The sequence below is a fragment of the Quercus robur genome, chromosome 9, assembly GCF_932294415.1.
Source record: "Quercus robur chromosome 9, dhQueRobu3.1, whole genome shotgun sequence".
In the NCBI taxonomy this organism is placed as follows: Eukaryota; Viridiplantae; Streptophyta; class Magnoliopsida; order Fagales; family Fagaceae; genus Quercus; species Quercus robur.
The window spans coordinates 12708984-12781072 of record NC_065542.1 but is presented as its reverse complement, the minus strand read 5'-3'; the positions used below and the strand labels follow the sequence as shown (position 1 = coordinate 12781072).

Below are 72089 nucleotides of genomic sequence, written 5' to 3'. Positions count from 1 at the left end.
TGTACAATAAAAATTGGGATGCTGAAATATTGTAAAATGATATTGTATAATTAATAAAGTAAATTTTAGGATGGTAAAGTAGAATAAGATGGCATTTTGAGGTGTGAATGCTCTCAGTGACCCACTTGATAATTACAAATTACATTTTAACACGAGCTTCACTGCTATGTACTCCGGGCAGTTATAAAAAGAAACCCCATTGAAGCTCCTTATGATCATCTCCATTAGTATTGAACTTAGAAACTGGCAAACACTCCCATACTAATATTTCGACAGCTATGGAAGCAATAGTTCTGTACCCAACACCAGCCATTGGCCACTTGATTCCCATGGTGGAGCTAGGCAAACTAATACACACATACCACCCTTTACTCACCATCCACATACTCATTGCCCCTGCACCCTACAATGCTGGTTCCACATCTCCATACATAGCCTCTGTCTCTGCCACTAATCCCTACATGACCTTTCACAGTCTCCCAAGTGTTACTCTTCCTCCCCCCACCTCTCTCCACCATGAAACTCTTATCTTTGAGCTCATACGCCTCAACAATCCCTATGTCCACCAATCTCTCCTTTTTATATCCAAAACCTACAACATCCAAGCGCTCATCATAGATTTTTTCTGCTTTAATGCTCTTTCTGTTGCAGCCAAACTCAACATCCCCGCCTACCACTTCTCCACTTCTGGCGCCGCTGCACTTAATTTTAAACTATATCTCCCCACCATTCACAAAAACACCACCATGAATTTCAAAGACCTCAACACCCTCCTTAACATTCCTGGACTACCACCATTATTACCATCTTAGGATTTGGCAAAACTATTAGGCGACCGTAATGACAAGGCTTACGAGTGCTTTCTAGACGGCACTATCAGCTTGATTAAGTCAGCAGGAATAATTGTGAACACGTTTGAATCGTTGGAACCAAAAGCTATTCAAGCAGTATCAAATGGCCTATGTGTCCCGGACGGTCCCACGCCACGTGTTTACTACATAGGACCATTGATAGCAACTTACAATGTAAGAAGTGATCACAATGAAGGTGAAGCCATGCCTGAGTGCTTAACGTGGCTTGACTCGCAGCCCAGTCAAACTGTTGTGTTTTTATGCTTTGGAAGTTTGGGTTTGTTCTCAATAGAACAGTTGAATGAAATAGCTTTAGGGTTGGAGAGGAGTGGCCAAAGGTTCTTGTGGGTGGTACGAAATCCACCTAGTAAGAAACATAGCTTGGCTGTCTCAGTTCAGACTGACCCAGATTTAGATTCTTTGCTTCCAGAGGGTTTTTTGGACCGTACCAAGGAGAGGGGCTTAGTAGTGAAGTCATGGGCACCACAACTGGCTGTGTTGAATCATGACTCGGTGGGTGGGTTTGTGACTCATTGTGGATGGAACTCGGTGTTGGAAGCTGTGAGTGCTGGTGTGCCAATGGTGGCATGGCCTCTTTATGCAGAGCAAAGGTTCAATAGAGTGGTGTTGGTGGAAGATGTGAAGATTACTTTGTCGATGAACGAATCGGAGGATGGGTTTGTGAGTGCAACAGAAGTTGAGAAGCGAGTTAGAGAGTTGATGGACTCGGAAAGTGGTAACAAGATCAGGGAACGAACACTTGCTATGAAAGATGGAGCTAAGGCTGCACTGAGTGAGGGAGGGTCATCTCATGTTGCATTAACCAAACTTGTTGAGTCGTGGAAGCGGCAATGAGTTGAATCTGTGCGGAACTTAATCTAGCCTTTACTACGTGTAATTAAAGAACAAAAAAAACCACATCATTTTATCATTTTCTTATTGGTAAAACTTATTGGAAGAATGATTAAATAATAAATATTATTGACAGTTTTTTTATGTTTCTCATAAATAAGATGTTAAAATTTTTTTATTATGATTAATTAACAATTACTTTAAGGGCATCTGTTAATATAATCCAAACTTATTATATACAGTGAATGCATATAAGTGTCAAATAACACCGATTTTCAACACTATTAAACATTTGTATGGATACACTAAAGTGTGTTATAAACACTACTCTTTTTCTTTTTCCTGCTTTTGGAGTGGTGCACAAAAGATTATTTAAAGCTGTGCGAGCCAATACAATCATTCGCGCCATCACAATATTGTTTCATTAACTTCAAATTTCATTTTGGAATATTACGTAAAAGTAATTAACTAGGAAACCAACTATATACCATTGGCAAGTTTTATATCTCTAGTTTCTAACGCATAAAATGTTGTGCAATTTGGAGATTTCTAGAGGGAGCTATGATCATTTATTTCAAATTGATTCGGGTAAAATCAAAATGTACTTGGAAAACAAAGGATATTTAAGGACATCTGTTAACATAACTTAAACTTATTACTATATACAGTGAATGCATACAAGTGTCAAATAACACTGATTTTTAATGTTATTAAACACTTGTATGGATGCAGTAAAGTGTGTTATAAATACTACTCTTTTTCTTTTTCTTGCTTTTGGAGTGGTGCACAAAAGATTATTTAAAGCTGTGCCAGCAAATACAATCATTCGCGCCATCACAATAATGTTTCATTAACTTCAAATTTCATTTTGAAATACTACGTAAAAGTAATTAACTAGGAAACCAACCATATACCATTGGCAAGTTTTATATCTCTAGTTTCTAACGCATCAAATGTTGTGCAATTTGGAGATTTCTAGAGGGAGCTATGATCATTTATTTCAAACTGATTCGGGTAAAATCAAAATGTACTTGGAAAACAAAGGATATTGAATTCTCTTCTAGCTTGGCAGTGACTCCCACACTCACCTCCCCCTCTCACTCTCTCTCTAACTATTGTTTTTTTTAATGGAAAATGCTAACGAGTACCCTTAGGGTACTGATTAAGAATCCAGTTAAAGAATGTTTTTATGGGAAAAGAAAAAAAAACAATTAATGTTGTGAAAATATTGTGCTTAGGCTTATAAATTAACCAATGTTTGAAATGGTAAAAATAATTAAACATAGTATATTGGAGTATATTGGATCCGGTGAAACATAAATCGGAACTGTTGAGAGTGAGACAAAAGATTTTTAAATCATGGCAACTGTCAAACCCATCGCACCTACAAGGGGATTTTTTTTTCCCCTTTCTTTTCAATTTTTGGTAAAACACAAGGATTGTTATATCCTATTCACTTTTTGTTTTACACTATTTCCTTTTTAATATAAATTAGTCACAAATCCGTGCGATGCACAGGAAAGCTATTGATAACTTCCCTAATATGAAAAAAAATATCAATATTATGGTATAATTTATATACCAAACCAAAAAAATCTATCACTTACAAAGTAATAAAATCTATCACATGTACTGAGATATTGTGATAACTAAGAGCTTGAGATCATATTTAAAAAATATATAACTGAAATAAGTACACTCCAATATGATTAATAACACAAATATAGTTAACTTCATACTCATTCATTCAAATATCTTTCATATATTATATTAATCATTCTTGATGTCCAAGATATATCTAAATTCTAACATTGCCAGTAAACAAAGATGCTAGACTTTAATGGGATTGAAAAGGCAACATAATGCCAATTTACACAATTGCTAAAATCATCACTTTCCACTATTGAGAGAGAGAGAGAGAGAGAGAGAGAGAGAGAGAGAGAGAGAGAGAGAGAGAGAGAGAGAGAGAGAGAGAGAGAGAGAGAGAGAGAGAGAGAGGTGGCTATTGTGATGAATCTTTTAAGAAGAATCTACCCTTTACATTTCTTTTGATGTAAGCAACCCATAACAAAATAGATGTACCACGTTCAAAGCATGCAAAGGAGGCCACCTACCATTATTCTATCACCAAAGTGGAATTTGGCCGATAGCTTCAAAAAGAATTTGATTTGCAAAGGAGGTACCTACCATTATTCGGGTCTCTTTCAAAGACAGAAATCGGTCAAGAGCATTTATGAATATAATAAGTCTAAAGGATAATTTAGTGATATAACAATAGGGGAAGTGGCAGCATAAATAACATCTAAATGCATCTTATAGGGAGTAATAATTAGCATAGCAGCTCCTTTTGAAATTTGGATCAAACATATCTTTGCAACTCTCCAAACCATTTTAAATCATAACCATATCATTGAAAAAATTATAACACTATAGGTCATTGCTTTGTTAAATCTCTACCTAAAAAAATATCAACCAAAACCTATAAAGTAATCCACAATTGACAAATTAACAAATCAAAACTCATTCTTTTTTTGATAGGCAACCAAAGATTTATTGCACAAAAAAGGATATCATGTTCACAACAGTAAAAACTCTGAACATTGACAAAGCAAAACTCACAGTTTGCCAACGTATCTAAAAAACCCCTTCACAATGTCATCAAATATAAATCTAATGTCTATGCCCAATGGAGTGTATAAGAATTAGGGAGATGTTGTGGCAAAGGTAATCCCAGCCTATAAAGATTGTTAGTATCAGAGAGAAACAAAATGTTGTAAGCCTTCTATAAACTTGCCAAGGATCTTTGGTCTTAGGAGCTTTTTGTTATAAATTTTTACTTGCAGCTTGGTATTAACATCATCCACTTAAGATCCCTTGATGTGATTGTATGTAATCATGGTAGGCACAAAATTGGCATCATTGTATTAGTAACAATTTCGTGTTCAAACTAATCCACAACAAGATTGAGCAAATGAAGAATTCAGAGGACAGAATCTTATGTGAGTAGACTTTAGCTAAAAGTTCCTGTTTCATATTAGTTTGTACATGCATGAGATAAATTTGTTATCATGCACAATGCAGATGAAGAGAGAAGACATTCTATCAAGGTTTCTGCAAGTGACAGAAACTGATCCAACATACTTAAGAGATATAATTCTTCACTTCATCATAGTTGGAAAAGACACAACAGCAATCACAATTGCTTGGTTTATTTACATGGTCTGCAAGCATCCTGCTGTGCAGTCGAAAATTGCAAAAGAAGTGAAGGAACCCACTGCATGTCTTTTCTTCATTATTTCCTCTTTAAGACCAACATGTACCATGTGTGTGGTTCCAGAGTAAGGGTTCACCAAAATTTTTCAATATCTAGAATCACAATATTCTTCCTTTTACTGCAAAGTAACACTGCATATTCATTGGTTGTTAACTAATAAGGACATGTACATTGCCACCATTAGTTTCCCAAATGTCTGAGAGCAGCTTCCTAGTAGGTTCCCACTTATTTGACATGATTCCCTCAAATGTAATTCTAAACCTTAAATTTCCTTGCTTACAGGATGCAGAGATATGCTTTTCTGATGATACTCTACCAGATGGATACAGTGTGAACAAAGGAGATATAGTGGCATACCAACCTTATGCAATGGGTAGGATGAAATTCATATGGGGTGATGAAACTGAGGAATTCAGACCAGAGAGATGGCTCAATGAAGAAGGAATATTCCAGCCCGAGAGCCCTTTCAAGTTCACAGCCTTCCAGGTTAGTGTTGGGACATATTGCATTTCTACTTTTTCATGCTTTAGGCTTTAATTTTTGTGGCTAACATTGAATTGTCTTTGAAGTAACGTAAACACGTACCTATACAAATTTATTGCAAAATTACATATATACAATTTTCCTTTGATGCAAAGTCACCTCTAGTGTAGAAAGTTAAAGTCTGTTGTCTTCTTGTTGGAGAAACCAAATTAAATTTCTACTGGTTTACAGGCGGGGCCACAAATTTGTGTAGGAAAGGAGTTTGCCTATAGGCAAATGAAGATCTTTTCGGCTGTCCTGTTAGGCTGTTTCGAGTTCAAAGTGGCTAACGAAAATAGAACTGTCAATTACAGAACAATAATTAATCTTCACATAGATGGAGGTCTCGAAATTGAAGCCTTCCACAAGTGTGGAAAGTAGCATGGTATCTTATGAGTGTGGAAATAAATACCATCTAACATTTATATAGATTCTTTTTATTCAAAATATTCCTTGTTTAATGGAAATTCTCTATTGCCAGAGTCCCTAAAAGGGAAAAGGTGTATTGTAATGTACAAAGAATGATGTAAGACTTTTTATGTGATTATATATCCTATGATCAATGAGTCTAAGCTTGCCATTATAAATAAAGAACTGTACAAATTATCAAGGCACTCTATTTCTAGAACAATTAGGTAAACAACCATTTCACTATATTCTACCCCCAATTAACAGGTTGAGTGAAAATAATAAACATATAGGTAACATCTCTTTTTAAATTAAATACCTTAGAAACAAAGATCTACCAAGCAGCTATCTAAATTTGAATGCTTGAAACAGCTGAAACTAAAACTTTTTTCAATTCTCAATGCATCTGTTTGGTTGCATTGAACTAAAACAGAATAACGCCAAATCACTGGCTTCAAATAATTGTTCAACATCTATAGTTTTGCATGTAACTACAAATAATAAAAAAATTATTTTTATTTAAATCTTGCTTGATTAAAATCTTATATTTCTCAATAAGTGGTTACCCACTGAAACGATGTGGGTTTGAAAGAGTTAGACTAAGGTAAGACATTAGTCTTTATAGGTTGGGATTACCTTTGCCACAACATCAACAAAAATATACAAAAACCAGAATTTTGGTAGGCTGGGATTCCAAGACTGAGACTTAAAATCGAGAATTCCAACAACAAAAACACACAAAAACCTCTCTATCTAACATATCAAAAACTAGAAAATCAAAATTTTTGTATATAAAATCAAAAATTTTTTTTTTGTTTTTTTTTTTTTTTTATAGAGCAGGGTTTTGATCGCATACCATTGCTGAGAAGACATTGTCTCAGATGAGAGTGGAGACAAAGGAGAAGGATTTACGTCTTGGGTTTTCAGTTTTGGGGTTTCCTGCGTATTCTCTTGCAGACTCCAATCGTGTTTCTAGGTTGAGTTTATGTTTGTGTTTGTGTTTGTGTTTGTGTTTATCGGGTTTTTTTTTTTTTTTTTTTTTTTTTCAAAGATAAATATAAGGTTTTGTTTTTGAGTGAAAAGAGTTTTTTTTTTTTCAAAGATAAGTATAAGGTTTTTTTTTTTGAGTGAAAAGAGTTTTTTTTTTTTCAAAGATAAGTATAAGGTTTTTTTTTTTTGAGTGAAAAGAGTTTTTAATATTTTTATTTTTTAAATATTATTGTGCTGATGTGAAAAATTGTGGGAGATTTAAAGGCTTTGGTTATTTATATATATATATATATATATATATATATATTTATATATATTATTTACTCTTCATGGGTGATGGACGTAAGTCCATCTTTAGGGAATCTTACCCCCTTTGTAGTTGCTTCATCAATTCATCTTCCGCCTCTATATATATACACGAGCCTTTGCTCCCATTGTAATGTACTGAGGAAATTAGAGAGACACTAAGAGTAAAAAAGAGATATATGTATATTAGTTTTATAAATAATATGTTGTGGTGGATGACCACTAAATAACAAGCAATTTAGATATAATATCATTCTCATATTCTATTCTCTTTCTTATAAATAAATATATATATATATATATATATATTTCTTCTATTTCACAACATGTTGTCGGCACTCTAGCCAGATTCAGAGGAGTTATCATCATTTTACCTCTTGAAAAAGGTTATTCCTATGACTCCCTTCTTACATTCAATATATATTAATATATGGCATAAGTTTACTTCTATTACTAGACCAAACATTGCATTACTAAATTAATATTTTGCATGTTATAATTGCTTATTTATTGTGGTTATTAATATTATCTCTATTATATATAAACTAGTGTATAATTCATGTATATGTATGGTACAATTAAAAAAAACACAATTACACATATATAGATTCAAATTATACATTGTTTAAGTCATAGATATATACATGAGTTTTACTATTTCTTTATTCTTTATTTTTTATTTTATTTTATTTTTTGGATATACACATGAGTTTACTATTTTTTATTGGTTATTTATTTATTTATTTTTTTATGGTTTATTTATATTAGACTCTTCGTCTTTTACATAACATTAACTCATCTAGAAACTTTAAAAAAATGTAAATAGGACATGTGGCGCAAAATTAGACAACAATTAGAATTCAATTTGAAATTTGAATTTTCTCTCAGCTTTACTTAGTAATATATATATATATATATATATATATATATATATATATATATAAAGATTATGTCAAACCTAACAAAACTTGAGTTTGTTGCCCTTGACATATCAGGCAAGAAATATATATCATGGATCCTTGATGTTGAGATCCATTTAGAGGCAATGGCTCTTGTGGAGACCATTAAAGATGACAATGAAGAATCCCCACAAAATTAGGCAAAGGCAATGATTTTCATTCACCATCATCTACATGAGGAATTAAAAACTGAGTACCTCACAGAAAAAGATCTCTTAACCTTGTGGAAAAAACTGAAGGAGAGACATGAGAACCACAAAAGTGTAATCCTCCCAAAAGCTCATTATGACTAGATGCACCTAAGGTTGCAATATTTCAAAAGTGAAAGTGAGTATAATTCAAAACTATTTAAGATTACCAGACAATTGAATTATGTGGTGAAAATGTCACTGATGAAGACATGTTAGAAAAAACATTTACTACATTTCATGCCTCGAATATGCTCTTGCAATAGCAATATTGAGAGCGTAAGTTCGAAAAATATTCAAAACTTATATCATGTCTTCCAGTGGTTGAACAAAATAATGAGCTTCTATTGAGAAATCACCAATCTTGCCTAATCGGCTCCACACCATTCCTTGAAGTGAATGAAATATCATTTGAAAGAAATGGAGGTAATAGAGGTCGTGGGCGTGGTAAAAACATCCAAAATAGGGGGAGACGTGTTCATAATCCTTCAAAGGGGGCAAAACACACCTTATAACAAAAGGTTGAATCAAAATGAGATAAAACAACATGAAAATGGCAGGGATTTACAATACAAATCTCAAAAGGGCCGTGAAAACAAATATTATAGGTGTGGCATAAAAGGGCATTGGTCACGTACATGTCGTACGCCTAAGCATTTGGTAGACTTGTACCAAGCCTCCTTGAAAGAGAAAGGAAAAGGAGTTAAAGTGAATCTTGCCGAACTTGGTGATCCAAAAGATTACCTTGATGCCTCAGATGGAGTAAATATTACTCATCTTGAAGCTTCTGACTTCTTTGGGGATATAAATAGAGAGGCTTAGAATTTGATTGGTGATCAAAATGATTATACATATTAAGTATTTCTTTTCATTGTATCATTACATTATGCTATGTAAATTATGTTTGTGTTTAAGTTAATGAAGTTCAATTTAAATTTCAAATATATGATCTCACTAATTAATCAGTCTAGGAAGAACCTATGATTTAGGAAATCACATCTATTATCCTGACACACCCATTCATTGTTCACGCGAGTGGCTTATTAGTCATCCACCCACTGTAGTAAAGTGGAAAAAATTTGAAAGCATTATCCTAAGGAATCCTTTGCTTTATATCTAAGGGATTTTGTCCCATAAATGGTAAGCTTTGCATACATCCATTGTAAAACACATCAGAAAATAGAGAGAAGATAGAGATATAGAATTGGTATTAGCAATATGATTTTCCTATTTTTCCTTCGTATTCTCCTTATGATCTTTTTATATCTCTACATGTTAATTGTGCAATATCATTACTCTACTTTGTATTCCGATTATCATTAATCAATTTAAAGTTACTTCATTATGTGTTTATTTTCTTTCAAAGTATTAAAATTCAAAGTATATGTTTTGCATACTTGAAGAGATATGGATCTTACTCATAGCTTTGATTCCAAGATGATTGAGGAAAATTTTTGTCTAGCAGACAATACAACAATGCACACAATACTTAAAGATAAGAAGTATTTTCAAAACTTAACTTTAATTAAAGCTAAGGTCAATACCATATCTAGTCATCAAACATAATTGAAGGCTCTGGAAGAGCAAATTTCATGTTGCCTAAGGGCACAAAATTTTGTATTGATATACTTTGTACTCTTCTAAATCTAGAATAAATTTACTTAGCTTTAAGGATATACGAAGTATTGGTTATCATATTGAAACCAATAATGAAGGCAGTGTAGAATATCTTTATATTACTTCAATGGTTTTGAGCTAGAAGTTCATACTAGAAAAATTGTCTATTTTCTCTTTTGGGTTATATTATACTACATTGAAATCAATGGAAACAAATGTTGCACTGCACCAGAAGTGCTATGATCCAAGTATATTTATACTTTGGCATAATCGTCTTGGACATCCGAGATCAACAATGATGTGTAGAATCATTGAAAACTCCCATGGACACCCCTGAATGAATCAGAAGATTCTTTCAATAGATGATTATTCATGTAGTGCCTGCTCTTAAGGAAAATTAATTATTAAACCATCACCATCAAAAATTGGTATTGAATCTCCATCCTTCTTAGAAAGAATTCAAGGAGATATTTGTGGACCTATACATCCACCTTGTGGACCATTTAGATATTTTATGGTGTTAATAGATGCATCAACAAGATGGTCACATATTTGTCTACTTTCTACTAGGAATACTGCATTTTGCTAGAATGCTTGCTTAAATCATTAGGTTACGGGCACAATTTCCTGATCATCAAATTAAGAATATTCACTTAGATAATGCAGGTGAATTTACATCTCAAGCATTCAATGACTACTGCATGTCAATTGGAATTGATGTTGAACAACCTATTGCACATACACACACTTAAAATGGTTAAGTTGAATCATTGATCAAAAGACTTCAAATAATTGCTTGTCCTTTGCTTATGAAAAAAAAATTACCTGTTTATGCTTCGGGACATGCCATATTACATGTTGCATCATTAGTTTGTATTAGATCAACTGCTTACCATAAACACTCTCCAATGCAACTTATTTGTGGTCAACAACCAAATATTTCTCACTTTCGAATCTTTGGTTGTGCTATATATGTTCCCATTGCACCTCCACAATGCACTAAAATGGGTCATCAACGTAGACTTAGAACTTATGTTGGTTTTGATTCTCCATCTATTATTAGATATCTTGAACCTTCAACTGGTGATGTTTTTAAGGCACATTTTGATAATTGTCATTTTGATGAAACGGTCTTCCTGACATTAGGGGGAGAAAAGTTGTTGCTAGAAGCACGATGAGAGATAACTTGGAATGCTTTGATGTTATCTCACCTCGATTCTCGCACAAATCAATGTGAACTTGAAGTTTAGAGGATTATTCATTTGCAAAGTATTGAAAATCAATTATTGGATGTATTCATTAACGGTAAGAAAATTATGAAATCTCACATTCTAGCTGCTAATACCCCAACAAGGATTAAAGTTCCTGTAGGACAATTCATTAATACAACAACAAATGACTCTAAACCACACTTGAAACGTGGAAGACCTATTAGGTCTAAAGATAAAATCCCTAGAAATAGAAAAATGCAAGAAAATCAAGTCGTTGCTCCTGAAAAAGCTATATGTACCAATGAAATGAGCAACAGAAATAATTAATCTATCCAAAATTCATAATTCTCCTGAAAATAACCCTCCTGAAAAGGAGTCACATGAAGGGTTATCCCCTAAAAAGCATCAGGTACCTAAAAATAACGAGATCTTAATAAACTATGTGAGTACAGGAGATATATGGGATAAAAATAAAATTGTTGTTGACAACGTATTTTCATTCAAAGTTGCCATTGACATTGCCGAAAGTAATGATCTTGAATTAGAACCACAATCCATCGAAGAATGTCAATGTAGAAATGATTGGCCAATATGGTTAAAGGCAATTCAGGCAGAATTAAATTCACTTGAAAAATGTGAAGTATTTGGACCTATAGTCCAAACACCTGAGGGTGTAGTGCCTGTCGGATATAAATGAGTATGTGTACAAAAGCTTAATGAGAAAAATGAAATTACGAAGTACAAAGCACAACTTGTAGCACAAGGTTTCTTATAAAGGCTTGGCATTGATTATAAGAAAACATATGCTCCTGTAATGGATGCAATTTCATTCAGATTTTTGATTAGCGTGGTGGTAACAGAAAATTAAGACATGCATTTAATAGATGTGGTCACAACATATCTATATGGATCATTAGATAATGACATATACATGAAAATCCTTTAAGGGTATAAAATGCTTGAAGCATAGGACTCCATATCGCAAAGCATGTATTCTATCAAGCTACAAAGGTCCTTATATGGATTAAAGCAATTCGGATGGATGTGGTACAATCGCCTCAGCAAATACTTATTAAAAGAAGGATTTGTGAATAATCCAATTTGTCAATGCGTTTTTATAAAAAACTCAGAATCCAGATTTGCTATTGTTGCGGTATACGTTGATGATTTAAATCTTGTGGGGACTCCAGAAGACCTCACAAAAACCACAAATTATTTAAAGAATGATTTCGAGATGAAAGATCTTGGTAAGACAAAAAATTTCCTTGGATTGCAAATTGAACATTTTCCAAATGGAATTTTTGTTCATTAGTCAACATACACAAAAAAGGTCCTAAAAAATTCCTAATGGATAAAGCTCAACATTTGAATACTCCAATGGTGGGTAGGTCATTAGATGTCAAAAATGACCCTTTTCGTCCTTGAGAAGATGATAAAAAAATTCATGTTCCCTAAGTACCATATCTTAGTGCAATTGGTGCTCTAATGTATCTTGCAAATTGCACATGGCCTGACATAGCCTTCTCAATAAATTTGCTAGCAAGATATAGTTCTGCACTAACTCAAAGACATTGGAATGGAATTGAGCATGTATTACGCTACCTTTGTGGAACGACTGACTTGGGATTGTTTAATCCAAAAGGGTCAAATCCACAGTTGATTGGATATATAGAAGTAGGTTATCTTTCTGATCCACATAAAGGCCAATCACAAACATGTTATTTGTTCACTTGTGGGAACACTGCCATTTAATGGAGATCCGTCAAGCAAACGTTATCTACTACGTCCTCCAATATTGTGATCTATGAAGCAAGTCATTAGTGGATTTGGCTAAGATCAGTAATTTAACACATTTGAGAAAAAAGTGGCTTATTATCAATCAAAGAAAGCTCCGGAGTCTTATATGAAGACAATGCCGCTTGTATTGCTTAGATCAGGGGAGGATATATCAAAGGTGATTGAACCAAGCATATTTCACCAAAATTCTTTTATACACATGAGCTCCAAAAGAACAGTGAAATTGATGTCAAGCAGATACGGTCAAGTGACAATTTGGCAAATTTACTCACTAAGTCATTACCAGCTGCAACATTTAAGAAGATAGTACACAATATTGGCATGCGTCGGCTTAAAGATTTTTGAAGATATTTGTACTCATGAGGGGGAGAAAATGATCTATGTTGATTGTACTCTTTTTCCTTTGCTTAGGTTTTTTCCACTAGGTTTTCTTTTGCAAGGTTTTTAATGAGGCAATTTAAAGGCACTTAAAAACTCACTAGAATATTGTACTATTTTTCTTTCGCCACTTGTTTTTTTCCAATTGAGTTTTACCTTGGTAAGGTTTTAACGAGGTAGGTTTTTTTTTTTTTTTAAATAATTTTTTTAATTTATTATTATTTTTATTATACAATATAGAATTTTTATTCTATCATAATCTAAGTGTATATGTGTATGAAACTCCTTCCTGGAGACTTGAACCCCGACCCTTACCCCCAACACCCTACAACCATTTATACTAATAGAGTGACCACCGCACCAACGATGCGCGATGATAACGAGGCAGATTCTTAGCGAGTGATGGGAGTGTTATATACTATTTATTTTTTGTTTTACACTATTCCCTTTTTAATTTTTACTCTAATCTAATCTAAATGTATATGTATATAAAGCCCCCTCCTAGAGACTTGAACTCCGACCCTTACCCCCTAACTCTTACAAACATTTATACTAGTAAAGTAACCACCACACTAATGGTGTGTGATAGTAACAAGGCAGATTCTTAGTGAGTGATGGGAGTGTTATACACTATTTACTTTTTGTTTTACACTATTCCCTTTTTAATGTAACCTATTTACTCTTTATGGGTTCATCATATTAAGGGTCCGTTTAGATAAAACTTATTTTGCTGAAATTGAAAACTGAAAATATTGTAGTAAAATAATTTTTAAATATGTAAATAGTACCGTGGGACTAATTTTTAATGAAAAAGTTGTTGAAAAGTGAGATTTGTGGGTCCCGTGACTAAAAAGGTGCTAGAAAAGTTGCTAAGGTGTGCACTGTTCACACTATATTAAGTCAACAATCACGGTACAGAGAAGGAAAAAAAAAAAAAAAAAAAGGTTGAAACGCATGAAAGTCTAAACGTGGACGCAAAACGCAAAAATAATCCTATCCAAACACATACTAAATGGGTGCAGCAACTTTAAAGGATGTTGCCCCTTTGTAGTTGCTTCATTAGTTCATCTTCCACCTATATATATTAGCCTTCGCTCCCATTTTATATATATATATATATATATCAATTTCAAAAATAATATTTCGTGGTAGATGAACACTAGACAAGAAATAATTTACATATAATATAATTCTCATATTTTATTTTTTTGCCTATATATCTAACAACAAGGACATGTTTGTTACACACCGTGTCCGACTTTTCCCCTATTACAAACCATCCAAACCACTTAACTCTCTGAGCAACATAAATTGTACCATACCCAAAAGCAATTTGAACACAAGCAAAAAACCCAGTTCTTTACTTCATGTAGAGCCACAATGGAGGAGATAACAGAAGAGCTGGACCAGCCCTTAAAGAAAGCAAGTAGGTACTCTTACTCATGCAGAGAACAGAGCATCAAGCTGCAAGCGTCCCAAAAGGAAGATAAAGATTAAAGTGTAAACTGCTACACCCTGTGTTTGGTAAAGAGATGGTGAAACATCTTTTTTTGCTGCTGATAATATCTCATCCTTGCTTCCATGACTGAACCAACTTGGCCAATGCAATTCGTGAAGACTCACCTTCACTCGTTGCCACAATTGCTTCTTCTTTCTTAGCCTTGACGCGCTCCCTTATTGAGTTTCCCTCCTCCGAGTCCATCAACTCTCTAACTCGCTTCTCCACCTCGGCTGCACTCACCAATCCTCCTTCCGACTCGTTCATCGGCAAAGCTAACTTCAACTCCTCCACCAACAAAGTCTTGTTAAACCTTTGCTCCGCATACAGTGGCCACGCCACCATTGGCACGCCTGCAACAACCGATTCCAGCACCGAGTTCCACCCACAATGAGTCACGAACCCAGCCACCGAGTCGTGATTCAACACAGCCACCTGAGGTGCCCATTGCTTCACCACTAGTCCCCTCTCTTTGGTCCGATCCAAGAACCCGTCTGGGAGTAACGAATCCAAATCTGGTTCGGGTGTTGGCGAGAAGTCTTTGCTTTCTTCCTTTGTAGGTGGACTCCGAACTACCCACAAGAACCTTTGCTCACTTCTCTCTAACCCTAAAGCTATTTCCTTCAATTGCTCCTTTGAGAACAAGCCCATGCTTCCAAAGCACAAAAACACAACGCTTCTGCTAGATTGCTTGTCCAGCCATTTCAAACACTGCTCAGCTTCATCACCACGTCGTTCATTTGAAGCAATCAATGGTCCAATGCAAAAGATAGGTGGGGTGGGCCCGTCTGGGACACAAAGTCCATTTGTTATAGTTTCCAAGGCTCTTGGTTCGAGTGAGTCAAACGAATTAGCAATGATTCCAGCGGATTTTGGCAAATGGGTTGCGATGTTTACGAAGCATGAATAGGCTTCTTTGGTTCTATCAAGCGTTGGGTCAGGCATATGGGATGCAGGGAAGGGTGGTAAGCCTGGGACGTGAAGAAGTGTGTGGTTTAAATCTTTGAAACTTTTGGTGGTGCTTTTGTGAAGGCTTGGTAAGTAAATGATCATGGAGAGGCAGCTGATGCCGGATGTGAAGAAATAGTAGGTTGGGATGTGGAGTGAAGTGGCGATTTTGAGGGCGGTACTGCAGAAAAGGTCAATAATGAAAGCTTGGATAGGGGAAGATTGAGAGATTGATAAGAGGGCGTTGTGGACATGAGGGTTGGTGCGGTTAAGGTGCTCAAACATGAAAAGTTCGATGGAGGGGAAGGAAATTGGGTCGAGAGGGGGAGAGGGAGCGGGGAGGTGGTGGAAAGTGATGGAAGGGGTGGCGGCGGAGACGGAAGCGATGTATGGGGCGGTGGAGCCAACGTTGATGGATGGAGTAGTAGTGATGAGGATGTGGATGGAGATGGAGTGTGAAGGGTGGTGGTTGAGGATGAGTTTGCCTAGCTCTACCATGGAGATTAGGTGACCCATGAATGGTGATGGATACAATACTATGGTCTCCATTTTGGTCTCTCGACTCTATGCGTGTATGAACTATGAAGAGAGCTTCACATTGTGTGTATACATACCTGTAAATATTAGTGCACATAGGTGTGTTGGAATGACGTGGTAGGTAATCATATCATCCATTTTTAAGGAGTCGTATTTTTCCCATTGGTTGGAATGCTGTGGCAGGTAAGCATATCATCATTTTTAAAGAGTCTGTCTTTTTTCTATTGACTTGGACCACAAAGGGGTTTTTTTTTTTTTTTTTTTTTTTTTTTTTGAAGAGCACAAAGGTGAGCGTGTTGATAATATAGTTCCTAACTACTTAATAATTTCACCTTCCTAACTACTTAATAATTTCACCTAGACTTGTTGTTTGTAGTAGTAAGTCAACAGATTAAACACGCACAGGTATACCAAATACAGTGAAATTAGTTTTATATCTTAAGATAATAGTAAGTAAACAGACACTCAAGTGCAGAGATATATGGTACTATATCTATCAAATACATGATAGATTTCCTTCCCACGCACATGCATACCGAACACATTTGTCACTTGAAACTCTTGCATTGGGGTTGAGGAGCTAATTCATGTAGAGCGAAAAAAATAAAAATAAAATAACGTACACAGTGTGGAGAGGAAGTACACTCCCAAAGTTTGCAATAACAATCCGTTTGATATTGTAAAAATACATTAAAAATATTAAATTCATTTTTTATTGTGTTTGGGTAATGCGCAATAAATATACTTTTAGTACGATGGTTCCTCCACAAATTTAAATGTTTATGGGGGTATGAGGGGCAAGGGTCGATATTTAGTATTTGGAGAAAAAACAAAGGGAAAGAAAACACTTCTTTGTAGGTGTTTAGTATTTGGAGGCACGTAGAAAAGAAGGGAATAAGATGAATGAGAAAAAAATATCATAAAAATTTATTTTGTTATTTTATTTTAATAAATTATAAACTAATTATTAATTATAAGGATATTGTAGGGACACAAAATCTTTAACGGCCCAACAACGATGTTGGGCTCGCACACGGAAAGTCCCTCACAATAATATTTGTAGAGAGTGGGCGTGAAAGGCCAACGTTGGATCACAGGGCGACATTTCGGGCCGGACTATAGGTGAACCAATATGAGAAAGAGCTTTGGGCTGGATATTCAGGCCCTTCAATCTTGTATCTAGGAGGATTTGTCTCCTCGGATCATGTCCGAGGAGCGATGGTGCTGTCCCCGGTTACCCGTCGGCGGGTTTTTATGTGGTGTCCGGCGTATATTATCCAGACATTCTCTTTCATCAAGTCTTTCTCAAGAAGCTAGATGGGAGACCCCCCCTTTTGGTCACATAACATTCTCTTTTATACTAGCCCACGTTCGTTGTCCTTCGTCCACGTGTAGGGTCGATCTTTCCAGGACAGATATCTGTCCCATCAGTCTAATCCCAAAATTGCTGGAGATGATCCATAAAGCCTAAGATCCCGGCTCTGTTTGGGGCAGTGTCATGTCAGGGAAGGGTATTAAAGACAACTTCCCCAGGATATTTTCTGATCTTTCTAGCTTACTCGTGTTCCATTCCTATCCATGAGGTTTTGGACCTGCCGAGGACGAAACCGTCCTCGGCTGTGTCTTCGGGCCACTTTTTATGTTTCCTAGTTTCGAGCTTGGGCCCTGGCCTCCTTCAGTTTAGGACCGGTGGGCTTCCCATAAGCGCGTGGGCCGGACCCATAAACTATTGGACCCCACATTAGCCCCTCAAAATCCTGTTGTCCAACGTCATGGTAGGACAGGTGGATTTTGATGATGTCAAGCCCTTATTGCCGTTCACTTTCTTCGGATCTTGATCAACACTGGCGACTCTTCCCCTCCCCAAGGAACGTACCGGTCTACGAGCCGTTTTTCCTGGATTTGCGTACGTTGCCGTTATGCCGCGTGGTTATCTGCAGCGTGTCTTTAATATCTTCCCATTTACGAGACCTCCCAGATATAGCGGTTACTGATGGTGTGGGAGAACGAAGCGGCGCGTTATACTCTGGATTTCCCTGGGGATCTGAGTGCGTTACATACCCTCTTCTTCGTCCCCTATATAAAGAGAGAAGACAGAGGGTGACTTTTTCATATCCGAATCCCTCACGTTCTTCCCAGAATCCACTTCCTCCATCCGGTTACTCCCTATTCAATAATACCTCTCTCATAGTAATCCACCATGAACAAATCCTTCCTTTCCCAGAAACGCCATGTCCTAACAAAACTCGAGATGGCTCGGTCGGGGCAAGGATGGCGGAGGCTTAAGATTTGCCTCCCCATTCTTTTAGCCAAAATCCGAAGCAGGGACTTGTCACACCCCATTTCTGGTGTGACTGAGTCGAAAACCTCCCTTGTCATCTCCATCTGCTCTCTCATGAGCATACCTAATATGGCTCCCCTTTTCCCTCTTTTGCTCCTTTTACTTTCTTTTCATTGCTTCCCTCTTCTTCTCCTCCTTCCCGCTCATGTCCTCCATCTTCTTTTTCCCTTGCATTCTTCAGCGACAAGAGTTTGCTGAAGTGCTTCCATGTGTTCCAATTCTTCTTCCTTCTCCTTCATTATTTTTGTATAAGGTTCTTCTCCTGATAGGAGCAGTACTGAGGCATAGATTTCAGAGAGACTTTGAAGGCGAGTTCAGAAGACACCTGATGGTTTACTTATTTGTATTGCGGATGTTGTTACTGTTTTAGCAGTTCATTTTTTGTATAGGCTTGTTTAAGCCCTTCCTTGTACGTTGTAACAATTTTTCATATTAATAAAAGTTATTGTTACTCTATTTCGTATGTCTTGTTTATATATTCTAACAAATGTGAAAGCGCTGCTCGGCATAATAGTATAGCATTTGAATTAATAATAACTAAGGCCAAAATAATCGTTGATAAAAAGATGCCACGATAACTTTAACAAAATTATTATTCAACATAACAATCCGACCAGTGAGGAATGAGACTTATCTTAAAATTAGCCGTGATGGGTATTAAATGTTCGATAAGGTGTAAGAAGTAGTTATCCGAGGACATGCTACCCACCGGATGAATGGCCTCCTTAGGTTGACGATCATTAGGTTGTTCTGCCATCTCCATGATACGCGAGCCTTAACCTTTTCCAGTATTTAAGCCGAGAAATTTCTTCATTAGGGCAATTGATTTCCCAAGAAGCCTGAGTCCGAGGACTTTGCAAAACCTGGGTTTTGTTCAGGACTTATGCGTTTTATCTTATGTACTTGATTTTTCCCTTAGGCTTGAGTCCGAGACTTGTGTCTTTATCGGTACTTGGTTTTCCCTTTTAGCTTGAGTCCGAGGACCATGCAAGCCTTAGGTTCTGTCCGAGACCAATGTCTGCATCAGTACTTGGTTTTCCCTTTTTAGCTTGAGTCCGAGGATCATGCAAGCCTTAGGTTCTGTCCAAGACCAATGTCTGCATCAGTACTTGGTTTTCCCTTTTTAGCTTGAGTCCGAGGATCATGCAAGCCTTAGGTTCTGTCCAAGACCTTGAGTTCAGATTTTCCTTTTCATTGAGCATTTCCCGAGGTGCCAAACAGGGTGTCCCTGGGCCTTCACGCAAAGCGGGCTTGGGCCGCGAATTCAATGAATCCGCGGATTAAGAGATATTTCTGCAACCTCTGGCCACGCAGTACTTCTCTGACGCCCCAAGGATCGAGGCGCGCCTTTACGAGACTCCTTGAGTCTCTTGGCTGCAGTTGACGTTGGAAGTTGAGCCAAGACTACTTTGTTTGTAGTGCTCCTTGGGACGCCGCGTGAGTTGACTGCCATTATCTTGTCTTTTCAAATAAATAGGAGGGAGAGAGGGTTGCTTTATATATACACCCATCCTTTTATTTTTCTCTCACATCACGCTTCCCATATCCGGAGTTCTCCTTTCTTGGCATAACATGTTGAAAGCGAGGGTTGGGAAGAAAGAACTTTCTCCACCGCAGAAGCGCCGTGTCCTCATGAGGCTTATAACAGTAAGGTATGGGCACAGGAAGCACAAGTTCAGGAGAGTACTCCATCTCCACCGAGGGGGAACGGCGTCTCTCCCTCTTTTAGTCAAAATCCGAAGCAGGCTCTGTTCATGCCAGCACTTTGGTATGTCAGAAGAAAGATTCTCCGCCATCAGCGCCTCTGCTTAGCAGCAGGCGAATATTTAGAGAAAACCCCTCAGTTTCCCACTCCCTGCACCTTTCCTTCAACGGTGCCAGGCTCAAGTTGGGTTTCTTTGGCTGCCTGAGTTATGGGCATGTAAGAGCGCAGGGGAAGAATAAGGTCTCGGATCTGTAGCCAACCTTTCCTCCGACATACCTCCTCGGCTTTCTCCAGCTTTCTTGTATTTTTCTTTTTCTTGCTTATGTAGTAAGCTTTGACGTAGGCTGATTCCAGCTTTTCATTGTACACTGTACTATTTCTTCGTTGTAATAAAAATGGAAATTGATTTACATGTTTTAAGCGTTGATCTACTGGGCAACACAACTTTGTGAACGAATGTGCTCTATGTATGTGTTGCTTTGAGAATATTTGTAACAAAGCTACTTTGAAGCATAATCTAATCAACTCTCATCTATCAGCACTATCAGGCATTATATCGATAATTTGTAATAAATCAAATTTAGGAAACTGACCGGGGTAGCAGTTGACTACTCTTGTGATAAACGCGCAAATGTCGCCCAAGAATGATGACCTCCTCACAATCCATCCGATCTATCGAACGGGAAGTAGGGTACTCCGATCGTGCTTTTGTGTATCTGGTTTTTCATTTGCGTATTTGGTTTCCCCATAGGCTTGAGTCCAAAGACTATGCAATGCCTCGGTTCTGTCCAAAACTTGTAAGACTTCTTCTTTGTACTTGGTTTCCCCACAGGCTTGGGTCCGAGGACCGTGCAAGGCCTTGGTTCTGTCCAAAACTTGTAAGATTTCTTCTTTGTACTTGGTTTCCCCATAGGCTTGGGTCCGAGGACCATGCAAGGCCTTGGTTCTGTCCATTACTTGTAAGATTTCTTTTTTGTACTTGGTTTCCCCATAGGCTTGGGTCTGAGGACCATGCAAGGCCTTGGTTCTGTCCATTACTTGTAAGATTTCTTTTTTGTACTTGGTTTCCCCATAGGCTTGGGTTCGAGGACCATGCAAGGCCTTGGTTCTGTCCATTACTTGTAAGATTTCTTTTTTGTACTTGGTTTCCCCATAGGCTTGGGTCCGAGGACCATGCAAGGCCTTGGTTCTGTCCATTACTTGTAAGATATCTTTTTTGTACTTGGTTTCCCCATAGGCTTGGGTCCGAGGACCATGCAAGGCCTTGGTTCTGTCCATTACTTGTAAGATTTCTTTTTTGTACTTGGTTTCCCCATAGGCTTAGGTCCGAGGACCATGCAAGGCCTTGGTTCTGTCCATTACTTGTAAGATATCTTTTTTGTACTTGGTTTCCCCATAGGCTTGGGTCCGAGGACCATGCAAGGCCTTGGTTCTGTCCATTACTTGTAAGATATCTTTTTTGTACTTGGTTTCCCCATAGGCTTGGGTCCGAGGACCATGCAAGGCCTTGGTTCTGTCCATTACTTGTAAGATATCTTTTTCGTTAAGTAGCCTTTTCTCTATACTGATTTATTTTTCGAAGGTCGGCCCCTAGGCCAGGGAGAGAGGAGTTGGCTCGAGGCCGGAAGCCCCTAGAGCTGCCCGTTCCTTTAGCAGTGCAAGGCGTAGCCCCTAGACGAAGCTTATGGCGGAGCAACAACTGCACGTCGCCGGAGATGAGAAAAACTCGTGAATTTCTGTTTGCGAGAGGGCTGACTCATGCGCCACTCGTGCCAACGCGCAAGCCTTTCCCACAGACGGCGCCAATTGTAGGGACACAAAATCTTTAACGGCCCAACAACGATGTTGGGCTCGCACACGGAAAGTCCCTCACAATAATATTTGTAGAGAGTGGGCGTGAAAGGCCAACGTTGGATCACAGGGCGACATTTCGGGCCGGACTATAGGTGAACCAATATGAGAAAGAGCTTTGGGCTGGATATTCAGGCCCTTCAATCTTGTATCTAGGAGGATTTGTCTCCTCGGATCATGTCCGAGGAGCGATGGTGCTGTCCCCGGTTACCCGTCGGCGGGTTTTTATGTGGTGTCCGGCGTATATTATCCAGGCATTCTCTTTCATCAAGTCTTTCTCAAGAAGCTAGATGGGAGACCCCCCCCCTTTTGGTCACATAACATTCTCTTTTATACTAGCCTACGTTCGTTGTCCTTCGTCCACGTGTAGGGTCGATCTTTCCAGGACAGATATCTGTCCCATCAGTCTAATCCCAAAATTGCTGGAGATGATCCATAAAGCCTAAGATCCCGGCTCTGTTTGGGGCAGTGTCATGTCAGGGAAGGGTATTAAAGACAACTTCCCCAGGATATTTTCTGATCTTTCTAGCTTACTCGTGTTCCATTCCTATCCATGAGGTTTTGGACCTGCCGAGGACGAAACCGTCCTCGGCTGTGTCTTCGGGCCACTTTTTATGTTTCCTAGTTTCGAGCTTGGGCCCTGGCCTCCTTCAGTTTAGGACCGGTGGGCTTCCCATAAGCGCGTGGGCCGGACCCATAAACTATTGGACCCCACAGATATAAAAGTAATTTTACAAAAGAGTGTGTATATCACACTCACATAAAATCGCACACACAATTTGAAAATTTTTCTTTTTTTGGTAAGCACAATTTGAAATTAATAGCATCTTACACCAAAGTGTAAATTTGAGCCTCTAGAAATGAAAAAGGTTGAGAAGAACTAGGGTAGAATGTGATCTTCTTCTTCTTTTTTTTTTTTTTTTTTTTAATTTTATCATATGATATGGTTTTAATGCTACACTTTGTAAACGTGATACGTACGATAATTATTTATGTGTTTGGATTCGAATTATAAGTAGTTGTGTTTGCGTTTTGACTTCATATTTTTTTTGTTCTAGCCGCACTATTTGACCAAGTCAACTATGAATAATGCATCCGCGCACTGTTCACCGTGGAAAAGTCAATATTTGCGACTGAACAGTAGCTGATTACTCTTGAAACGCGAGAAAAAAAAAAAAAAGACACGTTTACTGTAGCGTGGGTCCCATGCCCAAAACGTAAACGCTGAAATGCATATAAATGTCCAAACCAAACGCTCACTATGTATAAAAAATGAATGATATATTTTATGTGAATTATTTGATTAATTTATAATTAACTTGATTTATAATAGTGTTGCCCAGATTCAAAGGAATATCCTTGTAAACAGTACTATCTCGTATCTAAAGACCGAACGATTGTGTTGAATGATTTAGGGGGAAAAAACAAGTAAGAAGAATGGTTGTATTGAATGTTAGGAATGACACGTTTCACCAAGAAAATGAATGGGAGAGATGAATGGGATTTATGCAGTTCTTAGCTAACAGTCAACAGACAAGAGACATCCACACGTGGCACATATTTAAGAGCCATGCCTATTTTTTGATGATAAGAACTATGCCTTTCTTCTTCTTCTTCTTTTTTTTTTTTTTTTTTTTTTTTTTAAATGGTACACCATGCCTTTCACATAGAAAGTACTTTCCATAATGCCCATTTATATCATAAGGACTACGACAGTGTCTATTTTTTAATTCCAAAAAAAAAAAAATCCACTTTCAATTTTCAAATGATAAGAACTAAGACACTTGTCATTTCATTCTTTTTTATTGAGAATCTTGTCATTTCATTCTATATGGACTTACATAACTGATATGGATGAAAGTTTTTAAATAAATAAATAAATATATATATATATATATATAGACAATACTCAACTAAAATACCTGTTTTTTAAGGATTTAGTAAAATTTAATAAAATTAGATTTTAAGAAAATCAGCATTTAAAATACCGACGAGATGCCATATGCCGTGACGTAAAAGTTTCAGTATTACTTGAAGATGGTGCGCTTGGACAGAACTTGTCCAGAAAAATTAAGCACAAACCAATATGAAATGAATATTTATTAACTTTTGAGCAAACTTTTGTTGGTGACGTGAAGTCATGTATTGTTCTTTTGAGCAATCGCAGCTACCACCATTCACGATTTTTTCCACAATTTTAATATATAAATATGTAGTTTTGGAGAGGGAGTGTGTAGTTTATATTATATATAGTTTCTCATTTCCGATTTTATCAGTGTGGAGTCTGTGGGTGTCTATTTCCCATCTACCATTCTCTCTAGTTTCTCTCTCGGGATCTTTCTTACTTTTTCTGCTCTTACCTGTAGCCTTTTCGTGTCTGTTATTGTGTTTGGAGTAACCAGTGCTATGTTAAAATTTTTGTGAACTTAACCACTGGATCAGCCTTGATATACGTTGGAAACACAAGAGGCACCAACTCATTCTTCTCTTTCTTGTGACAATGGAGGATGCCATAGTTCTATACCCTTCTCCAGGCAGAGGCCATCTGATCTCCATGGTAGAGTTTGGCAAGCTCATACTCAAACATCAACCTTCTTTCTCCATCACAATCCTCATCTTAAGCGACCCAAACACAAATACTAACTCCACCGCACCAAATTATGTAGCAAGCTCTACTACCCAATACATCGCCACCGTCAATTCCACCACCCCATCTATCACATTCCAACACCTACCCCCCATCTCTGAAATTCCACGCAGTACTGCTTCCCCTGTAGAACTCAGCTTCTTAATCCCACGCCTCAACAACCCAAATCTCCACCAAACCCTCAAAACTATTTCCCAAACCTCCAAACTCAGAGCCTTTATCATTGATTTCTTCTGTGATGCTGCTTTCGAAGTGGCCACAAACCTTGACATCCCCACTTACTATTTCTTCACCTCTGGCGCAAGCGGTCTAGCTTTGTTTCTATACATGCCCACCTTGCATAAAAACGTGGATAAAAGCTTCAAAGATCTCGGTAACATGCTTTTTGATATTCCTGGCACACCGCCTATCCCAGCTTCGGACATGCCAGGAGGTATATCAGATCGTACCACTCAACGGTATGAATATTTCTTAAACACAGCAACTCACATGGCCAAATCAAATGGGATTTTTGTAAACACGTTCGACTTGCTTGAAAAAAAAGCTATCAAGGCAATATCGGATGGACTATGTGTCCCAGATGGACTAACTCCCCCAATATTTTGTATTGGACCATTGATATCAAGCAGCATTCAAGATGGAGATGAGCACGAGTGTTTGAAATGGCTAAACTCCCAACCGAGTCGAAGTGTTGTGTTTCTATCTTTCGGAAGCATGGGATTGTTTTCAGCGAAACAGTTGAGAGAAATGGCGGTGGGGTTAGAAAATAGTGGTCAAAGGTTCTTGTGGGTGGTAAGAAATCCACCGCCGGATAATGAGAAAGAGCCAAACTTGGAGGAATTCTTGCCAAAAGGTTTCTTGGAAAGGATAAAGGATAAGGGGTTTGTGGTGAAACAATGGGCTCCACAGGTGCAAGTGCTGAGTCATGAGTCGGTGGGTGGGTTCGTGACTCACTGTGGGTGGAACTCAGTGCTGGAAGCAATTAACGTTGGTGTGCCAATGGTTGCGTGGCCATTGTATGCGGAGCAAAGGTTGAATAGGGTGTTTTTGGTGGAGGAAATGAAGGTGGCATTGGGTTTAAAGGAGATGGAAGATGGGTTGGTGAGTGCAGAAGAGTTGGAAAAGCGAGTGAGGGAGTTATTTGAGTCAGAAGTTGGGAGAGAGGTGAGAGAGAGAGTTTTGGGCTTCAGAGATGAAGCTATGGTAGCCCAGAAAGAAGGTGGTTCCTCTCATGTTGCATTAGCCGAATTGGCCCAGTTGTGGAAGCAAACCTAACATGAATGATATACTGTGTGATTAATTTATTACCTTGATTTACAATAGTGTTGCCCAGTTTCAAAGGAATACTAGTGTTAACACTTAACAGTATCTCGTATGTGAGGCCGAATAATTGTGCTTGTATAATTGAAAGATTCAGGGAATAAAAAAAGGGAAGAAGAATGGTTGTATTGACTGTTAGGAATGAAAATGAATGGGATATGTTTTGGTAGAGAGTGAATGAAAAGAATGGTGTGCCAATGGTAGCATACTTAGTATGGGAGGAATTCCGCATACTAAGAAATTAACACAAAGTAAAAACAGAATTTTTAAAATATAAAAATAGATAAACATTAATAAATTACACTACCACACAGGAAAAACATGTTTTGAACCAAATATTTTGTAGTGATAGCCCATTGAAAAATCAAAATACTACAAACTAAATACATAGAATAACCAAAACCTAAAACACACAAAATAGTTCAAAAGTTTAGATTTTTTTAATAAAAAAAATTAGTTAAGAGAAATCAAGAACTTAAATGAGTGTCATTTGTTTTGCTTCTTTATAGTAGACTTTCTTTGCCATAATATCCATACATAAAAATTTAGAAACAAATAATAAAAAGTAAGATGAATTTATTTAATTAATCAAAACTATTATATAAAAATACATATGTGTAAGTTGCAACTTGAAGAAAAAAAAAACATGGGATGCAAGAAGGATTTTATGGAAAAACTATTGGTGAATGTATATAAGTTTTGAAATTTTGATAATATATTTTTAGTTGGAGTGGAATTTAAATTTCTAAAACTTAGATCATTAATTTTTATCTAAATTAAATTATAACTAAATCTTATCCCTTGATTTGAGAAAATATATCCTAATAATTAATAAAATAAAATTTTAAAATAATTATTAAAAAAAAGATGCAACTTGAGGGGAAAAAGCATGGGGTGTTGTGTGGGATTCCAGATTTCAGTTTAATTTTTTTTTTCTAGGGAAGGAAGTTAAAAAAAAAAATTATAATATATTTTTAGTTTGAATAAAATTTAAATGATAATTTTTTATGTAAATTAAATTATTCTCAATTTTATCCTTAAATTTGAGGAAATATATCCTAACAACTAATAAAAAATTAATTTAATAATTAATGAAAGTAGTTTTTTATTAGGACATAAATTGAGAGAGAGAGAGAGGGGGGGGGGGGGGAGTATCATATAAATTTATCAACTCCTATGAATATATATAACATATATATCATTCTAATACAAATAAATATGCGTAAGTAGCAACTCAAAAAAAAAAAAAAAAACAAAACAAAACAAAATGTGGGTTACAAGAGAGATTTTATGGAAAGATCATTGGTGCATATATATATATATATATATATATATATATATATATATATAAGTTTTGAAATTTTGATAATAGATTTTTTAGTTGGAGTAGGATTTAAAATTTTGAAACTTAGATACATGTTGCATGTTTTGTTAAAACATTTATTGTTATTTTATCTAGAAAAATTGATATAAAATATTGTAAGGACACAATTTTTATCGACCCAAGAATGACGTTGGGCTCGTGTGCAAAGGGCCCGAACAATATGATTTGTAGAGAGTGGGTTTGGAAAGGCTGGATTTTGGTCGTTGAGCGACGGTTTAGTCAGGATTTTCATGAAAGCCCTTACGAAGGTGGACTTGGCCTGTATAGCTAAGTCTTATATGGATGTGGTTTGAAAAGTCTCTCCTCCGAATTAGTCCGAAGAGCAGTATCATCTCACCATTCCTCCTCCGTGGGTAACTGTGTCTGCAAGGATTTGCCCTTCTGGGCCCCCCTCCTCACAGTGATACTCCTCCCTCTTTTATACTAGTATTTTCTCCCGTTCTTCTCATACGTGTCAGTCTCTCCTTATTTGGGGTGGTTACTCGTTTTATCAACCCTCACGTCAGAGTGGTTGGGAAAGAGCTGGATAGCATGGTATGAGTATGGGTTTGTCAGGCGATGGGCTCCACATTAAGGTGCTGGCAGCCTTTTTCCCTGTGCTGCTCTTGTGCTGAAGTCGGGCATAAAGTCGTCCTCGGCCATCTCCTTGGGCCTTCAAGAAGCTTTTATTGTGTGTCCCTGACAATAGGGCTCCTCGGCCTGGGCTTTGGACTTTAAGATAAATTGGGCCTGGGCCGGGGCTACACTTTCTTCAGCCCCACAAATATATATATATATATAAGTTGTTGTCTTTATCAACTAAAAATTAGATGTATGTTGCATGTTTTGTTAAAACATTTATTATTATTTTTATCTAAAACACATGTTGCATGTTTTGTTAAAATACTTATCGTTACATTATCTAAAGAAATTGATAAGAACAAATACTGCATGTTTTGTTAAAACCCTTATTGTAATTTTATCTAAAATGCATGTTGCATGTTTTGTTAAAATGTATTGTTACATTTGTAAGCGACTAAATTTCTAGATTCAAAATAAGTCGAACAAGTGAAATAGTTTCACAAATGTGAATTTGTATTGATGATTGTGTGGTACAATTCTCTGTAATTACAAAAGAGTTATCCTCTGATTCGATCTCCTTAAAAGACTTATTGATTGGATTTGTAGTAATGTGATTTTGATTTGAACACCCAATGTACTTCAATTTGGCTGAAGAATGGATCGAAGATCTTTGGAACAGAATTACAATGAATCTCTGGCTATGAGCTTGTTAGAAATCCCTTGTTCTTCATGTTCTTCGTGTTCTTCGTGTGTTCTTCGTCTTCGAAGGTTTGTGGTGGAAGTTCTTCGGTGCTTTAGAGGCTTGAATCCGTTGAGCTTCACTAATTTGTGATTTCTTGAGGTTTCTAGAGGCTTTTAAGCTTGATTCCAGTGACCTTTGAGATCTAGGCAGGTAGTTTGGATGATTCTGCTTCGAATGTTCTTTGTATTCGAAGATTTGTAGTGGAAGTTCTTCGGGACTTTGGAGGCTTGAATACGTAGAGCTTTACTGATTTGTGATTTGTTGATGTTTTCGGACCTTTGAGCTTGATTCCCGTAAACTTTAGGATCTAGGCAGATGGTTTGGATGATTCTGCTTCGAATGTTCTCTGATTTTGGGGTTGAAGTTCTTGAAGTTGCTGGAGGCTTCAGGGCTTGATTCCAGCAGAGCTTTTTCACTTCTGAATCTTGGCCCCTTCTGAATCTTGGTCCTTCTAAATGTCTTAGGAAGGCTTCTATTTATAGGAGTTTGGGGGTGGGTGAGCGACATGTGACGGAGTCTAATTGGTGACACATGTCAAATCCTGATTGGTCCGCTTATGTCATCGCTTACACGTGTTGGACTGCTTGCGTCATCGCTTATATGTGCGAGGCTGCTTGTGCCATCGCTTACACGTGCGAGGCTGCTTGTGTCATCGCTTACACATGCGCTGATGCGTGATTGGTTTTTGCATGACACTTGGTGAATTTTTGTTGGTTTCTGAATAATGATAGCAAAACCTAGCAGTAATACGTGGTGCTTTGTTGTGTCATCGCTTACACGTGCGTTGATACGTGATTGGTTTTTGCATGACATTTGGCAAATTTCTGTTGGTTTCTGAATAATGATAGCAAAACCTAGCAGCAATACATGGTGCTTTGTAATTGGCTGTATTTTGTGGACTTGGTAATGTGACGTGTCAGCTTGTGATAGATCGAGAATTTTTCCCTCTCTACAACATTATTTAAAGAAATTGATAAGAACAAATAAGTTGTTGTCTCTATCAAATGAAACTTAAATGCATATTGCATGTTTTATTAAAACACTTATTGTTATTTTATCTCTTTTCTTGGGAGGTTATTGTTATTTTATCTAAATAAATTGTTGTCTATTGAAAAAGTCGTAACAAAAATCCTTTCAATTAAGTAACTTGACATCAACTATTGACTTTGGAAAAACACACACACACACACACACACAAAATTTTAATACAAGTTTTTGAGAACCTATAAGCAAGGTTTTTAGACTCAGACTGTTCACTGAATCATAAAAGGGAGAGGTTCAAGGTTTTTGAGGTCGAACTGAGGTCGAATCGAGGTCGAACCATGATGACGTCATAATTAATTTAATAATTAATTAAAGCCTAAATATAGATATTAAATTTATAAAACTAGCAAAATTGACTAATATATCTATATATGTGAGGGAAATTTAATGATTTTCAAGTATATATTTAATAATTAAATAAGAAAGTTAATAAAATAAAATAATAACCATGAAAACATTAAAATTTATGATTAATTTTTGAAGTAAAGTTGAATATCTTTGAAGGATTTTAATTATAATTTTTTATATTCCTTATAAGAGATGGATAATTTAATTATCTATAGCAGCGTTTTACAAACGCCACTATTGGTCCTTGTAAGACTAGGACCTATAGTGGCATTAGTAAAACGCTGTTATATACCCAATAAAGCCTCCTTAACGCTGCTATAGATATGCCAATAGCAACATTTTTGGAAAATGCCACTATAGGGTATCTATAATGGTGTTTTTTAAAAACGCCACTAAAAAAAAAAGGCTACTATAGGCAATTTTTTTGTAGTGTGATCTACAATGTTGCTAAAATATGTTCTTTTATGTAACTGAGGAAAATAAAGATCCTCTATCTTTTCCACCCTTATTATTGCATTGGGTCCCTTGTAATTTTTGTGTACTGGCTTTCCTTAGTTAATGTTAAGAATTAGCAAAGGAAAAAGAAAAAGAGAGAGGAGACTAATCTTTGGCATTGGTTTAGACTTATTATTATTTTATTTTAAATTTTGAAAGAAGTTAGAACTTTATTCAAAAAATTGAAAGAAAACAAAGCCAAAAGGATGGGATCCAGATTCTCTCAATTTCAAAGAGAAATGGAGAGTGTTCAGTTAAGGTACAGGATGCATCTAAAATAAATCAAGGGTGTAAAAACTGCCACATCAATTAAAATTTAAAGCACTTAATTCTGGAAGCTCAATTGTGTTAAACAAAAGGGTTAACTCAACAAACCCATCTTATCTGAGATTCGAATATATCAAAATCACCAATGCCGTGCTTTGCTCTCTCTCAATCTCTCTTCTCCATTGCCGTGCTTTGCTCTCTCTCAACCTTGCCATCGCCACTGCCACAATCACCAACGTGTGCCAAGCCACTGTTGTTTCTTTGACCACGTCTCACACCAGCCTAACATCACCGAACCCACTGCTCAGTAATTTTCTCAATCTTATTTCTTCTTTATAAGCTCTGTTTGGTTGCTTGGAAAACAAAGGAAAATAAATTAGATACTACTATTTTTTTTATTGATTTTGTCATGTTGAGTTTGGTTTCTATTCTCTGAGTTTTTTTTTGGGGGGGGGGGGGGTGGGGGGGTTGAGCTTTGGGATTTGATGGGATTGAGGAACCCAACTTACCTGGATGATCTCATCCAAATCAACGAGGCAGCATTGACAGACGAATCAACCGGGTCCCTCCAACGAAGTGGCCACATTACTGACGAAGATAGAGAAGCCATTCATTGTAGTCAAATAAATGCCTTGGACGGTTACAGGGACAACTGTACAGACCGTTGGGAGCCATCAAAGCTCACATGATTAACCATGAGGCGTTACCAAAAGAGGCACTAAAGCTGCCATAATAGCCACAACGGCTAGGAGTTACAGGAATGTATATATACAACCCTCCCAACACCAACATAAGGTACATAGACACACCTAGAAATACTTCTTATTGTTACACTACATTGCTTTATTTTTTAGAGCTTCCTTGTACTAACTTTGGCATCGAAAACGTTGTGGCAGACACCACACTGGTGACCATTCTGAGGGAGCCACCTTAGCATTTCTACTGTTACAGAGACGAAGGCTTGGATCCATTTGGACGCATTCACTTAAACTGATGAATTTGCACTTCATCAAGATTGTTTGAAAACAAAATAGTTGGTGGGTGTTTAAGCTTTGCGGGGTTTATGGTTTGTTATGATCTGACTTTGTTCCAAAAGGTATGAGATTTTTGGGTTGTTTTGATACCACACCCAAGTTTCTTGAGACTAGGATGAAAAATCTAAAAAACGAAAACAACAAGCAAAGCTCATACTGGAAGGGTGTGGGAGGAAATAGAATTAATGATCAAAATACAAGCTTATTGTTTTACTTAATCATAATTGTTCACTCGATTAATTTTTAATTGTTCACTCTATTATGAAATGTTTTAGGGAATCTATTGTGAATGGTTCTTTGTTTCCTTGTCATGCTATTGATTGCAGAATTGAGTGTATGTAAATTTTCCTTTGTAGGAATGAAATGCACATAATTGTATTTTGATGATGAACTGTTAAAGAAAACATCCAGCCTATGGCTAGATTTATGTTTACTAGTTGTTGGCTGTTGATATACACTGGCTTTTTAGGGTGAGACAGATGAATTTTTTATTTTCAAAAATCTAAGTTGTTGGGATTCTTGAGAACCCTTTTGTGGTTGGTATTTGAAGCTCTTATAGGAAAAATAATTGAATTTACTGGCTGTTTTTTGTGCCTCTCTTTTTGTAGATTGGTTCTTGTATTGGCCTTTTGGTTAACCATTTGGAAAGTCTGGATAATTTTTTGGACATAATTTGTTATTGGTTTCTCTATAATTTTGAAGGATTGAGATTTGTTAATATTGCTTGTAGGCTTCATTAATCCTAATCATCAGTAATTTGGAAGGGCTTTTAGAGTGCCAGGTACTCTAGGCAACTACATTTCACGTGCAGTGAAACCTAGGATTCTAAAGCTATGATACATCCCAAAGCTTTGATACCAAAAGAACTTACATAACAAAGAAGCATCATACATTCATATCAAGATATGGGGCAAGTTGTTTAACACAAGGCAAGTCGAAGTGATCAAGCTAAGATTGAAAATTGTAGACTTTGGATGGAATGTATAATCAAAAAGCAAGAGGTGGAATGTATAGTCAAGAAATAAGCACACCAATTGTAGAAGTTTAATGTTATTATAATCATATAATCAAAGTGTTTATTTCAATGGAATTCTTGTTATGTGATCAAAGTGTACATTTTAATGGAATTCTTATTATGTGATCAAAGTGTACATTGTAATAAAATTTGTTCATTTTTTTAAATATTAAATTCTCTTATTGTCTATTCTGTTGGATTGAATTTTGATTATAATGCCAAGTAACTCATAGGGGTGCAACCCAAGTACGTAGATTAGCTGAGCAATGTAAAAGAAAGTGATTAACTGGCTCCCTTACCAATTTGCAATGCAAGTACACAGAGTTCACATGAATGTGCTATTTCGTGATCAAGTTATGAAATGTCAGATCTCTAAAGAGAAGCTGTCTAATCAAGCCAAGCACAAGGCCTATAAATTCCCAACCCATTCCTAAGAGTCAACCTCTAATCATAACATAGCACATGCTCAACCCTGAACCGGTATAAAGAGGTTCATGTAGCACATGCCAATTTATTAATGTCAACTCCAAGATATCTTAACATGGGAAGCTTAACAAGAGAAAAATATACACAACAACAAAAAACCAAACCAAATGAAATATAAATTTATCCACAAACTTATCAGAAGAACACTTTATATGAATAGCATAATTAATCATGAATTAACACTATGCAGCTACATGTGAAGTGAACGCTAAGAGAGACAACTTAATAGATCTCTATGCTCCAAAATTCATCAAACCATATAAAATTTTGATCTAGTGACTGAAACTCAGAGAGAGAGAGAGAGCTGAAGTTTTGGTAGCTGTAAATCAAGAAGCCAATAATATCCAAACTGATCTTCAATTATATTAAATCCTGGAATCACAACTTATACCTCTATTTTGGTTGGATATAAACAAAGATGTGCTCTTTTGTAACAAAAGGAAATGTTCCTTTGGAAAGTATTCCCTCCAAATAATTAATAAAAAATCTGAACATATGAATGCGGCCAAATGTGACTAATTTTTTGGACCATCAAAACTTTAGTTCTAAGCCAGGAAAATTACAAAACAAGAGCACTTAATCACAACATGTGTCATAAATTATAAAACATGATCCTAAACTAGAAAAATGGCTCGACTTTATGAACTGTCTCATTCCATCCACTTGCAACGTACTTCCTTGAGTCAACGGACCTCCACTTGCAATACTTCCTTGAGTCAAGAGATCTCCTGCACCATCAATTTTGCCGTTGGAGTTACAACATCTACTAATCCAACTAAAATTGCAAGAAACAGAAGACATAGCCAAGTCTTGAATGTCAGCAATCAAATGGAAAATAGACCAGGCAGAGCAGGAACCATTGGTGTGGATAGACCAGGCAATCAAATATGCCATATACTAATAAAGATTCAATCTTTATATAAAAAAAATAAAAATAAAAAGATTCAATCTTTATCTCAAAAAAATAAAAAAGATACTCAAAGAATCATCCAGCCATTATAAAGATTCAATCTTTATCTCAAAAAATTAAAAATAAAAGTTCAGGACTCTAACTTGTATCCAGCCATCAAAACAACAATATAAACTCACGAAGGCAACAATATAAATGCAGAAAAATGAGATAGACTCCAAGAATCATCTAGCCATTATAAAAATTCAATCTTTATCTCAAAAAATTTAAAAAAAAAAAATTCAAATTCAAATAGACTCTAACTTGCATCCAACCACCAAAACAATAATATAAACTCACCAAGACAACAATATAAATGCAAAAAAATGATCAAACATCAAATAAGATAACCATAAACAAGTTTTACGGATATACCTTTGTTTTGGCAAGATAGAAATAGAGATGTGCTCTGAACTTGTTCTCTGAAGCTTTGAACGTGTTCTTTGGTTTTCACTTTTCCCTCCTAAGAGAGCTATAACTCTCTCTCTTTTAACTCTTTTTTTTTTTTCTTTTTTTTCAGTAGAATTTGTCTGGTTGAGTTACAGAGCCCTATAGTTTAAGTATTTAACCACAGTTAAGTTATGAGCTGTCACATTTTTTGACCCTTGATATTTTTCTAAAAGATCCTCTCCTGCTAGAAACTAACGCATACAAATCAGAACAAAGCAACGTCTAAGAGCAATATGCTGGGTATATTTCGATTTCCTCAGTGATTAATTAGCTTGCAAAGCAGCCAAAAATGTAAGATCGAGGAAAGTTCTCAAACCACACAACATAATCAGACTTTAGTCATTAAAAAATGTTCCAATCTAGTCATTTACAGTGTGTTTGGACCAAGAATTTGTTATTTACATAGAAATTTTATATTTGAACATGTGGCTCTTCCATTGTGACAAGGGTAATTACTATGTTAAAAAATTTGTAGTCTTAACCAAGGGCCTCATAAAGGTCATAAAGGACAAAAGCCCCTTGAAAACAACTACATATACATCAATCCTTGAGTTTATTAACCACACACAATCACACACAATTGTGTAATTGTATATCAACCACACACAATCACACATAGTTAAGAAACCTCCCTGAGCCATTCTTCTCTTCTGTGTGAACATGGAAAATGCCATAGTTCTATACCCTTTTCCAGGCAGAGGCCATCTAATCTCCATGGTCGAGCTTGGCAAGCTCATACTCAAACATAACCCTTCTTTCAAGATCACAATCCTTATCTTTAACAAACCAAACACAAGTACTAACTCCACCGCACCCCAATATGTAGCCAGCTCTACCACCCAATACATCACCGCTGTCAATTCCACCACTCCATCTATCAACTTTCACCACCTCCCACCAATCTCCGAAGTCTCATCCACTCCTTCCCCTATAGCACAAGCCTTCCTAATCCCACGCCTCAACAACCTTAATCTCCATCAAGCTCTCAAAACTATTTCCCAAACCTCCAAACTCAAAGCCTTTATCATTGATTTCTTCTGTGATGCTGCTTTCGAAGTGGCCACAAACCTTGACATCCCCACTTACTATTTCTTCCCCTCTGGCGCAAGCGCTCTATCTTTGCTTCTATACATACCCACCTTGCATAAAAAAGTGGAAAAAAGCTTGAAAGATCTCGGTGATATGCTTCTTGACATTCCTGGCTTTCCGCCTATCCGAGCTTCAGACATGCCAGGAAGTATATCAGATCGTACTGCTGAATGGTATGAGTATTTCTTAAACACAGCAGCCCACATGGCCAAATCAAATGGAATTATTGTAAACACGTTCGATTTACTCGAAACAAAAGTGGTCAAAGCAATTTCGGATGGATTATGTGTCCAAGATGGACCAACTCCTCCAATATTTTGTATTGGACCTTTGATATCAAGCAGCAGTCAAGATGAAGATGAGCATGAGTGTTTGAAATGGCTGAACTCCCAACCGAGTCGAAGTGTTGTGTTTCTGTGTTTTGGAAGCATGGGATTGTTTTCAGCGAAACAGTTGGAAGAAATGGCTCTGGGATTGGAGAATAGTGGGCAAAGGTTTTTGTGGGTGGTAAGAAATCCACCGCCAAATAATGAGGAAGAGCCAAACTTGGATGAATTATTGCCAAAGGGTTTCTTGGAAAGGACCAAGGATAGGGGGTTTGTAGTGAAACAATGGGCTCCGCAGGTGGAAGTGCTGAGTCATGACTCGGTGGGTGGGTTCGTGACTCACTGTGGGTGGAACTCGGTGCTTGAAGCAATTAGTGTTGGTATGCCAATGGTTGCGTGGCCTTTGTATGCAGAGCAAAGGTTGAACAGGGTGTTTTTGGTGGATGAAATGAAGGTGGCATTGGGTTTAAAGGAGATGGAAGATGGGTTTGTGAGTGCAGAAGAGTTGGAAAAGCGAGTGAGGGAGTTAATCGAGTCCAAAGCTGGGAGAGAGGTGAGAGAGAGTGTTTTGGGCTTCAGAGATGAAGCTATGATAGCCCAGAAAGAAGGTGGCTCCTCCCATGTTGCATTAGCCAAATTGGCCCAGTTGTTGGAGCAAACCTGACAATGGTGGCAGCATTATTGTGCAAGTTAAGTTCTGTTTTTTGTTTGTACCATATAAGAAAAGAAAGACATGAGTTCACTCATCAATATGTCTAACATTTTCATGTTTTTTTGCTGAATTGAAGAAAGGGTTTACAATTTCCTTTTTGGCTAAATAAAGAGACAACTTACTATTATTACTATTAGTTAGTGTATGCTTAAATTGGTGTGGATTTGGTCTCCGAGGAGTGGCCTCTACAATGAAAAGGCATGTTCAGCTCTATTATGACAACACTTTACAATAATGAGTAGCTACTATTATTACTATTACCTAATTTTTCAAAAAAAAAAAGAAAAAAAAATTGTATATTACAATTATTTGCTATGCCTGTCATTTGAAAAATCTAAGTAGTAGTATCACTTACTCAAATTATCATATGAACATAAAATATCGAATCAAATAACATTTAGCTTGTAAGAAATAAAATAATTCAATCTAAACACAATCAAATAAGTCAACTCTAGCGCGTTTTGCTTTTTTTTTTTTTGGTTCAGTCCACAATTGTTGACCATTCAACTGTGAACAGTGCATCTGTGCACTGTTCACGAACTCACAAATTTCATTTTTTATCAATTTTTTCATTAAAAATTGGTCCCACAGTACTATTCACACATTTAAAAATTATTTTACTACAGTGTTTTAAGTTTTCAGTTTTCAATTTCAACAAAATAAATTTTATCCAAACAGACCCTAAGACTTCTCAGTTCTCACACGTATGCCATGACGAATGACGAAAGAGATCCCACAGTAGTTGAAGTTTTTTTTTTTCATCAAATTAGTAGTCATAACGGAAATACTTACAATTAATTGAAATTGACATAAACTATTAAAAAGAGTCATAAAACAAATAATTAAACTAAGCGACAAATAATTAAGTAAGTCAACTAGATCAAAAAAAAAAATTAAGTCAACATATAAAACACCTAAGCGACATATAGACTAAGACTTCTCAGTTCTCGTTAGCCAAAAAAAAAAAAAGACTTCTCAGTTCTCACACGTATGCCATGACGAATGACGAAAGAGATGCTACAGTAGTTGAAGTTATGTGGACAGAACTTGTCTAAAAAAACACAATCATGATGATGATTGAGGACCTATTTAACACTGTTAATTTTAATATTTAAACAACTATAATACTTTTGATGCGTATTTTTATAATGTCCACACAATTGTTTTCGCAACAATTAACTTGCCTAGGTAAATTTTTTTTTATTTTTTATTTTTTATTTTTTATTTTTTATTATTATTTTTTTTTTTATGGGTTGTCTAGACAAATTAAAGCATTAGAACACAAACCTGGATGATTGAGTATTTATTGAAGTTTGTATGCAAATTATGATTGTCATTAGACATGGCAAAACGGGCGGGTCGGGTCGGGTCGGGTTCGGGTCGGGTCAATCGGGTCACGGGTCAAACGGGTCACGGGTCCAAAACGGGTCATTTTAAGCGGGTTGAAATCGGGTTCGGGTCAATCGGGTTGCGGGTCGGGTCGGGTTGGGTCGGGTTGACCCATATTTTTCACATGAAATTTTTTATTTTTTATTATTTTTTATTTTTTATTTTTTTAATAAAGAAAACAATATGTATTTGCCATTTGGATAGTTATGCAACATATTACTTGATGTAAAATGCATTATTTTGCATTCACTACTTATATCAAGAATAAACTCAGTTAAACTTATTAATATTTATTCAATAATTTTAAAATTATACAAATCCTAACATTGCTATCTAAAACAAAACAACACAAAGATAAGTAAAACAAATATACAAGTTTTATTTTTACACAATATCAACATTCCAAAAAAAAAAAAAAATTACAAATGACTTATTGGATAACTCATTTGATAAAGAATAAAAACATATAAGAAAGTTACAATTTTAAAAATTAATTTTATAATCTATTATCAATTGTGGTTGACACTTTATTTCAATTTGAGATATACATTAAAGTTTGATTGCTTACTTATTTATACCTAGTCTCTTTTATGAAGATCATATCATTGTTAAGCAGCACAAACTCTAGGAAATATCATAATTTATTTTGAAAAGCCGTTTATTTTGAACATAAATTGTTAAAAAATAGATCTAAGCATTCATAATTTATGCTAATTTGATACTTTGGCTTTACTATTTTCACACTCATGAATGTGTCTCATACATATCTACAATTTTAAATCTGTTTTTAACTTTACTGTAACCAGATTATCTTGGCATGTACTTTGTTATTTGATATCTAAAAATCTTTACTCATTACAGAATGCTCAACCATTTCTTTTTCAATTAATTTGCATGCAGTTATGTAAATGTATCAATTGTTTACTTAAAACTTACAATAAACAATTAAACCAATATTGTCTTAATTTCACTACTTTTTTTACCAAAAAAAAAAAGTTTTAAAAAAATGGTTCGGGTTCGGGTCGGGTCGCAGGTCGGGTCGGGTTGACCCGCACAAAACACGGGTCGGGTCACGGGTCAACCCGTTTTTGCTTCGGGTCAAAAAAATCGGGTTCGGGTCGGATATTTTTCGGGTCGGGTCGGGTCGGGTCAGAAAATTCTGACCCGTTTTGCCATGTCTAATTGTCATAAGCCTTTGAAAACCCCAGCACCATTCTTCTCTTCTTTGTGAAAATGGAGGATGCCATAGTTCTATATCCTTCTCCAGGCAGAGGCCATCTGATCTCCATGGTAGAGCTTGGCAAGCTCATACTCAAACATCACCCATCTTTCTCCATCACAATCCTCATCTTAAGTGAACCAAACACAAATACTAACTCCGCTACACCTCAATATGTAGCTAGCTCTACCACCAAATACATCACTACCGTCAATTCCACCACCCCATCTATCACTTTCCACCACCTCCCACCTATCTCTGAAGTTCCACCCAGTACTACTTTCTTTGTTGATCTGAAATTCTTAATCCCACGCCTCAACAACCCAAATCTCCACCAAACCCTGAAAACTATATCCCAAACCTCCAAACTCAGAGCCTTTATCATTGATTTCTTCTGTGATGCTGCTTTTGAAGTGGCCTCAAACCTTACCATCCCCACCTACTATTTCTTCACCTCTAGCCCAAGTAATCTAGCCTCGTTTCTTTACCGCCCCACCTTGCACAAAAATAAGGATCAAAGCATCAATGATCTCAACAATATGCTTCTTGTTGATATTCCTGGCTTACCTCCTGTCCGGGTTTCAGACATGCCCAAAATTACGTTCGATCCCACCACTAAAATGTACGAATATTTTCTTAACACTGCAACCCACATGGCCAATTCAAATGGACTTGTTCTAAACGCGTTCGACTTGCTCGAAACAAAAGCCATCGAGGCAATCTCTAGTGGACTATGTGTCCCAGATGGACCAACTCCGCCAATTTTCTGTATTGGACCTTTGATATCAAACACCAATCAAGATGGAGAAGAGCACGAGTGTTTGAATTGGCTAAACTCACAACCGAGTCGAAGCGTTGTGTTTCTATGTTTCGGAAGCTTGGGATCGTTTTCGGAGAAGCAGGTGAAAGAAATTGCGGTGGGTTTAGAAAATAGCGGTCAAAGATTTTTGTGGGTTGTGAGAAATCCACCACCAGATACGGATAAAGATCCAAACTTGGATGAATTGTTGCCAACGGGTTTCTTGGAAAGGACCAAAGATAAGGGATTTTTGGTGAAACAATGGGCTCCACAGGTGGCAGTGCTGAGTCATGACTCAGTGGGAGGGTTCGTGACTCACTGTGGGTGGAACTCAGTGCTTGAAGCGGTTTGGTGTGGAGTGCCGATGGTTGGTTGGCCTTTGTACGCAGAGCAAAGGTTGAATAGGGTGGTTTTGGTGACGGAAACCAAGTTAGCTTTGGAGTTAAACGAGTCGGTAGATGGGTTTGTGAGTGCAACTGAGTTAGAGAAGCGAGTGAAGGAGTTAATGGATTCGGAAATTGGGACAGAACTGAGAGAAAGGGTTTCGGGTTTGAGAGATGAAGCAGTGGCTGCTGTGAAAGAGGGTGGGTCCTCTCATGTTGCATTGGCGAAATTGGCTGAGGTGTGGAGGCAAAACTAACATGAGTTAGTTCACCATAACTCTTCGAGTTATTTTCTATATATGAAAAAAGCCAATGAGTTATTGTTTTTTTTATTTTTTTGATATAAAAATGAGTTATTGTTATAGTGTGCAACGCAACACTACTTTTCATTCAAAAAAAAAAAAAAAAACACTACTTTGGTTTGAACAATTTCTTTTTCTTTTTCTTTTCTTTTTTTTTTTTTAACGGAACTTGCTCTACAGTACTTGGGTTGTTTCAATTTTCACTGTAATGCTTGCTTTTGTTGAACTTGTTTATATAATAATAATAAAACATTAACTCTACAAATTATCCATATATAAAAAAAGCCAATGAGTTATTGCTACAGTGTGCAATGCTATAGTATTATGGTTTGTTCATTTTTTTTCTTTTTTGTTTCAATTTCCATTGTAATGCTTGCTGCTGTTGAACTTGCTTATATAATAACAATAAAACATTAACACAACAAATTATCTACACATAAAAAGAGTCAATGAGTTATTGCTACAGTGTGCAACACTATAGTATTTTGGTTAGTTCAAATTTTTTTTTTTTTTTTTTTTTTTTTTACGTTACTTGCTCTACAATACTTTGGTTGTTTCAATTTCCGCTGATATGCTTGCCTCCGTTAAATTTGCTTATATAATAATAATAAAACTTTTTTTTTTTTTTATTGGGTAATTGGTTTATAGGGGGATCGAACCCCCGAGCTTGACAAGGCACTAAGGCCCGGGTACCACTCAGGCACAAGGCCCGGTATAATAAAACATTAAACACAATAAATTATCACAATATTTTTTACAATTGTTAAGGTGTTAATTCCTATAAAATAATAAAATATCATACTAGAAAGTGGAACCAACCACAACTAAAAATAAAGGTATTGTGATGAAGAAAAAAAAGTATTACATCCACAACATTTTCATAACAAATCTTAGGTGGTAAATTGTTATTCTAATTTAAACTTACCAATGAAGTCATTTTTTTGTCCATTAATAACAACCTACTACTTATGATTTGTAATGAAATTACAAAAATGTTATAAACATAGTATTTCTCTTGTGAAAATATTAAGACATCTTGTTGTCGTCATAATATTTTCACATCCGCTGAGGTGTCAATTCTTTACAAGTCAAAAGTAAAATATAACAAAGTTGTAAAGGTATTATGAAAATGTTGTGTCATTCTTTGTTTTTCTAGAATTATTTTTTTATTAGTCAATTTTTGTTGAGCCAAAATTCATTGTTTCACGCGCAGTTTTCTTGGGTTGAATTTTTGTATTTTGCTTTATATTTCTTTTTTTTTGTATGCCCCATTTTAAGTAAAAACACATAAAATTAGGATTAAAACATTTTTCATCATTTATGTTTGGGGCAATTCACAATTCCTCCTTAAACTTTAGAATCAAGCAATTTCCTCATTAATATTTTGGAAAAGAGCAAATATGTTATATTTTTATTCTCTCAATTAAACCCTAATAAAAACCTATGATTCTTAAAATATTTCATTGTGTAGTGGCTAAAATACTCCCACAAAATTTTAACATTCCAAAAATTTTCTTCACGTATTTTGAGTTTTAGATGGTAGTAATGTTTAGAAAGTTGGAATAGTAATATAAGGTGTTTTATTTGTTACCTAGAGAAAATTGATTTTGTAGATTTAAATCTTTGAAACTTATAATTTATCTAATGAAAAATTCAATGACACATGCCTTTTTTTTTTTTTTTTTTTTTTGTGCCTAAAATGAGTATTCATAAAAACTAATTAAGCTAAAGATTGCACCTAAACTCATGTAAAATGATAAAGAAGAAAGTATGAATGAAAAAATTTTCATTGTATATGGTTGAAGGTATTTGATGAAGAGTTTTAATTGTAGCATATGACATCATTCATTGTGAAAATATAAATATTGCAACAAAGTTTTAGCAAAACTTAGTTGCTTATTGTTGGAAGATAATAATATTTGTTATCATTTTTAAAAGTTTTTAATAAATGGATATTGCCTTTAGCAAATAGGTATCAAAATTATTATACGAATGAGATTAATTTTGTATGATATACATTTTTTTATGTATATAGTTTCATATTTCTTCAAATAAAAATTCTAGCTTAATTTTCTTACACAAGAAGTAGCACATGCCTTGCACATGCCACCCATACTAGTAGTCAATAAAAATGGTGTTTGATTTTATTGGTGCATCACAATTCACCGCACGGTCTGAGCATGGTCAATTGATCATATAGCTGGCTGTGTTTAAAATAAAAAGTGTATGATTTACTATTTAAGGTAACATTGTACATGCATACCACTCCTTATATATTCTTAAATGTCCAGCTCTCCTCCCATTCGTATCTAGACATGGCAAACGGGTGGGTCGGGTCGGGTCAGGTCAGGTCAGGTTTGGGTCAATTGGATTGCGGGTCAAAACGGGTCATTTTAAGCATATTAAAAACGGATCAGGTCAATCGGATTTCAGATTAGGTAGAATTGATCTGTATTTTTGCATGAAACTTTTTTTAAAAGAAAACAACATATATTTGCTATTTGGAAAGTCACACAGCAAATTACTTGATATAAAATGCATTATTTTGAATTTACCACTTATATCAAAAATGAACTCAGCTAAACAAATTAATACTTGATCAATAATTTTAAAATTATACAAATCCCAACATTACTAACCAAAACAAAATAGCACAAAGAATGAGTTAAACAAATTCACAGGTTTCATTTCTACACAATTTCAACACCAAAACATAAAACAAAATTACAAATGCCTTATTGGATAATTAATTTGACAAAGAATAAAAACATATAAGAAATTTACAATCTTGAAAACTAATTCTATAATCTAATATCAATTGTGGTTGACACTCTTTCAATTTGAGAATATACATTAAAGTTTGATTGTTTACTTACTTATATATGGTATCTTTTATGAATATTATGTCATTGTTATGTAATATACACTCTAGGAAATATCATAATTTATTTTGAAAAGCCGTTTATTTTGAATATGAATCGTTTTTTTTTTTTTTTTTTTTAAAAAGGCTTAAGCATTCATAATTTATGCTAATTTCTTTAATACTCTGGCTTTACTCTTTTTACACTCATGAATGTTTCTCACACATGTCTATATTTTTTTAAATATATCTTTTTAACTCTACTATAACATGATTATCTTAGCAGATACTTTGTTATCTAATATTAAAAAATCTTTACTCATTACAGAATGCCTTAACTATTTATCTTTCAATTTATTTGTATGCAGTTATGTAAAGGTCTCAATTGTTTCCTTAAAACTCACAACAAATAATTAAATCAATATTGTCTTAATTTTATTATTTTTTTACAAAAAAAAAAAAAAGAAAAGAAAGTTTTAAAAAAAATGGTTCAAATCACAGGTTGACCAGCAAAAAAAAAAAAAAAAAGGGTCGGTCATGAGTCAACCTATTTTTACTTCGGGTCAAAAAAATTCTGATTCAAGTCAAGTATATTTGAGGTCGGGCCGGTTCGAGTTCGCAAACTCTGACCCATTTTGCCATGTCTAATTCTCTCATAGGAAGGAGACCAATCAAAACTAGGTTACCGATCGGAGCGATTTGGAATTGGGAGGTCATTTGGCTTTTTTCAACCTTTAGATCTTTGTGACAAATGTCTATCATCCTCATAAAGATGGAAGAGATTTAAGACAATGAGAGGGTTTTAAATGGGAGGGGAGACTCACCCAACACATGGACGTATATTTAAAAAGCGTGTGATACTTGCGGTTAGGTTTATGTAATTTTTAAAAAAAATTTATTTAAGTGAAATTTGATAATGTGACAAGCTCCAACAAAATATTGGAAAATAAATATTTAACAATTAAATAAATTCACATCAACTACTGACTTTGAAAACACAAGAAAATGGATTTTTGTGTTTATTCCTAAAAACTAGGTTTTTTTTTTTTTTCTTTTTTTTGAGAAACTAGAAACTAACACTACAGGGGAAGGGAAAGCTATGTAAATCCTTTAAAGCAATTACATAACCGAAGTATCCGAAAAGGTTCAAATTAGTCAAAAAAATTCAAATTGATCAAGAACAAACAAAACCCCCAACATCTTTGACAAGATTTGGATAGAATTTTCAAGAAGATGTGGAATTTGAAATTGTTACAAATTAAATTTTGTAATTTCATTGAATTCTAGAATTTTAAAATCATATCAATTTAAACTCTAATTAAACATTTAAATTGGTTTGATTTAAACTATCGAAATTATGGATTAAGTGAAGAATCTCCCACTTGAAAGCAAATTATGGAAGAAGTAGTGAAAGCTTAAAATGCAATAGAGCCTCAAATTGTTTCTTCGGAGATTAGCAAGGCAAATTATTCTACGAACAAGATCTCTTATTAGGAAAAGAATTAATATTGAGAAAAATGAATGCATCTTTTGTGAGGCCGAGGAAAAATCATTGAACACCATATATATATATAGCCAAAATTCAGAGAAAATCTAATTAGATTTTAATTGGATTCTCAATTTTGCACCACATGTCCCATTTAATTTTTAATTTTGTGCCAGGTGAATTATTGAGTATAAAAATCGAAATCTAATTAGATTCTAAATTAGATTTCAATTGACGTTCAATTTTCTATCACGTGTCCATTTATTTTTTTAATTTTTGTGGCAAGTGAATTATTATGTGAAAAAAATTAAAGACTCTAAATCACACACACACCAGCCTTATCACACGCGCTTCACACATGCGATGTGGCTCTTTTTTTGTTGGAGTTTAGTGTCAAAATTTTTCATTCAATCCCAATTTGATGGGATGGGAGGGAATCCTAAAACTCTCTTAGAAACAAAGAATGAATCTACATCTTAAACTTTTAACCAAATTTACATCTATGAAAAACATAGGCATGTCCTTACCTGTAGGAGAGAAACGAATGGGATTTACAACAAAACCTTGGTAAGAAAGGCAATTTTAATGGAAGTCATTGGCCTTTCTTCTGTGAGGGGAAGGAACATAAGAGGAATGGATTTTTGGTGTTGTAGGGAGTTGGAACATTTTGCAAAACTGTTAAATGCTAACCACCATGTGAATTGTAATTTAGATAGAGATAATGTCCTAATTGCTAGCAACTTCCTCTACTATCTACTACTTGCACACGTTCAAATAAAGAAGAGAAGAAAATAAAGCCTAAAATTTAGGTGTTATACGTGAGTTCGGAAGTTTTCTTTTTGGATTTTTATTCTTTTGCTGCTGTACTTGACTTTATGGCTTTCATACAAATTTTGCCAATTGCTTTATATCATTGTTTCTTTGTTTGTGAAAAATAATGTCAAGTAAGGAATATTAAGGGAATTTTAGGGAATAAAAAATGTGATAACTAACTCTAGGTATCCTCTTAATGTATAGATATATATATATATATATATATATATATTTATAATGAAAAATCATTAAGGGTATTTTAGGTGTGGGCTCCAGTTAGCTTAACTGGTAAAATCTCTGATGGTTGTATAAGAGATCTGAGGTTCAATCTTCGTCTACACCAAAAACTGATTGGTGTCTTGATCTGATGATAAAGAGCTATCATCAGAGTTCGGAAGTTTTCTTTTTGGATTTTTATTCTTTTGCTGTTGTACTTGACTTTATGGCTTTTGTACAACTTTTGCCAATTGCTTTATATCATTGTTTCTTTGTTTGTGAAAAAAAAGTCAAGTAAGGAATATTAAGGGAATTTTAGGGAATAAAAAATGTGATAACTAACTCTAGGTATCCTCTTAATGTACAAATATATATATATATATATATATATAATGAAAAATCATTAAGGGTATTTTAGGTGTGGGTTCCAGTTAGCTTAATTGGTAAAATCTCTGATAGTTGTATAAGATATCTGAGATTCAATCCTCGTCTACACCAAAAACTGATTGGTGTCTTGGTCTGATGATAAAGAACTATCATCAGAGGTGGATGTCATAGGTTGAAACTCTCTAAAAAAAAGGTATTTTAGGGAATAAAAAATTTGATAACTAACTCTAGGTATCCTCTTAATATATAGAGATATATATAAATAATGAAAAACCATTACATATTTTAGAAATGTATGATTTAAAAAAAGTGTAAGCTAATACTATATATAATTTGAACCTCTTCATAAAAATATTTATAATTGTGATTGTTTTTAATTGTACCGTGCATATGCACGAGTCTACATATATACTAGTTTTATTGAATGTCCAAAGCAAAAATCATATTGGCTAACTCCTTATGGCTCTTTAGATTCTTTGAAATGCATTTTAATTTTATAACTAATTGTGTGAGATTTGCGTTGTAGTCGAAAGATATTTTGAAAATGCTAAAGGAAAAAGAAAGAAGCTTCATCTCATTCATGATCATGGGTAATTTGTTGTGATATAATATGGGGTGAAAAAGAAATCACCTCCTAAGATTACTAGCATCAATTGTGCTATACCAAATGCCATTTTACCACCCCGAAACCCCCTTTTTTTTCTATTTTAACATAGGATTTAACAATCCACCATAAAATCAAATGTTCTATTTTTCCATACAACACTTTAAATAATATATACAATACATTAAAGTAAACTTAGAAAAACTCCTACAATTAAAAGAAAAAACAAACAAACACAAAACCCACAGTACCACCCACAATAGCCCACCACCACCACTACTATAACCACAACCCACCATTACCACAAACCGACCACCACCAACCACCGGCCAAAATCAACAAACCACCACCTCAAAACTCAACTCAATACAGAAAACAATTGTCAAGATGAACCAATGGCCACTAATCAACAACCACTACTACAACCGTGGTGTTTTGGAGGACTGGCCATGGGTTTTGGGAGTTGTGAGAGTAGCGAGTTTTGTGCTGGAGTGATCAACCATGGGAGAGAGGAGAGAGGAGAGACCAGCCATGGGAGAGAGGAGAGAGAAATTTGATCTGAGGGAGAAGAGAAAAGAGACAATGAAAGAGAAAAAAAACAATTAAAAATTTATATCATTTTTACCGAACCATTCTATTATTAAAGCATTCACAATGGGCTAGGTATATGCCAAATGTAGCCAAAATTTAGCATTCAGACCCAATAACTCTCAACAGCTGGAAGGCTAAACATGGAAAAGTGTAAATTTTTTTAGCATAGTGCTACAGTGCCCACAGTGCCATCCTAAATGTAGGATGGCACTGTAGCAAGCTTGTAAAAATTATAATATATTTTAATCTAAAATATCAACATCTTTTCACTCTCTTCAGTCTCCTGTCCTCTCTCTCACTCTCTTCAGTCTCCTCTCTCTCTCTCTCTCTCTTCAAGCCTCTTTCTTTCTCTCCCATGCCTCTGTCGAGCACTCTTTCTTGCCCCATGGGTCAGCTAGGTTAATTTTCTCAGCTTCATCATAGTGATCCCTCCCTCTGAACCCAAACCCAACTCTCCCCTCTTTCTTTTTGATCTCACCCAACTCATTGAGCCGAAGCTCCATGGCCAGAGCTTCAAGATCCACAAAGTTTTTGGTCTTTGTTTTGGCCATGCAAAGGCCATGGGTGGCTGAATTTGTGGTGGCTAGGTTTTTTTATCTTTGAATTTTTATGGTTGCTAGTTTTTTTTGTTTGGGGTTTATTGCTGAGATTTTATTGCTAGTTTTTTGTTTAGGGTTTATTGATGAGATTTTATTGCAATGGTGGCTGAATTTTTCTAGTGTGGTATGTGGGTTGGCGTGTGGGTGGTGGCTGGGTTGCTAGCCAGTGGGTATGGGTTCGGCGTGTGGGTATGGGATTGATATGGGTGGTGGCTGGGTTGTTGACCTGTGGGTATGGCTGAAATTTTCTCTGCTCTTTCTTTCTTTCTACATATGACCAAATGCATAGATCTATGGCATTAAATCCTCATTTTTTTTAAGGCTTGTTTGCAAGTATTAATTGGCATTTTGAAAGCACAAGACATCAAGGCTTTTTCAAAGTTGCAGCAATGGTTGTTCTGGGTTTTTTGTTGGTAGTAGGTGGATGAGAAAGAGAGAAAAATAGAAAGACAAATTAGATAGAGAATAGAGACGAAGAGGGAAGAAAGAGAGATTTTTTATATTATTTTAATGTGTTGTATTGTAAAATAAAAGTTGGATTCTGAGAGTATTGTAAAATAGTATGGTATAATTGATAAAGTAATTTTTTGAGATGGTAAAATAGGATAGAATACAATTTTCGGATGGGAATGCTCTTAAAACAGTATTTGTAACTCAATGCTAAAATTTTTAGCATTTGCAACCTTTGGTACAGTAGTACTTTTGGTGTTCGGTATGCCAAATGCTAAAAATTTAGTATTTAGTACACTTGATACTAGTGCTCTAAGAAAACCTCAATGGAGAGTACTCCATTAGTTTCTTTTAAGAAAACAAATTTATAAGATATACATTGATCACATATTATCTTGGAAACTTGCAGGTGATGAGCTCTTGAGGTCCTCCCACTCATCTTTAAGAAAGTTAATTAATTTTGATGTTGCCGAGGAGAAATTATGTAACAATGGTCTGTAGAAACTCTTTGTATGGATGGAAGACCTCGTCGCTAGACTAGAAAAAATATCATTTATTTATTAAGATTTGGTGTGTATTTGGATATTAATGAAAAATTAAAATTATTTTACTATTCAGCTTATTTTTTTCACTATTTATGGGTCCCACTGCACATTTTTTAGTACTATTCATAAGTCCCACTATACTATTTCAACAGTATCCAAACAGATTCATAGTGAGCTAGTATGAATCATATGTATTTTATTCCTCCGTTCAATTCTAGTCATACTTTTTACAAAAGTTTTTTTAAAGTTTTTAATATAACATGTCGTTTTTACTATTTTTAGTTATGTTTATTTATTTATTTATTTTTTTTCTATTCTATTTTTCGTTTACTCTAATAAAGTAATAAGTCGCAAAATTTTTTACCCCCTTCCTGACTTTCGGATAGGTCTTGGCAGTATGAGAAGAAAATCAACATATAAACACCGAAGTGACATAGGCCTAAGAAGACTCTCAGTTCTCACACATGCCATGACGGAAAAGATGTCTTTTTTGGGTCAAAAACGGAAAAGATGTCTAGCACTAGAAGTTGGTGGTATGTGGACAGAACTTGTCTAATAAAATTTATCACAAACTAAGATTGAATGAATATTTATTGAAGTTTGTATATGCAAATTGTGACAGTTCATAAGCCTTTGAAAATTAAACCACTGCGCCATTCTTCCCTTGTTTGTGAAAATGGAGGATGCCATAGTTCTATACCCTTCTCCAGGCAGAGGCCATCTGATCTCCATGGTAGAGCTTGGCAAGCTCATACTTAAACATCACCCTTCTTTCTCCATCACAATCCTCATCTTAAGCGAACCAAACACAAATACTAACTCCACTGCACCCCAATATGTGGCCAGCTCTACCACCCAATACATCGCCACCGTCAATTCCACCACCCCATCTATCACCTTCCACCACCTCCCACCTATATCCGAAGTCCCACCCAGTACTTCTTCCTTTGTAGAACTGAATTACTTAATTCCACACCTCAACAATATGCGTTAACTTAATCCGCCTATTCTAAAAACCAATTAATATCTTGGTCTAATAATAATGAGCACAATTATCAAAAGCGGACGGTATAGTTTAAAACTCTATAATTCATATGTGTTAAATTTAGAATTCCGTATCTGTTGTGTCAAATTTTTTTTTAACTTTGACTCTTTAATATGTCATTAAATTTTTCCCAAAAATCAGATTTTCAAATGTGCAATAAATAATACCAATAAATTATGCTCCTTCAAAGGTAAAGGTTTGTTTCCTTACCATGAAGTCCATGGGTCTGTTTAGATACAGCTTATTTTACTGAAAACTGAAAATACTGTAGCAAAATAATTTTTAAATGTGTGAATAGTGTTGTGAGATCCATTTTTAATGAAAAAGTTGTTGTAAAGTGAAATTTGTGGATCTCGTGAACAGTGCACGGGACCCACTTGTGTTGCTGAAATGTGCACTGTACACTAAAGAAAATTCAACAACTACGGCTAAAAAAAAAAAAAAAAAAAAAAAGAGTAAAATGCAAAACGTGAACGTGCAAAACGTGAATCCAAACCGCACTCATATGTAAAATACTCAAATGATGTTAGTAGTTAGTACATGCTTCAAAATGACGTCGTTTTGAAGTATGAACCATAGCAATTTTTTCCTTGTGATAGTCTCTTCAACTTCCTCGTTTATATCTTCTAAATAAATAAATAAACCTTTTTTGGTTTTGGGATTCTCATTTTGTTTGTAAAATACATTTTTCAGAATGAGAAAAAAAAAATGCATTTTTGAATTAGTTTAGAGTAGAATCAACATTTAGGACAAATAAAAAGGCAAAAAGAGAAAAAGTGATTATTGGAGCCTAATGATTTTTTTTCTTGTTAAATGATAGTAGCTAGATTTCTAGTTTTGGGATTCTCAATTTAAAATGTGAATGCGTGTTTAGAGTCTTTAGAGTTTAGACCAATAAATAAAGAATATATGTCTAAATCTCCTTCAAAGGTTTTTTTTTTTTTTTTTTTTGAGAAACAAACACACACACACATAAGGGAGAGAGAAAATGGTTTTAACACAAAGGCATACCACAACTCTACTCAATAGAATAGGATTTTCCTTCTCAAAAAAAAAAAAAAAAAAAAAAAAAGGATTCGAAATCAATTTCTTCTTTCTTCTTCTGTTTCTATCTTATTAAAAATAAATTTCTTATGAAGCCAACATTTTATTCCTTTCTTATAACAAAATGGGGACAAAGTCCATCGAATGACCATTTAGTAAGATTTTTATTTTTTATGTTAGTTAGAGTTATTTATTTATTTTGAAACAATCACTCACAAACAATAAAAAGAAAATTGACTTCTAAAATAAAGACATACCACAAATTTCACTAAAAAAATTATGATAAATTTTAGGATAAACAATATATTTGGTCCCTATCCTTTACACCATATTTCAATTTAATTCCTAACCTTTCAATTGTGTTAATTTGGTCTCTAATCTTTCAATATCGTGTCAATTTAAGCTCTGCAATTACATATTGGAAGAAAATTGCGAACTTGACAAATGGCCAAAATAAAATTTTAGTTTATTCTCACATCAACGAAAGCTAAGTTTTTATTGGGTGTGGCTTCTATCTAGTGTCCTGTGACACTGGACTCGTTGCGATTATAATACCTATCCAATTTTGGACACATGTCATGATCGCAGCGAGTCCAATGCACTGGAGGCACTGGACAGAAGCCACGTCCTTTTCTATTTTAGTTATTAAACATGTCATTAATTTTTATCCAAAAGATAACTACAAAGACTAAATTAGCACGATATTGAAAAGTGTTAGAGCATTTTAATATTAAATAATTAAAATGAATAAATGTTATAACATAAATGTAAAGATGTGGGAGTAAATATGAAAGATGAGGAGTTAGTGAAAATGTTTAATCCCACATTGAAAAAGAAAGAAACTATTTTATTCTTTTTAATTGTGGTGATTAATGGGTTAACGTGAATTGTCTCAGATATTGGACTAGATACATGCGCAAAGAGGAGGTGAAGAGTGGAGATATCAAAAATATTCAAAAGTATTATTCAGTTTCTCGTTGTGTTATTTCCATTATTATTGTGTTTACACCAACAAAAAGTTAGAGACCAAATTAATATAATTAAAATGTTAAGAATCAAATTAAAATATAGTGTATTAAATAGGGATAAAAAACATAATTTACCGAGAGAATAAAATAAGTTATATCACAACATATTTGAAATGTGAGAGAATTATTACCATCATTATTGTTGTTGTTGGTGTTGTTGTTGTTGTTGTTGTTATCGTCATTATTATTGTTGTTTGTTTTAAACAAACACTGACAGGCAGAGAGGTAATGTGCAAAACAGCAATGCAAAAGAATTGTATATAGTTAGCTAGGCAACGTTTGAAACAATAAAGGAAAGTAGCATCTCGAGTTTTAGAAACTCGAGATCTATATGAGAAAAAGGCTCCATAGATCTCGAGTCTTTAAGACTCGAGTTTCATGAGTAAAAAATATTTCACCTATAGTGGCGTTTTTAAGCCTTTCAGTGACGTTTTAAAGCTCTATAGCGGCGTTTTCTTGAAAATTTTTTTTTCTTAAGTACAGATTTATGGAGTCCTATAGTGGCGTTTTTAAGCCCTATAGCGAGGTTTTATAGACCTATAGCGGCGTTTTTATTCAATTTATGGAAATCAAGCCTTTAAAACTCGATTTTCAGCTTAATTTTTTTCCACTTTAAACTAATCCACATACAAATCGAGACTTAAAAACTCGATTTTTATCTTGAAACTCGAGTTTTAGACACTCGAGATGCTAGTTTTCAATATTGTTTTGAAATATGACAATTAACTAAATTTTTTAATATTTATTGTTATTTAGAAAAAAAATTCGACAGGCAGACAAGAAGAAGGCATAAAACAGACGTTATGGATAGGGAGTAGACGTTAGTCATTACACATTAAAAAAGGCCATAAATGGTGTGCAACCCCCACTATCGATTGGAACATTTTCCAATGAGCAAAGACTATAGTGGGGTTTGGGCACCATTTATAGCTTTTACTGAATTCCACTCACACAGCAAGTCACCACTTATTAATTATTAAAAAGAAAAAGTCAAAAGTCACCCCTTATTAATTATTATATCCACATGCACGCTGGAACAAAATGTCTTTTTTTTTTTTTTTTTTTTTTTTTGAAAAATATCAAAATATCCCATTAGTATTAGTAATTTAAGATTTTTACCATCATTATTTAAATGGTGCGTGTGGGTTAAAAAAAATCTACTTGGTTAAAGATTTTTAGTATCATTATTTAAATATTGTGAAAATATATGTTTTAGTCTTTAAACACTAAAAATTGTTGTTTAAATAAGGCTAAAATGCAATATTCACCCTCTAAGTTTCACCATTTTTCATTTCAATCATCTAAGTTTCAATTCTCCTTAATTCAGTCTTCTGTTAATATTCCATCCATGCCTACCGTTAACTTGTCCAAAATGATATCGTTTTGCCCATTATTTAATATTTCATTTTTATTTAATTATTTATTTCTTAATTAAAAAACATTAATTAAAAAAAAAAAAAAAAAAAAAAAAACCCAGTCCATCCCCCATCTGAAGAACACGAAATAGAAACCCCACTACCCACTCCGCAGATGGTGAGGGAGAGAAGGTATTCAGCAGAAAGCAAATTAAAGGAACCCAGTAAGGCTTTAATACCAACAGATCGTGAGGAAGAAAGTGAGCAATTGACGCGTGTCTAACCCCAGCAGAAAGGTTCTTCCTCCGACCTGAAATAAACCAAGTAATCCACTGTGAAATCGGGTTAAAGAACCCAATAGACCCAGACTAAACCCAAGTACTCAACTCAGTGATGCTCAAGCACCCAAGGTTCTCTAGCCTCATGGTCTGTGACTCTAGTGGCCAAGAACATAGGTGCCACATTGAGAGACCGAGAGGGAGAGGAGGTATTTAGGCCAAAGTCAAGCACATCTGGAGCGGAGCTGTTGAGGATTGGCCTGAGTCGAGATGCCAAGTACACCAAGAGCGAAGCCGCTAGAATACCTTCTCTCCCTCTCGATCTCTCGGTCTCCCGATCTCTTTTTGTCCCTCTTGATCTCGCTCTCTCCCTCTCGATCTCAATTATTGATGGGTTAGGTAGTTAGGCAGGAGTGGGTAGTGGGGTTTCTATTTCCTGTTCTTCAAATGGTTCGTGTTCTTCAGATGAGGGATGGATTGGGTTTTTTTTTTTAATTAAGAAATAAATAATTAAATAAAAATGAAATATTAAATTACGGGCAAAACGACACCATTTTTGGACAAGTTAACGGTAGGCATGGATGAAATATTAATAGAAGACTGAATTGAGGAGGATTGAAACTTAGAAAACTGAAATGATAAAATGCAAATTTAAATGACTGAAATGAAAAATGGTGAAACTTAGAGGATGAGTTTTGCATTTTAGCCTTTAAATAATTATACTAAACATTTTCTGAATTACTAGGACCTCAATTTAGTAACTGATTATTAATGTTCCTCCTTTTGACTTGTATACATTATTTTTTTTAATTTTAAAATAAGAACTTAAAAAAAAAAAAAATCGGCAGCTACTTTTAAAAACTTATGTATCAAATTATCTATGCTACATTTTATTTCAATATAATATATATATTATTTGAATAGATAAGAAGAGAAAAATAAATAGAGAAGAAGCTAGAAAATGAACAAAATATTAATATGTACATAAACAGTAGTCATGTTTATTTACATAGTCTTTTTTTTTTTTTTTTTTTGCTAAATAAATACTTTTTTTTGCTACAAAACACGTATATACAATCCAGATTAGGCTTGTGGTCATCTTTATCCAAAGTCTAAATAATAAGAGACGACAGAATAGAGACGAGTACTGGCCCATTTGAACTGGAACGGGCAGTACACATCTCTCGTTAAAAAAAAAAAAAGAAAAAAAAAAAAAAAAAAAAAAAACGGGCAGTACACATCTCTCGTTAAAAAAAAAAAAAGAAAAAAAAAAAAAAAAAGAAGAAGCCATTCAAGTTCAAAAAGGCAACCCATCTAGCTAAAAGATGAGTTGCTTCATTACCTTCCCTAAAAACAAAAGAAAAATTTACATTATCAAAACCTTTAGCAAAATACAAAATATCCTCCATCACAGACTTAATACTCCAATGAGGCGCAGACCCTTGATTTCTCAGGCTCAATAACATTCCATGCAACTCCTTCAATCACAACATTCTTAAAACCTACATCTGCTGCTCTTTGAATGGCTGACAAGGCTGCATTTGCCTCACCAGATAACAGGCTACCTGGACAGAGCTGCTCTGCTCATGCAGCAACAAGGTTACCTTCTTGGTCTCTTCCTATTACTGCCACATATGTTTTTCCTTATCTAATTACAGCATCAAAATTCAATTTTATCCAACTTGGTGGAGGTGGTTTATTTATATAGTCAGTTACTGTAACTAGAGCAATCACACATATTTCCAAAGTTTAACAACAACCAAAAAAAAAAAAAAAAAAATCCCAAGTAGGAAACCCCACTAAGCCCATTCTTCTCTTCTGTGTGAAAATGGTGGATGCCATAGTTCTATACCCTTCTTCAGGCAGAGGCCATCTAAACTCCATGGTAGAGCTTGGCAAGCTCATACTCAAACATCACCCTTCTTTCTCCATCACAATCCTCATCTTAAGTGAACCAAACACAAATACTAACTCCACCGCACCCAATTATGTAGCAAGCTCTACCACCCAATACATCACCACCGTCAATTCCACCACCCCATCTATCACCTTCCACCACCTCTCACCCATCTCTGAAGTCCCACCCAGTACTGCTTCCCCTGTAGAACTCTGCTACTTAATCCCACGCCTCAACAACCCAAATCTCCACCAAACCCTCAAAACTATTTCCCAAACCTCCAAACTCAGAGCCTTTATCATTGATTTCTTCTGTGATTCTGCTTTCGAAGTGGCCTCAAACCTTGCCATCCCCACTTACTATTTCTTCACCTCTAGCCCAAGCGGCCTAGCTGCGTTTCTATACCGCCCCACTTTGCATAAAAAAGTGGATAACAGTTTGAAAGATCTCCATGGTAATATGCTTCTTGATGATATTCCTGGCTTACCTCCGATTCGGGTTTCGGATATGCCGAAAACTATTTTCGATCGCACTAGTTCTAAATTGTACCAGTATTTTCTTAACACAGCAACGCACATGGCCAAATCAAATGGACTTCTTGTAAACACGTTTGACTTGCTCGAAACAAAAGCTATCAAGGCAATCTCTGGTGGACTATGTGTCCCACATGGACCAACTCCGCCAATTTTCTGTATTGGACCTTTGATATCAAACACCAATCAAGATGGAGAAGAGCACGAGTGTTTGAATTGGTTAAACTCACAACCGAGCCGAAGTGTTGTGTTTCTATGTTTCGGAAGCTTGGGATCTTTTTCGGAGAAACAGTCGAAAGAAATAGCGGTGGGTTTAGAAAACAGCGGTCAAAGATTTTTGTGGGTGGTGAGAAATCCACCGCCAGATAAGGATAAAGATCCAAACTTGGATGAATTATTGCCAAAGGGTTTCTTGGAAAGGACCAAAGGTAAAGGGTTTGTGGTGAAACAATGGGCTCCACAGGTGGCAGTACTGAGTCATGACTCAGTGGGTGGGTTTGTCACTCACTGTGGGTGGAACTCAGTGCTTGAAGCAGTGTGGTGTGGAGTGCCAATGGTTGGTTGGCCATTGTACGCGGAGCAAAGGTTGAATAGGGTGGTTTTGGTGGAGGAAATCAAGCTAGCTTTGGGGTTAAACGATTCGGAAGATGGGTTTGTGAGTGCAACTGAGTTGGAGAAGCGAGTGAGGGAGTTAATGGACTCGGAAGAGGGGACAGAGGTGAGAGAAAGAGTATCGAGTTTGAGAGATGAAGCTGTGGCTGCTGTGAAAGAGGGTGGGTCCTCTCATGTTGCATTGGCGAAGTTGGCTGAGTTGTGGAGGCAAAACTAGAACGAGTTCGCTCAGCTAACATAACTCGGTGAGCTATTCCATTCCATTGTTGTTTCTTTGCCACTGTTTCCATTATTGAATTTTATTTAGCTGTTGGTGCATGTGCATCACAATTCACCGCACAGTCACAGCATGATCAAATAGCTGGATGTGCTTATCATGGATTTACTATTTAAGGGCACATCTTGATCATACATGTATAAAACTCCTATATATTCTTAAAACATGGAAGTCAATTATGCTTTGTGGTGGTGTTTGTTTTAAACCGTGTTGGTTAAAAAAAAAACAAAAAAAACAATGTGCAAAACAATTTGGGATGTGTGCTTGTTAAGGTTTCCTCAGTGAGTCTCACCTAATAAAAATATAAGATAAATAAAAGATAAATACAAAAAAGTAGCCCCATAGTTTATTCTAATATTATTTTTTTTCCCTATGAAGCTCACAACTTAAAAAACTAAAAAAAATGACATAAAGTTGTAAAAAGAACAAAAAGCTGCTAAAAAAGAGTCAAACAAGTTGAATGAGGTATGGAGTAGGCAGGAAGCTCAGACTCGGGAGGTGGTGCGATGGATAGCTCCGAAACATGGCCAATACAAGGTGAATTGCGATGCGGCGGTCTTCACCAGGAGCAAGGAGGTGGGTTTTGGCGTGATCATCCGTGACTGTGCTGGCTTGGTCATTGCTGCTTTGAGCAAGAAAGGAATTGGTCTTTCCGGAGCGGTGGAAGCGGAGGCGAAGGCGATGGAAGTGGCTGTCCAGTTTGCGAAGGACGTGGGGATAAGGGAAGCAACTTTTGAAGGAGACTCGCTCATTGTGACTGGAGCAGTCCAAGGCGTTGGTGATGCTCCTTCCTCAATCCAAAACATTGTTTGTGGCATTACACAAGAACTTCAGACTTTTAGAGCTGTAGAAGTGTCACATGTTAAAAGGCAGGGGAATGCCCCTGCCCATTTACTTGCCCAACATGCTTTGCATGTGGTGGACTATTTCGCATGGCTAGAGGAATGTCCTAGCTTTATTGAGCACGCGTGTGCCCATGATGTATTTCAGTTTTCTTCTGTTTGAATGAAGTATGTTTACCCATCAAAAAAAAAAAAAAAAAAAGAGTCAAACAAGTTGTTAATGGACACGTTACGATGCCCATTAATACAACTCAAACAATTTTTCCCCTTATACTATATGTGATACTTATTATCATGTGGTTTGATTTATGTAGTTTTTTTTAACTGCTTTTAGTGAGATTTAATGGTGTGATAAGTTTTTACAATATTTTTATAAACTGATATTGTAACAAATTTTTATTCGATTTTATCTGACCCCACTATTAACATTATTTTTTTACTTATCAATAATTATTCACCACATTAATTATTTATAAATTGAAAGATAAACACACATGAATTTCAAATGTCACAAATTAAGTATATCTATAATTTTAAATTTTGAGGATATATTACACAAGTGATATATGTAATTTACGGTTAATTTATTGCACGTTTCTATGGTATGTATACATATAAAAATGATTTGATCTTTGTAATTCATAAACCCACGCTCTCTGTTTAAAGGTCTATACCTCCTGCCATGAGCTATATTATTCCGTTCTAGATTGTTTTATAGTTATGGCAATTATCTCCTATCAAATTACTTCTTTAATCTTGCAGAGACTTGTGAAGAGTTTTATAATTCAATTGACATTTTTTATTGTTTCTAACAAAAACGTTTAGGAGGATTCAAATAATTTTCTAGTTTTATAATTCAATTGACATTTTTTATTGTTTCTAACAAAAACGTTTAGGAGGATTCAAATAATTTTCTGTTTCCATATTTTAACTATTAAAAGACACATGTGACAAATCATGTCAATTCTAAAATTAATTTGAGGCCTAATTAGGCCAATTATAATGCTATATTGCCATATTATACATGACTAGTAAGGGCAGCACGTGCAAGGCACGTGCTAGCCATGGGAAAAAAAGTAGTGATTATGATCAATTTTAGATTTTATTTGTATCACAAAATAAAAATATAAATCATTTGATTTTTTAAATACATAGAGATTTACATTAATCAAAAGAGACATTAATTTTAAGAATTTTGATAATTATGTCATAAAAAGTTAATCTCATTCGTATAAAACCGTGACAGATCCCAGTCCAATATTTTATTATTTTATTTTGGCCTATAACTTACACCTTAATAGTTATGAATATATAGTAATAACAACAAAATGTCACGACATTTTTAGTTGTGCTAGATCTTGGTATAATATTTTATTGTTTTATTATTTTATTTTGACCCATAAGGAATTGACACATGCGTCACAACATTTTCATAATATCTCTATGTATACATTGTACTTAATTACAATGTAAATTTATATTGTAGACACAAAAAAAATTGGAAAATTTTGTACACATTTACAAAATTTGTACAATATTTACCATTTTTTGTGCAAATGTGTATAATATTAACCACTTTTGTGTATTTACAATGTAAAATTGCATTGCAAGTACAAAGTAAACATATAAAGATCTTTAAAAAAAAAAAAAAAAAACACACACACACACACACACAAACACAAAAACAAAGCTCAAACCAACTAGCATACTTAAAGTGGGAAAAAAAGTGCACCTCACTAATTGAATAAACCAAAAAAAATACTATTCATGAGCCTCTGGCTCTTTTTATATAGTTAATAGATATGCCAGCTTACATAAATATTTAAAAGAAAAAAAACACACACACACACACACACACACAAACACAAACCGATAACTGGAAAAAAAAAAAAAAAAAAACAAAAACACTTTAGGCATGGTAGAAATTAATATTAAAATGTTGTGGACTTAGCATTTTTTTATTTGATCTACAAGAAACTGATATCAACAATTGTGAAAATATTGTGATAACAATAAGTGTTATAACATTTTCTCAAAACATTTATTTTTAATTGTGATTGGTCACAGTCTCATATTTTATTATTTTATTTCGACTTGTAAGAAATTGACACGTCAATGATTGTGAAAATATTGTGAAATTTATTGTGTCAGTATAACAATATATATACTAGCTTACATACATATTTAAAAGGAAAAAAAAAAACTTTAGGCACGGTTCTATCGTGCTAGTTGAATAAACCAAAAACATTACACAATAAGTGTTGTAACATTTTCTCAAAACATTTATTTTTAGTTGTGGTTGGTCATAGTTTCATATTTTATTATTTTATTTCGGCTTATAAGAAATTGACACGTCAATAATTGTGAAAATATTGTGAAATTTGTTGTGTCAGTATAACAATATATATACTAGCTTGCATAAATATTTAAAAGGAAAAAAAAAACTGTAACTACTGTATTTACAGTGCCACTTGGCATTGTAGTTACTGTTCAAAACTTGGGAAAAAAAAAAGTGGCTCACGAAACCAAAGCCCTGTAGGTATAGTGCTTTAGCGCATCAACGCACGTCAATAATTGAGAAAATATTGTAAAATTTTTGTTATCATAACAATATATATACCAGCTTACATAAATATTTAAAAGAAAAAAAAAACACTAACCGATTACTAAAAAAAAATAAAACTGTAGCTATTGTAGAAGTGGCACTGTAGTTACTGTTCAAAACTTGGGAAAAAAAAAAAAAAAGTGGCTCACGAAACTAAGTTAATGTAGCTACAGTAATTTAGCGCATTCGCGCTTTTATATATAGTAGCTATAGTGCTAGTTAACTAAACCAAAAGCACAGTAGCTACCGTGCATACACACATTCGCGATAAAGCAAAAGTACTACACAATAAGTGTTGTAATATTTTCTCAAAATATTTATTTTTAATTATGGTCAGTCATAATCTCATATTTTATTATTTTATTTCAACTTTTAAGAAATTGACACGTCAATAATTGTGAAAATTGTTGTATTAGTATAACAATATATATACCAGCTTACATAAATATTTAAAAGAAAAAAGAGAAAAAAAACAAAACAAAACAAAACTTTAGGCACTGTAGCTATAGTACTGGTCAATAATTGTGAAAATATTGTGAAATTTGTTGTGTTAGTATAACAATATATATACCAGCTTACATAAATATTTAAAAAAAAAAAAAAAAAACTTTAGGCACTCTAGCTACAGTGCCGTGCCGGTAACTAAACCAAAAGCACTGTGGTAGGTGCTACAATGCATGCACTTTGTTGTGTCTAAATAACAATATATATGCCAATTTACATAAATATTTAAAATAAAAAACACAAACCAGTTACTGGGAAAAAAAATTTAGGTACTATAGCTATTGTTCTGCTCAATAATTGTGAAAATATTATAAAATTTGTTGCGTTAGTATAACAATATATATACCAGCTTACATAAATATTTAAAAAAAAAAAAAACTTTAGAGACGGTAGCTACAGTACCGGTTAACTAAACCAAAAGCACTGTATATAAAGAAGAAGGAAAAGACAAAAAAAAACAAAAAGCACAAAACAAACCAACAGAAAATATATATATATATATATATATATATATACAGTGTTGCAGTTACAGTACTTGCATAGTATAAACACACTGATAGTACAGTATCAAATTACTGTAGCGGCATAGCGGCTTTTTATATAGTTAATAGATTTGACAAACAATTTTTGTGGGTGGGAAAAGTAGTTGCAATATTTTCATTCTTTTGTAATTGCATCCCGCAGGTCATGGTCTCTCAATTATGGTCAAGACAACATTGCCTATTCATAAAGAAGGGCAAGAAAGCAGGACAAATTCGCCAAACGTAGATAATTGAATCTGGCAAACAAAAAGTGGCAGTCACGTATAAATCAATACAAAGTTTTCGAAGTTAGAGATAGACTTTAATTTAACTCGCAACTTGAATATTTGCGAAATAGTGATGTTAATGGATACAATAAATTTGAAAAGAGTTTTATAACTTAATTAGTTGACACTTTTAATATTTTCAATTGAAACTCTAGAGTTTCAATCCTCCCACCTTCAATTATCAAATTATAAAATAAATAAAAAATAGATGCAATAAATTTTAGATTAAGGTAAACTTTTAGTCCTTAAAAATTTGGAGTTATTTTCAATTTAACCCTTTACTGATCCTAATATTTTTTATTTCCCTTTATTTGAAAATAATTGATGTTATTGGAGGGACAGAAGACTTAAAGAATTTCTATACAATTTATCCAATAAGATCTTTCTCTCGTTAGTTAGTTCTCCATATCTTATCTCACAATAAAGTGAGAATAATTAAAATAATTGTTGTATCGAACAAGCAACATTATTTATTTAAAAGATAATTACAATTTGTTGCTAATCTCATAGCTCGAGCTCTTTCTTCCTTAGAATTCCAAGAACTCTATGCATAGAAAGGTGTTAATTCAACTATAAGGCTATTGGCAAACAAAACACTATTTTGTTTGGCAACCAAGTTAAAAAAAAAAAAAAAAAAATATATATATATATATATATATAAACAGGGCCGGCTAAAGCTATAGGCCACTTAGGCAGTGGCCTAAGGCCCCCACTGATAAAGAGGCCCCCAAATAATAATAATATATTATATAATATCCCATCAAAAAATTGTATAGTTTGAAAAAAAAAATTGTCTTAATCTTGAATATTTTCGCACATATGAAACTTATTCCGATATTGATGGCTTAGATTTATTTTCAGAACTAAAAGTTTTAAAAGAAGTTTTGCAAATAAATGAAAACTCTCTAATTAATGTACTAAATTATATAAAGAGGCTAGAATCTTTTCCAAATGCATGTATTGCTTTCAGAATATTACTAACTATACATGTTACAGTTGCTTCCGCATAAATAAGTTTTTCAAAATTAAAATTAATAAATTCCTATTTAAGATCAACTATGTCACAAGAAAGATTAAGTGGATTAACCATATTACCAATTAAAAATGAAATGTTAGCGGAATTTGAATGCAAAAATTTAATTAGTAATTTTGCCTCTCAAAAAGCAAGAAAAATAAATTTTAATTGAAAAAAATATATGAATTTATAATTAAATATAATAAAAGGCCCCATTTAAATATTTCGCCTAAGGCCCCTAAATTTATTGAGCCGGCCCTGTATATAAATGTTGAATTTTATTTTATGGGTCTAGTTAATGTATGCCCTTAGGACATATAATTATTTTTAGAGAGTTTCAACATATAGTATTTTCTTCTAATGATAGTTTTTTATTATCATACCAAGACACCAATCAGTTTTTGATGTAAGCGGAAATTAAATCTCAGATTTCTTATTTAATCATCAAAGACTTTACTAGTTGAGCTAACTGAAACTCACCTTAAAACATACATTAATCATTCATTTTAGAAAAAATTTATTAAAAAAAAAATTTAAAAGCTATAAAAAATGTTTGTCACTTTTTCACTTTCCCATAAAAATTTCTAAAATAACACCAAAATAATTTAATTTTCACACTAACCTATAACTACGCGACAACTATTTGGTTTATGGCAACTTTTTATCTGTCGGTAAAGACTTTTTTTTCTTATAGTGATACTGGATCAATTAATTTTTTCGGGAGCAAAACTACGCGAATAATTGTCCAACTTTATTGCATGAATTGAAAGATTTCATGCTAGACTAGATTCTGCTAATTGTTTAGATATTTCCATATAAACTCTTTCAGAAACGTACCATTTATTTGGAGTTTTGGACTAAAGTAAAAGACTTTGGCTGTATGCAAATTGTGACAGTTCATCAGTCTTTGGAAGCCACTACGCCATGTGGGCACAGAACTCGTAATTTATTGAAGTTAGTATGCATTTTGTGACCGTTCATAAGTCTATGGGAACCACTGCGCCATTCTTCTCTTGTTTGTGAAAATGGAGGATGCCATAGTTCTATACCCTTCTCCAGGCAGGGGCCATCTGATCTCCATGGTAGAGCTTGGCAAGCTCATACTCAGAAATCACCCATCTTTCTCCATCACAATCCTCATCTTGAGCGAACCAAACACAAATACTAACTCCACTGCACCAAATTATGTAGCCAGCTCTACCACCAAATACATCACCACCGTCAATTCCACCACCCCATCCATCAGCTTCCACCACCTCCCACCTATCTCAGAAGTCCCACCTAGTACTTCTTCCTTTGTAGAACTCAGCTACTTAATCCCACGATTCAACAACCAAAATCTCCACCAAATCCTCAAAACTATTTACCAAACGTCCAAACTCAAAGCCTTTATCATTGATTTCTTCTGTGATGCTGCTTTTGAAGTGGCCACAAACCTTGACATCCCCACTTACTATTTCTTCACCAGCGGCGCAAGTTTCCTAGCCGCATTACTATACCGCCCCACTTTGCATAAGAAAGTGGATAAAAGCTTGAAAGATCTCGGTAATACGCTTCTTGATATTCCTGGCTTACCGCCTATCCAGGCTTTAGACTTGCCCGAACCTTGGAAAGATCGTACTTCTAAAGAGTACCAGTATTCTTTAAACGTGGCAGCCCACATGGCCAAATCCAATGGACTTCTCGTAAACACGTTTGACTTGCTCGAAACAAAAGCTATCAAGGCTATCTCGGGTGGACTATGTGTCCCAGATAGACCAACTCCACCAATTTTCTGTATTGGACCTTTGATATCAAGCAGCAATCAAGATGTAGAAGATCACGAGTGTTTGAATTGGCTAAACTCGCAACCGAGTCGAAGCGTTGTGTTTCTATGTTTTGGAAGCTTGGGATTGTTTTCAGCTAAGCAGTTGAAAGAAATAGCGGTGGGGTTAGAAAATAGTGGTCAAAGGTTCTTGTGGGTGCTAAGAAATCCACCACCAGATAATGAAAAAGATCCGAACTTGGATGAATTATTGCCGAAGGGTTTCTTGGAAAGGACCAAGGAGAAGGGTTTTGTGGTTAAACGATGGGCTCCACAGGTGGCAGTGTTGAGACATGAATCAGTGGGTGGGTTCGTGACTCACTGTGGGTGGAACTCAGTGCTTGAAGCAGTGTGGTGTGGAGTGCCAATGATTGGTTGGCCATTGTATGCGGAGCAAAGGTTGAATAGGGTGGTTTTGGTGGAGGAAATCAAGTTAGCTTTGGGGTTAAACGAGTCAGAAGATGGGTTGGTGAGTGCAGCTGAGTTAGAGAAGCGAGTGAAGGAGTTAATGGACTCGGAAGTGGGAACAGAGGTGAGAGAAAGAGTTTCGGGTTTGAGAGATGAAGCTGTGACTGCTGTGAAAGAGGGTGGTTCCTCTCATGTTGCATTGGCAAAGTTGGATGAGTTGTGGAGGCAAAACTAACATGAGTTCCCTCAGCTAATAACTCGATGAGCTTTTCCATTGTTCTTAATTTGACTTCTTTCTTTGCTACTGTTTCCTTCTTTTTTTTCTTTTTTTCTGATGAGTACTGTTTCCAATTTCCATTGTTGAATTTTATTTAGCTGTATTGGTTCATCATAATTCACAGCACAGTCAGAACATGATCAAATAGCTGGCTGTACGTGTTTATTCATCATAAAATGGGTATGATTTACTATTCAAGGTGACATTATACATGTATACCACTCCTTATGTATTCTTAAAACATGAAGTATGCTGTGCAATATTTGGTAATACTTACTTTTATGTGAGTTCCAGTTAGCTCAATTAATAAATTTTTTTACGGTTAAATAAGAAATATTAGATTCAATTCCCGACTGTACTAAAAATCGATTAATATTTTGGTCTGATAATAAAAGCTATCATAAATAACAGATGCCATAAATTCAAACTTTCTATAAAAAAAGAATTGATGTAGCAAGTCCCAACAATATATTAGAAAATAATGCAAGGAAAAGATTGTTCTAGTTAAACTTATATCTTATGTGTAGACACAAACCCAAATAAAAATTGAAAAAGAAGTTAGAGAAAAAAATGCCTTGCAAACCAAATCACATGAAGTGCAAGCGTAACAAAATAAATCCATAATTTTAGGTTTTAAGGGTATATTATATGGGTGATATACCCGTAATTTACCATTAATTTATTACACATTTTTATGGTACATATGCATATAAAAATGATGCAATCTTTGTGATACATAAACCAATGCTCTTTATTTCAAGGTCAATAACTCATAACATAGGGTATATTATTATACCGTTCTAAATTGGTTAATAGGTTTGAAAACTATCGGTCTATTTTATTAAAATACTAACTTGCCAAGAAACTTGTAGTTTAATTAACGCATTTTAGTGTTTTTAGGGTTTATATCCTCTTCTCCCATTCTAACTATCAAAAAGGTAATAATTAAGCAAAAACTTTACAGAAGGTTCAGAGACCATTTTACCATTTAACATGCGGGGGAAAAAAACATATATCACAAACCATGTAACTTCTTCAAATTAATTTGAGGCATAATATTAGGACAATTACAATGCTATATGATACATGATTTGACAAACAATTTTTGTGGGTGGGGAAAATAGGTGCAAGTTGATTCTTTTGTAATTATTATTTTTTTTTGGAAGAAGATTCTTTTGTAATTTACATCGCACAAGTCACAGTCTCCCAGCGGAGGTATAAAACAAAATGCAATGAAGAATGGAAAGAAAAACCTGAAAGACACATTCATCATAAATAATTGAATCTAGCCAAAAGAGTGGCAATCACATATACATCAAGCCAAAATTTTAATTTGGACCTTAGAGATAGACATATTTGACACGCAACTTGAATATTGGCCAAATAAAATACCACATTTTAGAAATTTTCAGCAAAATAGCATTATTGGCAACTAAACTATATATCAAAATATTACCACCATTTTAGAACTTGATTTTGCATAGAATTCGATTTTATTAATTTCGAGTTTCGTGAATAAAAAATGTCATGTGACATGGCTTTTTTCAATAAAAAATGTCATATGGAACTCGATATTTATAAATTTTAGTTTTGTGTAATTTACTCATGGAACTCGATATTTGTGAAATTGAGTTTTATACAGAAATCAATTTTCAAGTTCTAAAAGTGTTGTAATCTCCTACTTAATTTTAAAACAATGCTATTTTGTTGAAAATTTCAGCCATATTTGGTATTTGGCCATTTTGGCCCTTGAACATTTACAAAATAGTAGCAATCACATATAAATTATGACAAATTTTTGCGCATTAGAGATTGGCTTAACTTAATAATTTACTTGAATATTTACAAAATAGTGATATTATTTAGATTAAAGTACTCTTTTAGTTTTTAAAGTTTGAGGTTATTTTCAATTTAACAATTTATATTTCAAAATTTGCATTTTGCCCTCCATGTTTAATTCTATTTTCACATTGGCTTTGTCATATCCATTTTCATTAGTAATATGACTGTCCCGTGTGTATATATATATATATATATATATAGAAATAATTGATGTAGCACTATTTTATTAGGGGGTCATATTATTTAAAGAATTTAATTTCTATACAATTTACCCAATCAGGTCTTTCTCTCGTTAACTAGTTCTCCATATCTCACCTCACTATAAAGTGAGAATAACTAAAATAATTGTTGTATCAAACGCGACATTATTTTGTTTGGCAACCAAATTAATAAATAATAGGTTTTTGAAACTCTCTCTAAAAAAAATAGGTTGGATTATATTTTATTTTATTATATTTCTTGCATCAACGTGTTTGTTGGCACAAAAAGATGTGACACAATTTGCATCAAATTACATGATGATGTTATATAGTCTTTTTGCATCAATGAAATGTTGACCTTAAAAAGATTTTAAATGCCGCCAAAATAATTTAATTTTCACACAAACCTATAAGTATGCTGCAATTTTTTTTTTTTTTTTTTTTTTGGGGGGGGTAAAAACTATTTTCTTATAGTGATACTGGATCAATTAATTTTGTCAGCTGCAAAAATGCATGAAATGAATAATTGTCAACTTTAATGCAAGAATGGAAAGAATTCATACTAGATAATATTTCCATAAAATCTCTTTAAAAAACGTACCATTTATTTGGAGTTTTGAAATAAGGTAACAGGCTCTACTGCACTGGGCTATAGAAAAGTCCTTTTAGCCATCAGCCGAAAGGCCCAATGGGCCAACTCTTTATTTATAGTGTGTAAACTCTACCGAATTTTTCCTTCACATGCAGGCATGCATAGTCATAGAATTTTTTTTTTTTTTTTTAATAGGAATGCGTAGTCATAGATTAGACATACAATTTGTTTGGAAATTTAATTGGCATGAATACGGTCTTGAAGAAGTTTGAATACAATGAATAGTGTTGATGGTTTATTTTGTTAAAAACATAAAATAGAATTATTAACTCAATCACGGTAAATATATTGTAAAAAACCAAGCAAAAATAACTTCGGTTCTATTTGATCTTATTCGGCCCATTATGTCGACCTTTTTCCTATTTAGTCTACTTTGGTGTTTGGTCCTTTTAGGTCCATTTTGTCCAGTTTGGTCTTATTCAGTCCATTCGATCCTATTCAGTCCGCTTAGGCCCTATTCCTTCCACCAAAATAGAAAAAGAAAAAGAAGGCCCTATTTAGTCCATTCAATCCACTTTGGTCTTATTCGGTCTATTCAGTCCTATTTGGACCAGTCAAGTCTTTTTGGTCCTGTTAGGTCCACTTTGGTCATATTCAGTTTTTTCAGTTCACTTCTGTCTTATTCGGTCCAATTTGGTTTTATTCAGTCCATTCGTTCCTATTCGGTTAATTCTGCACACTTTGGTCTTATTCAGTCCATTTAGACTCCATTTAGTCAATTTTGTCCACTTTGTTCTTTTTTTTTTTCTTTTTTTTTTTGATAATACAGTCCACTTTGTTCTTATTTGGTCCATTCGATCCTATTCAGTCCACTTAGTACTCAGTCCATTCTGTCCACTTTGGTCTTATTCGGTCCATTCAGTCCTATTCAATCTAGTCAGATTCATTTTGGTCCTATTCAGTCTACTTTGGTCTTACTTGGTCCACTTTAGTCATTTTCGGTCCATTCGGTCTGATTTGGTCCATTTTGGTCTCATTCAGTCCTATTTTTCCACTTCAGTCATTCAGTTCTATTCAATCTACTTCGATCAATTGGTCCAATTTTTTCCACTTTGGTCCATTTAGTCCAATTTTGTGCACTTATATAATGGGAAAAGACAGGTTTAGGTTGTTGAGAGTATCTATTTTAAATCCAAATTTATTAAAAAAAATATAAATCTCAAACTCATGATATCTAAAACCTTAAGTATAACATTTATTATTGTTATGTCCCTGTTAAATTACATTAACTTAGCATTTTAGTGTGACTAAATTTAAGTGAAAGTCTTTCTAAACATGAAAGCTATAAGTATACAAATGTAATCTCTAAGGTAGTTACTCATTTGTTTTAACGTTATTACTTTTAAATGAATTGCATGAGTTTGATTATACCTCCTAGTAAAAAATATATGTAATTTTTATTTAACTATCTAGTGCAACGCATGGGATGGTGACTAATATTAAAATAAAAAAATAAAAAATAAAAAGAAGAAGAAGAAGAAGGAAGAAAAGCACAATTATACCTTTTAGCCTATATATCGATCTTATCCCCTTAAGTCTTTACTCTTTACCCAATTCTGTGCCTCCTTGTGATCATATCTAAAGACTAAAGCAAAAGGAGAAATGGCAGATAAAGACAATCAGAGAACAGAGATTTGGAATGAATTTTCCACGCTAGGGGTGATTGGTTTGATATTCATTTATATTTGTACAAGCAAGTTTACAATAGGGATGTTTTTGAATACAAGAGTCAACTACAAGTTAATCTTGGGAAGGTAAATCTGTCATTTTGTCAATGCATAATTTTGTCCTTGATTTTGGGCTGGACTTGAGCTACTGCAATGATCTGTAGTGCATTTCTTTTGGCTAGAAAGAAGGTGATAAATGCTTATGGTTGGAGGTTTGATTGTGCTGTTGCATAATTGATGCTGGCTGCTTTGATTGAGCTGCTTGTTTAGCAGAAAATTACAGTCAACTTATTAGTATTCTGATAGTTTTATTTGATTGCTGCTGCCAATTTATACAAAAGGATAAGCAGTAACCACAATTCTAGGAACCACTTCGCTACTAAAACTCAATGACTAACCAAACGTGTACAGTGTACTCATAAAATTACTCCCTCAACACACACGTCACTGTTGTAGCAAGATTAGACATTTATCAAAAGACCAAGGACGATTAAGAAGCACAATATCAAGATCCATCGCATCATTGAAAATGGCAATGAAAATATGAGGGCCCTCAACTATGTAAGTTTCCTACACGCATCAAAACAATGGCAACAGTTCCTTTCCAGCACGTATCAAAACTACTATATTTGATTCCTTATATCCGTAAATATCTAGTATCTACTACCCTGTATATAGGAGCCTATTAGGCCAACTTGTAAAAGACTAGAGAATGAGAGATGCCATTATTTTGTTTGTTTGTTTTTTTCTTAAAAGCTTTTAGAGAGCTTTTGTTATTTGTGAAGGCATTTTGAATATATAAACATTTTGTAATCTATTTTTGACATTGTGGATGTAGGCTATCATTGAATCATGCAAATTCTTGATGTTCTTTTATCGTGTGTGATTGTTTTCTCAAGTTTTTTCCCTCCTATTTTATGTTTGTGAGATCCCTTTCACAAGTCTATTTTAGTGTTCACATTCAATTTTGAGTAGAAATACTTTTTCAGGGAACATTTAAATTAAATCAAATAAACATCTTTTATATTCTTCTATTCTCTTCATGAGAAGGAGTGGAGGTGGATGAGATACCTCGTCCAACATAGAATAATTAAAAAACTTTTATAGGTGAGGAGCATTATATTTGATAATTATTCCTTACATCAAAAGTAATACTCTCTCATCCGATATAAATGATACATTCCACATAAAAATTAATTTATTAGTAAAACCTATTATTATGTGAAAATAAAAAGTATTACTTCTGAAATACTGAATAATTACTTATATTATAATAGATAAAGCAAGGATTACTTGTACTATAATACATAGGGCATGAATTGGGTCTGTGCAGTATTGGATATCTGTCAGTATCCTATTGGGTTTATTGCACAAACCCAAACTTTGTTTGAATAAAGTCAATAACTGTTAGGTAAAATTGTACAACTAAGTGCTGAGTGTATGAGCTGAACATGGGTGTAAGTATAAACAACCTGAAAAATATTTTAATTTGGAAGTGGTATCCTCTAATCCCTAACAAGCTTCAACTTACTTTCATCTGAAGTATCCACTAGCTAGGTTACTAATCTACCAATCTCTCTTATGCTTAAATAATTTCTAGCTAAGAAGTAGAAGTATATATTTCAAGTGTAAATGTCCCATGCCCCTAACC

General features: G+C 34.7%; 5 protein-coding genes across 13 annotated transcripts; 4 read left to right on the top strand and 1 right to left on the bottom strand.

Annotated features, from left to right (window-relative positions):
* Positions 1–235: 235 nt before the first annotated feature.
* LOC126700019 (UDP-glycosyltransferase 88A1-like) lies at positions 236–1847 on the top strand. Its single transcript, XM_050398001.1, has one exon. The coding sequence runs from the start codon at positions 1056–1058 to the stop codon at positions 1704–1706; it is 651 nt and encodes a 216-aa protein (XP_050253958.1). The 5' UTR covers positions 236–1055; the 3' UTR covers positions 1707–1847.
* A 1683-nt stretch (positions 1848–3530) lies between these two features.
* LOC126700727 (cytochrome P450 704C1-like) lies at positions 3531–5880 on the top strand. Its single transcript, XM_050398921.1, has 6 exons — positions 3531–3557; positions 4547–4589; positions 4634–4694; positions 4769–5028; positions 5162–5463; positions 5692–5880. Exons 1-6 carry the CDS (start codon positions 3531–3533, stop codon positions 5878–5880), a joined length of 882 nt encoding a protein of 293 aa, XP_050254878.1.
* An 8647-nt stretch (positions 5881–14527) lies between these two features.
* LOC126699047 (UDP-glycosyltransferase 88B1-like) lies at positions 14528–16451 on the bottom strand. Its single transcript, XM_050396598.1, has one exon. It carries the CDS (start codon positions 16346–16348, stop codon positions 14921–14923), a length of 1428 nt encoding a protein of 475 aa, XP_050252555.1. The 5' UTR covers positions 16349–16451; the 3' UTR covers positions 14528–14920.
* A 7921-nt stretch (positions 16452–24372) lies between these two features.
* On the top strand, positions 24373–66280 carry LOC126698577 (anthocyanidin 5,3-O-glucosyltransferase-like). 9 transcript variants are annotated; one of them, XM_050395911.1, is made up of 2 exons: positions 24373–25080; positions 64961–66280. In XM_050395911.1, the coding sequence occupies exons 1-2, from the start codon at positions 24734–24736 to the stop codon at positions 66033–66035; spliced, it is 1422 nt and encodes a 473-aa protein (XP_050251868.1). In that variant the 5' UTR covers positions 24373–24733; the 3' UTR covers positions 66036–66280. The 9 variants fall into 9 exon arrangements, with proteins under 9 accessions (XP_050251868.1, XP_050251869.1, XP_050251865.1 ...); XM_050395912.1 differs by lacking the exon at positions 64961–66280 and adding an exon at positions 36689–37229 and having other exon boundaries at positions 24389–25789; XM_050395908.1 differs by lacking the exon at positions 24373–25080 and adding an exon at positions 50394–50659 and having other exon boundaries at positions 64852–66280.
* On the top strand, positions 39667–41264 carry LOC126698578 (anthocyanidin 5,3-O-glucosyltransferase-like). Its single transcript, XM_050395913.1, has one exon. The coding sequence runs from the start codon at positions 39725–39727 to the stop codon at positions 41147–41149; it is 1425 nt and encodes a 474-aa protein (XP_050251870.1). The 5' UTR covers positions 39667–39724; the 3' UTR covers positions 41150–41264.
* Positions 66281–72089: the final 5809 nt, after the last annotated feature.

Excerpts from the sequence above, each read along its gene's own strand:
- LOC126698577 (XM_050395906.1), top strand. The coding sequence starts at position 56,324 with ATGGTGGATGCCATAGTTCTATACCCTTCTTCAGGCAGAGGCCATCTA. Across the intron at positions 57,511-65,791 it reads CCATTGTACGCGGAGCAAAG|GTTGAATAGGGTGGTTTTGG; the intron begins GTTGAATAGGGT and ends TGCGGAGCAAAG.
- LOC126700019 (XM_050398001.1), top strand. The coding sequence starts at position 1,056 with ATGCCTGAGTGCTTAACGTGGCTTGACTCGCAGCCCAGTCAAACTGTT.
- LOC126700727 (XM_050398921.1), top strand. The coding sequence starts at position 3,531 with ATGCTAGACTTTAATGGGATTGAAAAG. Across the intron at positions 3,558-4,546 it reads ACTTTAATGGGATTGAAAAG|CTTGGTATTAACATCATCCA; the intron begins GCAACATAATGC and ends TTTTACTTGCAG. Across the intron at positions 4,695-4,768 it reads ATGAAGAATTCAGAGGACAG|ATCATGCACAATGCAGATGA; the intron begins AATCTTATGTGA and ends GATAAATTTGTT.
- LOC126699047 (XM_050396598.1), bottom strand. The coding sequence starts at position 16,348 with ATGGAGACCATAGTATTGTATCCATCACCATTCATGGGTCACCTAATC.
- LOC126698578 (XM_050395913.1), top strand. The coding sequence starts at position 39,725 with ATGGAGGATGCCATAGTTCTATATCCTTCTCCAGGCAGAGGCCATCTG.